This window comes from Panthera leo, chromosome B1, assembly GCF_018350215.1.
Source record: "Panthera leo isolate Ple1 chromosome B1, P.leo_Ple1_pat1.1, whole genome shotgun sequence".
NCBI classification, from domain to species: domain Eukaryota; kingdom Metazoa; phylum Chordata; class Mammalia; order Carnivora; family Felidae; genus Panthera; species Panthera leo.
Window position 1 is genome coordinate 169,574,242 of NC_056682.1, and position 69,299 is coordinate 169,643,540.

The following is a 69,299-nucleotide window of genomic DNA, read 5'->3' on the forward strand; positions in this document are numbered from 1 at the left end:
GAAATGGGTACTAACAGAAGCTTTGTTAGCAAACCATGAAATACTCCAAGCAACCAGTGCATCAGTCAAATCCAATTGCTTTCTTGGTTAGGGACATTTGGCATGGATTAATTTATAGAAAGCCCAGTAAACTGTATAACATGGGATGTTAGGAAACCTCAAGTTGCCCTTATTTGAGACTGTATTTCATTGGCTCATTTCAGAACCTTCTTCATGGAAGCTGGTCCTTCTGGGGTACTTTGGAATAAGATGTGGGGTTAAACACTAATTAACATTGTGAACTCATTCTGTCCTATTGCAATACAATAGTCATACAAAGAAATTAAGAGAGGGCAGAATGCATCTTGCTGGTGGAGGCTGCTAACTCCACTAAGAACCTGAACGCATCTCTGACTTCTTGTTACCACATCTCCTCAACTTTCTCTTAATGACTTTTTTCTTTCCACCATTTTCCCTCCTGGCTTTAATATCCAACTTTGTTCTCATAAATATCTCAAGCTCAAACTTCTGCCCAGGGTTCTTTCAGCTCTTTGGGAGAAATGTTCTTCTAAAAATTGGAGGAAAGTGAAGAATGGAGAATAAAATATTAAATTTACTAAGTTTGACCAGGTATGCTTGCTACTTTGATTAAATAGAAGAACCTTGACTTAAATTAAATCCTCCAATGACCTGCTTTGTGACTTTGGGAAATTTCTTCAATTCCTTGTTCTTTAGTTCTCTTCACTTTATGCGAAATAGCCCTAACATATTGTAACAGTGAATGGGTCAATGAATAAATAAACTAACCCATTAACCTGACATAATTAGACAATGATGGCCAATTCCTTTGATGGAGCCAATGGGAAACTGGTGCTCTCTTTCCACACAGTTGACAACTGCTGGTAGCTAGATGAACACTACAAGGGAAGAGCCTGCCAGAGAATGAAAAAAACACAAGGAAAATCAGAGGAGAGAAATGGAGAGAGAGATCCTTCCTAATAACAGCAGAGAAGGATTGATGCCTATTCTATACCCAATACATGTATATGTATATACATATACATATAAATATATACAGTCTTCAGGATCATGTGAGCCATAAGCATTTTTATGCTTAATCCATTTGCATTGGGTTTCTGTCACTGGCTACTAAAACAGTCCTAATAAATATATGGAATCCTGTTAGTGAGAAAAATAGTAATTAGATCAAAGGTGGCTGTTCTTTTCTACTCTTTAAAAAGAATGTATCTGTTCTAAAAAGGTCCTAGAAGCTGTCATATGAAGGAAGGGGAGGGGACTGAACTTCCTCTGAATAGCCCGAGGGCCAGCAGTTGGAAGAAGCAAATTTGGGTTCAAGGTAAGGAACACCATTTCATGACCCAGAGCTGCATAAAATAGAACAGACCCCCTCTTGAATATGTTCTGTATCCATGTACCTTTCTTTCATCCTCACTGCTGCTGCACCAGTCCAACTCATCTCCGCTCCCATCGGAGTTACTACCAGAGCCTCCTAAAGTCATTCATGCACTCAGCAGATATGTGTCAAGCCTCTAATCTGTGCTAGGCACGATGCTGAGGACTCAGCAGGGAGTAGAACACATAAAAATGCTGAGGACTCAGTAGGGAGCAGAACAGAAACCCCTGACCTAAAGGAGTCTGCATTCTGCACAGGGGAAACAAGCAACTTACAAGTACCACATACAACATGACATATGGCGCTAGGTACTAGATGGGAAAGGAGATGGGGAGCATGGGTGGAGGGCCCAGTTGCAATATAAATAGAGTGATCAGCGAGGCCCTCACTGAAAAAGAGATGCCAGAGCTAAGAGATAGGCTAGGGACTGATGCAGATATCTGGGGAAAGAATACTTGAAGCAGAAGAAATATTTGAAGCAGAAGAATCTGGACAGGACATTAGGGCCTCTTCAAGACCAGTCAGACTGGAGTAGAGTGATGGAGGGGGAGGAAAGAAAGATTGAGGTCCAAGAGGCGGTGGATGGTTGTGGATCGTGACAAGTCTTAAGAAAGCAATTGCACAGACTCTGGGTTTTACTCTATGGAGGAGAAAGACAATAAAGGGCAGTGGAGAGACATGATTATATTTTAAAAGGGTCACTCAGTTGCTGTTGGGAAAATAAATTGTCTTCCTGCTGCCAATCTGATTCTCTACAGTCCACTGTCCACAAAGCAGAATGAATCTTCTAAAACATTGTACAGCAATCCACTCCTGGACATTTACTCCCCCCAAAATAAAGTTTACATCCACACAAACACCTGTATGTGGCTTTTCAGAACCGCCTTGTTTGTAACAGTCCCAAACTGAAAACAATGAGAATGTCCTACAAATGTAGGCACGGTTTGTATGTAGGCAAATGGTTAAACAAACGGAGAGACATCCCTGCTATGGAATACTACTTGGCAATAAAATGGAACAAACTACTGATACACACAACATGGAGTGATCTCAAGGGCATTAAACTAAGCAGAAAGTCTCAAAAGATCACATATTGCATGGCTCTATTCATATAACTACAGTTACATGAAAAGTGCCCATTGGAGGAAATAGATGAAAGGTACCCGGGACCTCTCTGACCTGTCTTTGCAACTTCCTTGTGAATGTGCAATTATTTTCAAACAAAAAGTTTACTTAAAAAAAACTGTAGAAAAGACATTGTGTTCTGGGGAAAAAGTCTGCATTGTCTACGTATAGCACATCCTTCCCAGTTACCTGATTCTATTCTTTCATTGTCTTTGAACTATTTTTACACCTTTGAAAGTTTAGATAACTGATAGACATGCAAACCGTCCTGTCTGGTAAAGGTTCCCTTCCCCTCTCACCTGCACGCCCCCTCCATGGAAACACGAGTTTACACATGTTAAAACCATTTACACATTCAATTCAACATTGCCTTATTCCATATCAATCTGTGTCTTGACTTTTCCTTTGAATACTATGAGGGCATTGAACAAGTTAAAGAAAATCTTTAACATCTGTTCATTTTTTTTTTTGTCTGTATGAGAATCATAATTTTACTTTTTCTGAAAATTATCTTTTAAGAACATAAATCAGGTGGTGTCACTCCCCAGCTTTACCCCTCCCAAGCTTCCTGTTGCAGTTAAAATGAATGCCAGGGGCGCCTGGGTGGCTCAGTCAATTAAGCATCCGACTCTTGGTTTCAGCTTGAGCCATGATCTCACAGTTTCATGAGTTTGAGCCCTGCATCAAGCTCTGTCCTGAGAGTGAGGAGCCTGCTTGGGATTCTCTCTCTCCCTCTCTCTCTCTGCTCCTCACCTGCTCACACTGTCTCTGTCTCTCTCAAAAATAAATAAAACTTTTTTTTTTAATTTTTTTTAACGTTTATTTATTTTTTGAGACAGAGAGAGACAGAGCATGAACGGGGGAGGAGCAGAGAGAGAGGGAGACACAGAATCGGAAGCAGGTTCCAGGCTCTGGGCCATCGGCCCAGAGCCCGACGCGGGGCTCGAACTCACGGACCGTGAGATCGTGACCTGAGCTGAAGTCGGACACTCAACCGACCAGGCGCCCCAATAAAACTTTTTCTTTAAATAATAAACAAACAAACACACAAATAAAATGAATGTCAAACATTTTCCAAGGTGCACAAAACATGGCCAAGCCTGGGCCCGGTTTGTCCCAGGGCCTCACCTCCTCACTCTGCCCCATGCCAGGACACTCCAACTACTTGCCCTTGCTTCAGCTCCATGAGAACATCAAACTTGTTCCTACCTTATGGTCCCTGCACCTGCTGTCCCTGAGCCCGGACGGCTCTTTTCATGGATGGCTTTTTTTCTTGAGTAAACTCTCAGCTCAACTGTTCCACCTCAGAAAGATCTTCTCACACACACTGTTCTATCAAAAGTAACATACCCATCCTATTTTTTTATCACAATTATTTCTGAAATACTGTCAATAATTGTGCTATTATTACATATGCTTTTTATATTATATTAATATTAGTAAAGTAATCATATAAGCATATACATTTATGTATTTATTATATTATGTAAATGTGATATGTTAACATTGTTTGGTTAGTTTCCAGTTTATTTATTACCTGCCCACCCAAATTCCATAATAGTAGGATCTTGGAATCTGGTTCCATTATATCCCCCAATGCTTAGAAAGGTATCTAGCACATAGTAGGCATTCAAAAAATATTTGTTGAATAAATCCTTGGGTGAAGGGCACCTGGCTGACTCAGTCAGTAGAGCATATAATCATGGGGTCATGACTTCAAGCCCCACATTGGACAAAGAGCTTACCTAAAAACAACAACAACAACAACCAAACAATCCTTGGGTGAATGATGCTTCTGGAAGTAGTGAGGTATTCAGGTATCACTGGAAGTATGTAGGCAGGATTTGTACAACCACTTGGGAATGTCATAGCAAAACCATAGGCATAGGCTCGGTCACAAGAATAAAGGAGCCTGAAGGGCTCTTCTAGTACTACAAGCCTTGGATTCTGTGGCTACTACACCCTTTCTGTCATGCAGCGGGAAAAGCAAAGTAATCCTCAGACATTTTCCACCAAACGATGGTGTGCACACTCCTATTCCTGCCGCAATATCATCTCCGCATTAAAATGTTGAAGCTAATCAGACATTTAATTTCAAAGTGGAAGGTCATTATCTTGTCACAAAATTTTATTCCAATTACTTTTTTTTTCTATTATACGAAATGAATTAAAAGTAGCACAAAACATTGGGAGATCAAACAGTCAATCAGAAGCTCATTAAATATCATTGAAATTGGTGCAATAAAAAGCATTTCCCATGGCTGGCTTATTACTTAAAAGCTATATTCTGGATGGCTCAAGGAATTGACATGCTGCCAATCAAAAATCACCCTGTCCATAAATAGCCACTTGGCTTTTAAAAGTTCACTACCTTTTTTTTTTTTTTGAGATAAGAGTAAATATCTAAAGAGATTTAAAGCATAGGTGTAATTACCATCCTATCAGCCCCTATGAGACCCTAAAGAGAAGATATCAGCAAAGTCACCATCTGATAATTTAGACTATAACTTACAGAAAGATGCTTACAAAGTGCTACCAGTGATTTTATAAACACTTCAATACATTACTTATGTCCGATACTCAACTAAGTACAAGCCCAGGCAGGGATTAGTGGCCAGTTACAATTTTAAAATTGAGTTCAACTATACAGTTGGAAAAAATGCCTATTTTATTTTCTCAAGAGTGATTATAAAGCGCTTCATTTATCTATGGACTCAACTGTTAGCATGAAGACCTGAAAGTTGATCATTTTTAAATTTCCAATATTTTTCCACTAGGAGCCTTCCCCCCACCTTTTCTTTTAAAGCTGGATCACTAATTTTGGCATTTACTTTTACAGAAATGACCACTTTTTGACATATAGGAAAGTAGGTCCTTTTAGTTGGGAAAATATGACAACAGAAATACTGTTCCCAGTCTCTTAAGGTGTTTAAGTGGTGAGGATGATACAAACAAAAAATACATAAGCAAAAGAGAAAGCTCTCAGGCATAGGAAATTACTTCTTCAGTAGAAGGACTCAAGAATCTCTCCCCTTGAAGCCACCTCACACACACACTGCCACTACCCCAATTGCTTTTCAAAAGCCACAGCTTATTGGCAAATTATCTGGGAGTAAAGTGGGAGGGAAACATTTCGATGCAAAATTCAGAACTGCTTTATAGAAAGAAAAGTGTGGGAAGGTTTGTTATCATTTATTTCCTCCAGTATATCATTCAATTTCAGCTGTCTCACGTCTCAGAAGCAGCTCCCCCATTTCTCACTTATGTGCCTAAGAGACATCTCTTTGGCATCTCATTCTCTCTCCCTGTCTTTTACCAGCATTTCATTATTTCTTAACTGTCCCTCTCATGCTTGTCTCCTTTTTTCCTAGTGATCCACGTGTCCTCATTTAGCAGTTTTCAGAAGCCAGGGAGAAACGTTGCAAATAATGTTAAATATGATTAATATCTTGAATTCCTTGAAATATGACATGCATGAGTTACAATGAAACCTCTTTTATTTCCCCATGAAATGCTTTTGCATAATGAGAAAGAAAATGTCCTCTATGCCCTAATCAGCCCTGACAGTTCCTGGACTCCCAAATACTTTTATTTATGGCATTATTTATTTCATCTCTAATAAATGGAAGGGGGGGTACCCACAGCATGATCTGAGGAGGTTGCAGGAGAAAGGGAGACTATCCTAGGTGGAGGAACACAGAGGCTGAACCAACGGAGAGAAGGCTTCTAAGGGAAGGGAGATATGGGAAATAAGAGGAAAAGACCTGAACCCACAGAAGAAAATGGGTCACTTTCCCAAGATTAAAAGGAAAACTGAAAAGAAATGTTAACTTCAGAGTGGAGAGAGGGGAGTCATATATCAGAGAGGAGATGCACCCTGAATCCTAAACCTGGAAAATGAAGACTGACGGCTGGCAACCAATGTTCCTGGGAAGGAGTATGCTGGCATTGGAGCTGACCTAGTGGAAGGCTGATTTGCTCCAAGGAGCCTCTGGGAGAGGCCAGGACACTCCTCTAGATTTGAAGACAGCGCTACTCCATGGGGATCCTCCTCCAGACCACAGAGGCTCTTCTCTCATTCAAATAATTACTGAAATTGTGTGTCTTCCAGAAACATTGGCCTGGTGGCCCCAGATGCAGTGGGCGATGCAGGAGGCAAGGTCTCACACCGCCTTGGTTCTACAAGCACATTTACGTATATATCAAATGACATTGTTGAAAGTATCTAATCACCATCCCAAAGGGAGGTATCTGGTCATATTTTTCCCTCAATTGCACAGACAGTCTACGTGCTATGAGAAGGAGTGAGGATATGAATTCAAATGATCTGGATGCATCTCTGCACTCGACTACACACTCCCTGAGTGTCTGGCTTTGGGCAATTACCTCGCGAGCCTCGGTTTACTCATCTGCAGAATGGAGTAAATGATTCTGTTACACACTTTCGGGGCTCCTATGGGAAATTAATAAAATAACGTAAAAGTCCGACGCCCTGTGCGCCCTTGTGATATGCATGAGCTCAAAGACCATGTGGGCAGACGCAGAGAAGTGCAAACAACGCGCAGCGACCATGGATCAGGACCTTCAAGATGTTCTTTACAGAAGATTGGGGGAGCAATTCCCCGTGGGCAGAACAACTGGCTGTGGGGATACCTTCCCAAAGGACACACGCCCCGCCCCAACTACTACCAGCCCCTCTGTGCAACCCCGAGAGTTTGGGGTCACGTAGGGGGCGCCAGGGGCTCATTTCCGAAGGTTAACCCCGCCCGCAACGGCAGAAGCCTCAAGTCTGCACGTGGGGCTCCAAAGTCTCGCGCTGGCCGGAACCTCGCCCTGTTTACCCGCGCGCCCTCGGGATCCGGCTTTCCCCCTCCCTCCCCCCGTCGGAGGCGCACACCCGGCGCGCGGACCCCACGGGCGGCGGCGGCGGCGCCAAGCCCCGCCCCCGCCCCCATTATCATTAGCAGATATTACCCTAAACACTTGCTCTTTACCTCCTTTCTCCCTCCAGGCATTGGCGAGGCGGCCTGTCAATCAGCGCTCGGGCGGCAGCCCCCCGCGCGGGGGCTCAGCTATGCCAGCCTCAGCGACAGGCGGCAGTGGCGGCGGCGGCGGCGGCCCAGGCACAGGCACACACCCTCCCACACGCGCGTACTCGGGCAGAGCCGGCGGGCGGGAGGCGGAGGCACCCTCGGAGCCCGGCGCCCGGCGGGGAGGGGGCGTGCGACCGGGGACCGGCCCCGAGGCGCAGGATGGAGGAGGAGATGCAGCCGGCGGAGGAGGGGCCCAGCGTCCCCAAAATCTACAAGCAGCGCAGCCCCTACAGCGTCCTCAAGACGTTCCCCAGCAAGAGACCGGCGCTGGCCAAGCGCTACGACAGACCCACCCTGGTGGAGCTGCCGCACGTCCGGCCGCCGCCGCCGCCCCCGCCGCCTTTCGCGCCGCACGCCGCCGTCTCCATCAGCAGCAGCGAGCCGCCGCCGCCGCAGCAGTTCCAGGCGCAGAGCACCTACCCCGCCGGGCCCGGCCGGGCAGCCGCCGCCGCGTCGTCGTCGTCTCCATCGTGCACGCCCGCCGCGTCCCAGGGCCACCTGAGGACTCCGGCGCCGCCGCCGGCGTCCCCCGCCGCCTCATCATCCTCGTCCTTCGCCGCCGTCGTCAGGTATGGCCCGGGCCCGGCGGCCGCCGCGGGCAGCAGCAGCGCGGGCAGCGACGGCGCCAGCCTGGAGCTCAGCGCAGGTACCAACTCCTGGGCGCAACTTTCCTTCCCGCTCGGCCGCGGGGAGGGGTGGGGGCCCGGGAGCCAGAAGCTGGGCATGGCGGACACCTTTTCCGCGCGCCGGACTGGCGGGAGGGTCGTGAGGGGAGAGCGGAGAGGTGGAGAGGGGCGAGTGCAGTCCGGGCCGAGAGAGAGTCGGGCGTCCGAGCGCACCCCTGAGGCCTCCACGCGCGGGCAGCAACTTCTAGAGGATTCCCCGCCGCCGCCGCGTGCGGAGCTTCCGACGGCGCGCGCGCCTCCTAACAGGTGGCTCCGCGCTCGGTTGCGGCTTGGCGCCCAGGAAGCCGGGCTGTGGCGGTCGGCGGCAGGGGTCTTTCGGGCGGGGGTCAGAGAAGCAGGCTTGGCGCCGAGGCCGCGCGCCGGACACCCCAGGGTGACCGCCACGGCCGCTCCCGGAGAGGCTGGGGCTGCTCTGGCGGCGCTCGGGGACTCCTTCCCTTTATCCTCGGCTGTTTTTTTTTCCTTCCACTTCTTCATTTACCTCTCTTTCTTCTCTTCTTGTTTTTCCTTCTCTCTCTCTTTCCTGGCCTTCTGATTATCTTTTTAACCACCTCTTTGGTGCACTATTACTCTGTCGCGGTCCACTCGGCTGGCTCTTGTGTTCTTTTTTTTTTTTTTTTTTTTTTTTTTTTCTGTGCGCTTGTGTTTCTCATGCGCGCGCTGTCTGCTCCCTCTGCCCCTCTTTCCCCACCCACCCCAGAGTCCCAAACCGTGTCAGACAGCGGGTTCCTCTGCACCAGCCACGCGGGTGGACCTGACGCTCGCCCCCTGTAGCGGACTTTAGGGAAGGAGACGTCCCGCCCCTCCCCCCAGCCCAGAAGATTCCCCCACCCCCAACCCGGGCTCTCGGGGCCCGCCGCTCATACCCCTTCCCCACCAGGAGGGTGGGGGCTGCACCCCGGGATCGCGAGCCTCCCGAGCATCTGTCCTGCCCCTGAAGAAATGCCTCTCCACCGGGAGGCTGCAGGAGGTCCCCTGGAAAAAGCCAGCTCTCCTGCGGGTTAAGCTACGGGAGGTGGGCTGGTAGAAAAGCCGTAGCCTGGGGGCCTGGCCCAAGGGCCCTCCGCGTTTATCTCGCTTATCAGAACTAAAAGTTCCTGCTCAGGCCTTTTTTGGTATTTTAGAACCCCCCAAATTCTGCATATCGGTGAGTCCAAGGCTTTTGTCCTAATGAAAATGTGAGCATTGTCTCTAAATGAGTTGTAGACGCCTATGCTAATGTTATGTTGTTTGTCAATATTTTGACACATGAGGGATTGGTTTTGAGAAAGAAAATCTGATTACAGGTAATAGTGAAGACTTCCTGTTCTGTCACATGTCTCACTGATTTGGAGGTGTTTGTCGGCTTTGAGTGGGGTTCTTGTGTAGGTGTCTTATTGTTGGTGGGGTGGGTTTTTTATTTTCAGTTGCCCTTGACCCAATATTCTCTTGTGTTTTTATATTCATTGTTAGGCTACCCATCCACTTCCATTTTTCTCATTTTTCTTCTGTGTTCTCCCCTTCTTAGTAGTAGGTTTGTGTTCTTTCTCTCTGGGTTTGGAGTCTTATTTATACTACTTTTAGTTCATGCCCGTGTTTATTCCCTAGTTCTGCTTAATCTTTATCTTTTTTTATGTTCTTTCTCAGCAGTTTGGGTTCTTTTCCCATGTTCTGTATTTGTTTACTCCCTTGCATAACCTTAGTTCCACCATGTTTACTAGGGGAGGGGGGGAGGGTTCCCCTTTTTTATCTGCCTGTTCAGTCTTTAATCTCATCTTGCTTTCTCCTTTTAGTCTTTGCTGTCTTTCAATCTTTTATTTCCTTTTATACACTATAAATCTGCTCCCTCATTGCCATTTTCATCCATAGTTTTAACCTTGCTTTTTCCTGCTATTTTTCCTGCATTGTTTCTTTTTTCTGCACCAGCCACTTGCTGTCCTTTCCATGCTCCTTCCTACTCTGGCAGTGTCCTTGCTGTCTTTCATTCACAAGGAGTTTGTGGGTATTGTTTTCCTTTTTCACCTTGTTGTAAATGTACTCTTTCAGTGTTTCTTCTTAGCTAATTTTGTCTCCATCCCCAGGTGGAAATCACAACATCACTGAATCTAAAAGAGTGAAAAGGGGCTTTGTTTGATACCCCTGAAACTCCCTATATTTTTTATTACCTTTTATTCTTAAAGGCTGCTTGCTTGCTTTCGTTCGTTCTTTCTTTCTTTCTTTCTTTGTTTCTTTCAGGTCATAAAGAGTAAGCTTGATAGCACCAAGGGCAGGATGCCATTTGCTTGTTGGAAAAATGGGAATTGGATAGTAGGTTTCTTCCATGCAATGAAGAAAATGGTCTGGCAGGAAAAAGAAAAAAAAAAGGCCATAGTACTAGACATCCTGAATTGTGGTCATAATATTAATCATTGATGGACAAACCCATCTCTTAACCCAGCACAGAGATGTGAGTGGCCATCAGAGGGACAGTCACCTTAAGAGCTGATTGGCTCTTTGAGGAACTAGTGGTTCCACTTTGAACCAATGAGCATGTGTGTACAGACAGACACCACTTAAGCATATTGAGGAGGGGGCTGGAGGAGGTGGTAAGTTGCTTGTTGCACCCTCACAGAAGTGTTACTGTAACCTCGAGGGCCACCTAATAGACTGAAAATAGTCAAAACATTGATGTGATGAAATGAGTCAAGGACAGAAGAGATAAAACTGAGTGTCCAGCATAAAGGCAGTGAAAAGATGAAAAGGTTGAAGTGAATCTTATTTCCCATTAAAAGCCATAAACCATTGAGAGGAGAAATGTGATTAAAAATAGATTTTTCAGCATTCTTATAAAATCTCATGAAGAGTATAATTTTCCTTAAAAGGGGTAATATACCATGGTTTTAAAAGCGTATTTTTCCTCTGTGGGAGGCTTAGAGTTAAAACCCACGTAGATCTTGATATGCAGCCTAAATTTGGCATCAGGAAATGGGAAATTGCATCTTTAAGCAGAGTACAATCAAAAATGAATTACAATAAATCCTATATAATTGCATAGGTCATTCTCTTTAATGAGATTTTATTAACCTGACTGTCAAGCTTTTGAGTCAGGCAGATATTTTATCTTCTTCAACTGATAAAAGTGTCAGCTATAAACCACCATATAAATATTCATAAATCTACACATCTGTGGCAGCCTATCAGCATCATTCTTTTGGACATTAAAAGCATTCTAATTACTTTCTGTCTAGCAGAGCTGAAATGCTGCCTGTTATAGTATGTGCTTGGCAGGCATGATTGCTTTTGTTTGCCATCACAAATAGCAGCATCCTATTTTATATACCGATGGTCCAGAAAATATTCAGGGATTGACTGAGCAGGATGAATATTAGGAAGCACCATCTGGTTTTGATAGCACCAAGTATATTAACTCATCTGTTAATTTTTGACACATCATTGATTTATTTATTTAGAAAAATTGCATCCTGTTTTGCTGTTTTGATGTTTGCCATTATGAAAAAAAATTGGATGGCATTTTTTTTAAGACATAGTTCATTGATTTAAGACAAGGGTGATGCTTCCAAAGATGCTTTCATTTTCTAACTTCTATTTTCTATGCCTTGAAGTCTTCTCTTAAGAAGTTATGTTAATGTTTTAAGGAAATCATCTATTTTGAACTAGCTGGAAATCCTTTTGGTAGATATAATGTATGGATACATGATAATAGGTCACAAAAATTTTTTTCTGCTTCTGCATTTTTAATATTAATATATTTCACCCTCCGCTGGGTTAAAATCAAAAGGTTACCACTAATCTCGATGGCTGTGATCTCCTTCATAGTAACAGAATACTCTTGGGTATGTGCTGTGATGGGCAAATTCCATTCAAGGCTTTACTTACAAAGAAGGACATTAAAGTAAGGCGCCTGTGTTTGATTGCCGAGTTCCCATCCCTCTTCTTATTCACTTATCAGATGTAGGATGGCTTAAACCACTTACATTCAGAAGAATTTCTAGAAATGAATTTTTTAATTAAAAAAGTAATCACGGGTTCAGATTTTGGAATCAGACTAGGCAAAATTTCCAACATGATACTATCCCAACAGATTGTGCAATAGAGCAAAATAAATTACAAGTGGTCACTTTATAGTGCTTCGTGGTTGTGCTGTATGAATATTTTGTGGTGTTTAATTTTAGAGAAGTTAAGAATGAAGTCGGTAGTTTTAAAGCCCCTTTGTAAACTGTTGGTGTTCTTCCCTGCCATCTCTTGAGTGGAGCATTCTGTAACTAGGAAAAAAAAAACAGTTAAAAAATTTCAAAATACATGTTCATACTTTGCTCAATTAAGAATCATGGGTCAGTGACCATTCAATTGTGTTCATATGAAAACAGAACTTTTCTCCATTTCTTAGCGATAATGAGCATTGCACAGTCCTTGCATTTCTAATTATATTCTGTCTGGAAAGCTAAAGTATTGCTGGCTGCAATATGTAGTAGGTAGAAAGATTTGCTGTTTTCTGCCGAGTGTAATAGTAATATTGTTCATCATATCTTTCCGTGTATTGACGTTAAAACAGTATTTAAATATTTTAAGATACCAAAAAGGAGAAATTCAACTTTTTATGGTCGTTATTTTTGCATCTATCAATTCTGAGAACAAATCCAGAATGAAGCATTTGTAAAAACTGAAGGCAAGAAGTGTTTTATGGTTGTAGCTATTCTCTGATACTCTGGGTGCACTTTAATACATTATCTTCATAATGTAGTGTATTACATAATGATTTTTTTCTCAGCATATTACAAGCTTATCCTTCAATTAAGAAAACAAATCATGCTTGTCCCTAAGTCAGATTTTTTCCCTTAAAATCTATACTCTAATGTGATGTATCAATATGATTAAAGCTACTGAGTGTGCTTTAGGACATTGAACAAATATATTTGAGCAATTCTTTATAGCCACTTCTCTTTTAGCCTTTCTTTGCATATTTTGTTCCTTTCATCAAGGTTACGTTAAAGGTGTATAGGCTGTAAATCAGTTAGGGCCATGCTGATTAAAATGCAAACAGTAAATACAACTTCAGGTCTAGAATGGGATTATAGGATTAAAATGAATGAAAACTGCCAGTGTGCTAGAATTGAAAATTCGTGATCAATAACATTCTTTGATTTTACTAATAAAAGAACAAAAACCCGGAAATGAAGACCACTGTGCAACATCTTAAGGCTTCCCACTTTTATGGTTCAGCTGTTTACTTTGTTTATTTGGTTTTGGTCAGTGTAAAGAATTAATACCCAAATATTTAAAGTCTTTCCCCATTACCTTTTGGTTTAAATCAGGGGCTCAGTCCTTCCCTTCCATCTGGCAGGGGGCAGAGGCATCAATTCCACTGTTTGGTGTGTAAAAGATACTTCTTATATCCATCTCCCTTTTCTCTAGTATAGCAAGTGAACTTTGTCCTGGCTGCTGCTTCAGTGAAGTTCCCAGCCCATCAATCAATTCTAGCCTGAAACTATGCCTGACATCTGGTTTTCTTCTTCAGCACTCAAAATCACTGTGTAAAAAACAGGCCTGTGCCTAATATTTGTGGGATTTAGGACAAGAGTACAGATGCAGGCCTACATACCATATATCTAAATAATTAACAAACTATTAAATAAAATATGTTCCATCCACCTCCCCTGACAAATATACCTTAATGACCAGATCTGACTTTGGAGTTTTCAGCCAGCCCATGGCCTTCTCTCCCCACCCCCAGCTTCATCTTCTAATAGGAGGAGCCTCACATACACACGAATGGATGCCCCCGTCCAAACTTCCAGGCTCTGGCACCATGGTCTGTCCTTGGGAGAATGGCTCAGGGAAGAGTCCAGCACAGGCCCTCGAAGCAGTTTAAGTAAGGAATTCCTGGATCTTGGGTACCTTACCATGGGGAGGGGAAGGGATGGAGGAGGATGATTAGGGCAGGGCCCCCCTCCCTATGTCTAAGGGTGGTACTGCTCCTAAGCATGAGAAAACACCATGGCAAGAGCAAAGTAGTCCCGTGGACTCTCAGCCTACCCAGAATGCAGCCAAAGCAATGTCCAGTGTTACAAATGAAGATCTATATATTTATGAGAGGACCCACATGCATTCAGTAAATATTTTGTTGTTCCCATAGAAGCCCTCAAACATTTCACCATTTTTCATTTTTAAAGTTTTTTCCCCTGAGAAAAAGATAGAGCCAACATTTTCAGAGACAGTAGGTAGCTAGTTAAATTTCTATCATAAATACTTACTGGCATCTAAAATCTACAGTATTTTGTTTGTTGCCATTATTCTGGATAGGGAAGAGATGAAATGAGAGGCATCCTATAGCTGTATACAAGCCCTATAAAGTATCTCTGTATATTTATAAATAGCCCATTCTGGATGGTAGTCCAGAAAGAAGAGGCTGCACCTCGTGATATTTGCATTTAGGGTGAATTTTCAAGACCCAAGACTGACAGAATTAAATCACATTTGCACAGTTTTTGAGGTGTTTTTGGTTGTTGAACTGATTGTTTTCCATTTGCTTTTTATTTTTCACTGATTGACAATTAGTATGCTTTAGAATACATTTATGTCAACTAACCAGCAGTCTGGACACATGCCATTTAAAAGATTTGGCAATCTAATGGAAGAGGCTCATGGAAGAAGCACTACTGCTTTTCACATGATACTTGTATGGACTGGCCTAAATATTGGCCTTGACAAGAAATCCAAGTTCACAGATAAATGAAGAGAAAGAATAGTGAACACAGATGTTGGATAACACAGTTTTGCTTTTGGGCTCATCATCTTTTGCCTTATAGGCCATCCTTTGTTTTACTTTAGATGTCTAGTGAGCTCTTCAAAAAGACTTATCTTTCTTCTCCAGTTTGCATCTGGAAGCAACGTACTCTCGTCAGGGATTGTATCAGCTGATTAATAGCAAGGGCATGAGGGCACTCCAGAAATAGAAGTAATGATTGCTGTAAGCCCTCCTATCAAGGAGGAATTGAGTCTGCGGTAGCTGGCTCGATTCGTTAGAGTAAGGATCTTAATGAAGCCAAAGGTGTGAGTTCAGACTTGTACAGGCCAGTTAATGCCACAGAGAGGGAAATCTCTCTGTGGTGCCCAAAGTCACAGTGCAGCCGTTTCCCAGAATGAGGGACTGGGAATGACTCTTCAGACACCACTCTGGTTGCAGAATGACAGGAAGCTATGCATCCTACTAAAAGTACATTCACTGTGTTACCTTGGTTTGGGATGGAGAGTAGAAATACATAATTTTAACATTTTTGAATGTTAACCTCAAAATTGAGGACCTTACTTACCCTTGTCTTTGGCTGTCCGTCTCTGATGTGTTTTTTCATGTGTTTCAGAGAGTCGTATGATCTTGGATGCCTTTGCCCAGCAGTGCAGTCGAGTTCTTAGTCTCTTAAATTGTGGAGGAAAACTACTGGACTCCAACCATTCTCAATCCATGATTTCTTGTGTCAAGCAGGAAGGCTCGAGTTATACTGAGAGACAGGAACAGTGTCACGTCGGGAAAGGGGTCCACAGTCAGACGTCAGATAATGTAGACATAGACATGCAATATATGCAAAGGAAACAACAAACTTCTGCCTTTTTGAGGGTTTTCACTGACTCCCTACAAAATTACCTGCTCTCGGGGAGCTTTCCAACTCCAAACACCTCATCAGTCAGTGAGTATGGCCACCTGGCCGACGTGGATCCTCTGTCAACCTCCCCCGTGCATACACTAGGTGGCTGGACCTCCCCGGCGACATCCGAATCCCATGGTCACCCGTCCTCTTCTACACTGCCCGAGGAGGAAGAGGAGGAGGAAGAGGAAGGCTACTGTCCTAGATGCCAAGAGCTGGAGCAGGAGGTTATTTCACTGCAACAAGAAAATGAAGAGCTCAGACGGAAATTAGAGAGCATCCCAGGTACTGTGCCATATTCCTTGCAAGCTAACTGCAGATCATTCCTTCCTGGTGTCTCTGTGTGCATGCGTGCATACACGCATGTATATGTATGGTTTTGGCCAGTGAGGTAAAAAAGTTGAAAAACAGGCATCCACAGGGTGTCCTTACCCTTCCAGTACCACACAGAAGTTTCAGGATAAACTACTAGCCTTGTTCTATGTTTAAGTCCAATCTTAAGAGATATAGGCCTGAAGACCACCGCCCTATTCAAAGATGTCTCTGTCCATATAAAAAAGATTCCAGACGTGGTGCAATAAGATTGAAATAGGCCAAGTACCGTGAGCCTGAGTTTTCGTCAAAATGTAGCCCTCTTTTTTTAAAAGCGGCTTTTGTATTTTTAAAGATTTTGTTGTATGTATTTTATTAGTAATAAAGATGAAAGTGAACTAATACCTTCGGTGGTTGGACTTGAGTAGTACTGAACAAGTGGTCTCTTCTGTTCCATTAATTTCTTGCCATTCTTGTTAAGTTTCAACAGGTATCTTCTCTTTTTAGCATGCAAGCTGCCTGTTAAATGAGCAACTGTAAACTGAAAGGAAAAGATCAAAGACAGACCAGTAATTAAGCAGATCTCAAACTATTTGTGCCCCTGGCAAAGCAGGCATTTCCTGCCTCTTAGAGACATTAGATTTGCTGCATAGTAAAGTCATCTTTATGGCAAGATCTTCTCTGGGTTGCAAAGCCATTTTTTTTTTTACTATTTGAAAAGGTACCAATTTTGCTTATACCTTTGAATTCATTCCTGCACGTCTGTGGCTTACAAAAGATAGTGAGATCGTTAGCTAGAGCAATATCTTCAAATCCTTTTAATCGTGCAGCCCACTGATAAAAAATTTTGAGAACATATCCACCAATGTACACGCTTCTTGGTTAACTACATACATGTCCTAGTGTACTAGTAAAGTATATTTCAAAATAAAGCATATATAGCATGTTAAAAATTTTAAAGGCCGATACATAAATATAAGTAGAAAGTATGTTCGTTTCCTAACTCAGTGTCTTTGAACCGCCCAGTTTGGCAACTGACTTAAAAATAAGGAAATATTGAAGTACATTACCCATTTGTTTATTAGTTTCCTTAGGAAGCAAAAAACAAGTGTTAAGAATTGCCAGATCAGAAATCTATTTTCTTTCTGTCTTTTCATTTAAAAGCATTACTCAAATAGACCTGAGGTTTGGTTCAGAATATTTTGGAATTAGGTTTAATGCAATCATGTTGTGGGGGAGTCGTGTGTGCAGGAGGTGAAGTAAATTCATTCTCTCTCTGGGGCGCCTGGGTGGCTCACTCGGTTAAGCATCTGACTTTGGCTCAGGTCATGATCTCCTGTCTCATGGACTCAAGCCCCGCATTGGGCTCTGTGCTGACATCTCAGAGCCTGGAATCTGCTTTGTATTCTGTGTCTCCCTCTCTCTCTGCCCTCCCCCACTTGCACTGTGTGTGTCTCTCTCTCACTCTCTCTCATAAATACTAAAAAAATGTAAGAAAACATTCTCTCTCTTTGCAGTTGAGCATTGGGGTTAGATAAAAGGGCCGTGGTGTCTTCCCAAGTTAGGAAGGCAGGGACCACAGGAGCCACTGGGTAGAGCTCAAAGAATACAGTGGAACCATTGTTCCACTGGGTTCTCCATGGCAGAGAAAGAGAGGGGTGTAGCTAACATGCTGGGATTTTACAGCTTTCACAATTCCATAAATTATGGTCAGTTAATTATGGGTTTGATCTGACCCAAAGGGGTGTTTTCCATCTTACTCCCCACCCTCCTCTCTGCCTTTCTGGGGGAGAAAATACTATCCTGGAGATCAGCCAATTTTAGATACTTACATCAGCCATTCAGAACTGTGGGTAAGAGTTTCAGAGCACAGGGACAGGTGACACAGAAGTCCAGAGTGGTATTGTCTAATTCCCAGTCCTAAATATTTGACCTTGGTAAATATCAAGCAAATTTGGGGTTTAGTCCTCCCATTTCCCAAACTGTGCCAGGTGGAAGGGCTGTGTCGTGGATATAACTAACTCACTGCTGACCTGCCACTAATCACCGTCTTTTTCCATTTCCAGAAAGATGAAAATGCTGAAATTTCTTGAGCCTTCTTGATGGTCCAGTATTGAAGGACACTTGTTGAAATTAGGGTGTGGTCACCACTGTTAGTGCAAACATTCCAGCTCTGTTGACAGTCCCCTCCATAAACTTGAATCAATAGCCATTTCATATGGAGAACCATGATTGCTATAATTCATACCAAAACTCAACTATGTAAATAAAAATCAGTTGGTCAGTTATGAACAAATAAAACTTAGTGTAAAATTGAAGAAAGATTAGCTTATTTAACACATGTACTCATTACCTAGGGACACCTTAGTATTGGGTGTCCAGTTGAACGTGTCACTTGCAAACCAGATAGTGATCACCTAAGAATCCACCTTTCACTCCATTAGCTACTAATTTTGTGGGGGAAATCTGTAATTTTTAGACAGTCGTTTGAAGAAAAGTGCAGCAAGTAGTACACTCTGGTTTTGCATCTAACAAGAGTATTTTGCAAGCAGTAACTCTCCTGTGGAATTTGGGATGGATTTTCCTTAAGTATCATCACTGTTTCCCAATGGCTTCAAAAGACCTCTGTTGTTCCAGAGGGCAGTGCATTTCCATGGAAGCACCTGCGACCTTCCTGTAGTGGAAATTACCCTTATGTTGTGATATAACTGTATTTACAGCCAAGCAGGATGGATGAGTACAAAGGAGAAAGCATTCAGGGCGCCTGGGTGGTTTAGTCGATTAAATGTCCGACTCTCGATTTCAGCTTAGGTCATGATCTCATGGTTTGTAGGTTCGTGCCCTGAGTTGGGCTCTGTGCTGACAATGTGGAGCCTCGTTGGGATTCTGTCTCTCCCTCTCTGTCTGTGCCCCTCTCCCGGGCATGCATGCACGCTCGCTCTCTCTCAAAATAAAATAAACTTCAAAAAGACACAAAGCATTCAGAGGAAATAAAGTTAACAAGAAGATAGGGACACCTGCCCCAGGTCAGAGCTGAGACCCTGGTTTTAGTTCCTTCTCTGCCACTCCAGAGTTGTGCTATTGAGTAATTTTGAGATTCCTTTTTCTTTATTTTCCTGAAATAAAGCATTCATATCTAGGAAGGGCAACTATAAAAGAGGATGGGAAAGTGCAGACCTTTCTAAAGAAGGAAGAGTTTGGGGAAGGTGCACCTCCAGCACCACCTGGGAGGGCTGGGTAACTGTTTTATTTGTAAAACACTCCACAAAGTCCTGTTGATTAATATCAGCCACATGCAAGCAATGGGCTTCTGGAGAATAATACTCTGACTTCCTGTCCACAGTTACTTGCAGATGTAGGCGATTAAATATTTTATCCCAAGGAAAGAGCATTAGCACTTACTCTTTGGTGTTAGATGATCACACTAGAAATTAAGAAAGTCAGTTGAAAAGTTTAATTTTTTAAAGGCAAGAAAGCAAAGATAGGTTAAAAGTAAAAAGCCACAGAAGAATTGATATTTAGATCAGGAATACAAAAAGTTGAGACGTTATTAAAAGAAGGAAAATGTTGGGAAAACTTCTCACTGGAGAGGGTGTCAGTTTAGAGCTGGCATGTTTGTTTGTTGGGAGAGCGCGAGCAGGGGAGGGGCAGAGAGAGTGGGGGACAGAGGATCTGAAATGGGCTCTATGCTGACAGGCTGACGGCAGTGAGCCCAATGTGGGACTCAAACTCACAAACTGCGAGGTCATGACCTGAGCCTAAATCAGATGCTTAACCAACTGAGCCACCCAGGTGCCCCCTGCATGCTTGTTTAGAAACCATACAGTCAACACAAGATGAGAGAACTCCTAAGGGAGGATAGATACAAAATACTGTTTGTCATCTAATTTAAGACCCATTGAATGCAAGATGTGCCAATATTCTATGTTCCACTAAGAAAGAAGGAAAAAACACTGTGAATCATAATTGCATCTTTGAACAAGCTCAGAGATTTTAAAATATGAAAAAAATGTGGGTCTTAGGATCATAAAATATGGTAATTAAAAAAAATAACTTCCAAAGTAAAATAATTGTGACATATTAAAAACACCTTGAGATTGGGGGTGCCTGGATGGCTCAGCTGGTTAGACGGCCAACTCTTGATTTTGGCTAAGATGATCTCAACAGTTTGTTGGATCAAGCCCCACATTGGGCTCTACCCTGACAGCAAGGAGCCTGATTGGGATTCTTTCTGTTCCTCCCCCACCTGTGCTATCTCTTTTCGTCTCTCAAAATAAAATAAGTAAACATTTTTTAAAAATACCTTGGGATGTTCTAAGTGCCAGATACAAGTACACTATTAATGTTATCAAAGAATTTTCTACTTTTTTATTTGAATGTTTATTTTTGAAAGAGATAAAGCATGCGTGCACAAGCAGGGGAGGGGCAGAGAGAGAGGGGGACAGAATCTGAAGCAGGCTCCAGGCTCTGAACTGTCAGCACAGAGCCCAACACAAGCTCAAACCCATGAACTGTGAGATCATGACGTGATCCTAAGTCAGATGTTCAACCGACTGAGCCACCCAGGCACCCCAAGGACTTTCTACTTTTTTAAAAACTACATTTATAATTATCAATTTATCTTCATAACTCCAAACAAATATTAATATTCCTATTTTATAGGCAAAGAGGTTGAAACCTGGATAGGTGAAGTCTGTGGCAGAGCTAGGATTATTATTTTTTTTAAGTTTATTTATTTGACTTTGAGAGAGAGAGGGAGCATGAGCAGGGGAGGGACAGAGAGGGAGTGAGACAGGGAATCCCATGCAGCTCCACACTGTCAGCACAGAGCCCAGTGCAGGTCTCAAACTCACGAACCTGGAGATCATGACCTGAGCCGAAATCAAGAGTTGGACACTTAACTGACGAAGCCACCCAGGCGCCCCCGTGGCAGAGCTAGGATTATAATCAAAGTCTCTTGATTCTAGATCTAGTGTATTACCCTCTTCCACCCTAAAAATACAGTCGATTCTTACTATTCATTGTAGTTATGTTCTATAAAGTCACCGTCAAGACTGAATTAGCGAATACCGAAGCGTTACCCCTAGGAAAAGTACAGAGCTATGTTCCTGAGAACCTTTAGTCACATTTTTACCAACTGATCAATACATAACCTTATTTTATGTATGTTTTTGTCTAAAGAGACTTTATTTAATATCTAGCGTTGTCAGATTAACATTGAACTCACAGCCAACAGCCCTATAACTCATGCGTGAATGAAGCTTATCTAATACATATTTTCTCCCTAAGGCTCATCATAGCCTTCCTGAACTTAGGAACTCTAGACCGCACTTCAGCTCTGTGTTTGGGGTACCTTTTAAACAGCAGAATCACCAAGAAAAAGCACAAAATATGAAAAACATGGCACGTGAAGAGAAGAACACTTGTTACCCTGTGAGCTGAAACAAACAGCCAAAGTGTTAAACCTTGTTCAGCCTTAGCTGGGAATGTGTGCATTGTGCAACCCAGGTTTTCAGTGAACTGCAAAAGTCCGCAGATGACTGCTAGAGCACCAGGAAACATGGATTTGACAGTTACAAATACATTTTAGCAAGTTGGCAAATTTGAAAACATGTGCTCTGCAAATAATGAGGGTCGATTGTACTTACTCAAAAGAGTACAAACCAGAAAACTCACCTTGAATTATGCACCACTGATCCTATTAGTCCACAGTTGTCATTTTCTAAGAATATTTTAGAAAGATAAATCTGTAATGTCCGTTTTTTGGATAATTTTACAACAGTAAAAAGCCCCTGGAGTGAGTGCGTTGTGGATGTCCTGGGGCCCTCTCGGCAGCCTCCCACTTACACATGCCCAGAAGTGCCTGTGCAGGAATGTTCAGGGCAGCTTCTAGTCCTCAGAAGCCTATTGTCCACATTTAGTGTGGGGGGTTCTAAGGAGGATGAAGACCCGTGAATATATCCTGAGTAAAAACTTAGAGCAAATGATAGGAACAGAGAGGTATAAAGGATTTAGTTCTTTTACTTAGAAATCGGTAAAAGTCCTCATAACTCTTGCTGTGGCCATGAGATTGAGAGAGACAGAATATGATAAAAGACAATGGGTTTGGAGTCAAACCTGGGTTTGGATTTCTGCTTCTGCTATTTGTTAGCTGTGATTTTTGGCAAATCACTTAACCATTCTGAACCTCAGTTTCTTTCTGTACCATGAAATTAATAATACTATTAGGGGGCTCAATAATACACCTGGGTGGCTCAGTCGGTTGAGCGTCCGACTTTGGCTCGGGTCATGATCTCGCGGATTGTGAGGTCGAGCCCTGCGTCGGTCTCTGTGCTGACAGCTGGGAGTCTGGAACCTGCTTCAGATTCTGTGTCTCCCCTCTCTCTACCCCTCCCCTGCTCACGCTCTGTGTCTCCCTCTCAAAAATAAATAAACATTCAAAAATTTAAAAAAAAAATACTATTAGAATGTTGGAAGTATTAAGTTCATTAAGTAGCAGTTGGATGTCTATTAGTTCTTCCAGTAAGTGCTCAATAAATAGCAACTTTAAAAACAGAGAGAGGAGGGGAGCCTGGGTGGCACAGTTGCTTAGGTGGCAGAGACTTGGTTTCGGCTCAGGTTGTGATCTCACAGTTCATGAGATCGAGCCCTGCATCAGGCTCTGCGCTGACAGCTGAAGCCTGCTTGGGATTCTGTCTCCCTTTTTCTCTGCCCCTCCCCTGCTCGCTCACACTCTCTATCTCTCTCTCTCAAAATAAGTAAACATTTTTTAAAAAAGAAAGAAACAGAGGGAAAGTGTTCTGTGCCTAGTAATACAGAAATTTTAAGTGTTTTTCTTAGATTGTAAGTGGTATTTTTTTAAATTTTTTTAAATGTTTATTTATTTTTGAGACAGTGTGAGTGGGGAAAAGGCAGAGAGAGGGAGACAGAATCTGAAGCAGGCTTCAAGCTCTGAGCTGACAGCACAGTGCCCAACACAGGGATCAGACTCACAAACCATGAGATCATGACCTGAGCTGAAATCAGACGCTTAACCAACTGAGCCACCCAGGGCGCCCCCAGTTGTAAGTGGTATCCTTAAAAAGAGGTCAGTATGCAGTTACCCAGGTTAGAAACCTCCAATCCATCCATTACGCATGTCTCTCCCCTGTGTCCTATCAGTCTCCTCTTTGGATTCCGCCTTTTGGATACACATCAGTATGGGTTCCTCCTCTCCCCACTGTTTTCATCCGGGCCTATCTCAACATGGACTACTGCAGTAGCCACTCACCTACTCCCAGACTCCAGCCTCTCCCTGCTGAAAAGCCTCTAAAGGCTTCACCTGGTCTGTAGAGTAAATTCCAGCACTCAGTATGACACATGGGGTCTCTTTCTACCTGAATCTTTTCCTGTCCATTTTTAGAGACTAGACTCTCAGCTCCCACCATACACCAAGTATTCCAACCCCATTGGACAGTTGTGATTCCTGTGCAACCTTATACTTGCTTCTGGTTTTCCCTTACTCCTGCTGTTCCTTCCATTTCAAGAACATATTCTTCTTTTCCCCACTTGAGAAACTCCAACTCATCCTTCAGCTTCCAGTTCAGGTGACACTCACCTCTGTAACAAATTCTACCCCTCCCTGTTCCCAGGCAGAATTAACCACTTGCCATAATATATCGTGTATATGTCTGTGAAAGTCAGTATCGGGAAGTTTTTACTGTGTGTTTTTGTTTTTTCTCTTTCTATCTCTCCCTGGTGTCCCAATATGAAGAGAGGCTGGCCATCTGAGCTCCTTGAAGGCAGAGATGAAGTCAACATTATCTGTGTATCCTAAATCCTAGCCCAGTGTCAGGCATGTTGTGGCATCTACCCTCATCAGTTAAATTAGACAGAGATGGGGGGGCACCTGGGTGGCTCAACCAGTTGGGCATCTGACTTTGGCTCAGGTCATGATCTCATGGTTTGAGGGTTCAAGACCTGCGTCGGACTCTGTGCTGACAGCTCAGAGCCTGGAGCCTGTTTTCAATTCTGTGTCTCCCTCTCCACCCTTTCCCCACTCACGCTCTGTGTCTCTCTCTCAAAAATAAATAAACATTAAAGAAATTTAAACAATAAATAAATAAATAAATTAGACAGAAATGGGACATTGTCATAATCAAAAGCATAACCATGCATCTGTAAGGCTGAGTATTTTCTAAAGCTCGTTTATTTCTTCATATTTACAATTCAGGTGCCTCTACCTTACAGACACAATGTGAATAGGACACTTAAAGATGATATAATCGCACAGATGGCATGGTCATCAGAGGACAGTAAATAATTTCAATCTCCCTATAAAATCACAGGTGTTGTATTTTGTAAGTCTTTAAAAACAATTATACAGCAAAGTAGATTAAATGCTTGAGAAACAAGAAGAGAAACTCTACTCTGATCAAGATTTTAACGTAATGGTCTGCAATGAAAATTGGGTACTCAAGCCCAAGCACCCTTAATATGGGGGGAAAAAAACAGAATTGGAACAGTTTTCCTTGGAAGAGCCTTAAAACAAAGTCAGCAGTCAGTGAAGTAACCTTTAAGGAACTCACCAGGCTCCTACTCGTAAAATAATAATAGCTTACATTAGGCAGTATCTACTGGGTGCTTTCTGCTTTACATGTATTATTTTAAACTTTACAGTAACTGTATACAGTAGGCAATTGTCCAGGTTTTACAGATGAGATAACAGAGCCTAAGAGAGGTTGAGTAACTTGCCCAGAATCACACAGTTCCTAGTGCCAGAGGCAGTACGTTAAGGGGGAAAAAAGTACCCATGGATTACTTTGGGACCAATTCTTCTCACGCCTTCTTATCAGCTCTTATATACTAGTACTGAGAATGTGTTGAAGACCCTGTCTGTGTGGATTTAACTAACTTAACACCGGCCATGACAAAATCAAGCCATCCAAGCTAGAGGGTGTGTTTGTTTTTGAGAGTAGCACATTCATCTGGATGTCTTAGATACCCAACAGAGTATTTGTAACCTGTTTCCCTCAGTCTTTATCTGTTGACATGAAAGATGTTCCTAATTTGCTTTTTTCCTCTCAGGTTTTTTGCTCTTTCTAGGATTCTCTGGTATGCATTTTAAAATGCTGTTACGTGGTGGTGAGCACCTGGGTGGTTCAGTTGGTTAAGCATCAAGCTTCAGCTCAGGTGTGATCTCACTGTGTGTGGGTTCGAGCCCTGCATCAGGTTCTGTGCTGACAGCTCAGAGTCTGGAGCCTGCTTCAGAATCTGTGTCTCCCTCCCTCTCTGCTCCTCCCTCACGTGCACATGCTCGCTCGCTCTCTCTCTCTCTCTCTCTCTCAAAAATAAACATTAAAAAAAATTAAAATGCTATTACATGGCTGAGGGTGGAAATTCTCAATATCAGGATACAACTAGGGACATTTGGGGTACCTTTATATTCTCCCTTCCCTTTAATAGAAGCTTTTACAGTTTTTGGTTCCTCATTTATTGTCTCATTAAACCTGCTAGGTGCGTGTGCCTTTCTTTTGCAGAACGTATAAGTAAATACATGAAACCTGCCCAGTGGGTCCGAGGTGGTAGCTTCTCCATCGACGGGAATGACTCGCTTAATTCAGAGCGTGCGTGAGGAGGCAGTTGGATGTGAGGTGTCTGGGGCATAATCAGCTTCTTGAGGATCCTGCTGCTCTTTTCTTGGTGGAAGCCCTGACCCCATCTCTCATCTCTTGGAGGCCAGAGGAGCAGTGTCTGGCCAGGACTGCAGGAATCTCAAAGGAAGCAAAGGCCTCTTATTCCCCATCTCTGAGGGCCCCATGTGCTCACTGGGAAATTCCACAGTGTGTCCACAAAACTGTAGATTGACACAACAGCAGGGCAGGAGGACAGGGGGTTTTCCACGATTGCCTTCTCAGTGCCCGGTGCTTCTCTGGGAAGGCAGCATGGTGTAGCTGTGGGTCAGGATAATGTTTCCTTCCGCTTTCATCCCTTTTGAATAGACACAACTATCTCTGTTTTCCAGACTTTCTTTTTTTTTTTTTTCCACCAAAAATATTTCATTTGATTCTACACCTTCCCTATTATAAATCTAGGCAACCCTCCAAAAAGCCCTAGCAGAGAGTGATGTTTCAAATCTGTAACAGCAGGGACATGCCCTGTGCTGGATAGGGGCCTGGAGGCCTCTGCCTTGTGAGGGTCAAGGCCAGGAGCGCAGTAGGGAGGGGCTGGAGGAGGGTGTTACTCAGGGCCCAGCATCATGCCTGGTGGCTATTTCTTTCTTTTTTTTTTTTTTTTTTACGTTTATTTATTTTGAGAGAGACAGCACGAGGGGGGGAGGGGCAGAGAGAGGGAGAGAGAGAGAATCCCAAGCAGCCTCCATGCTGTCAGCATGGACCCTGACATGGGGTTCAAACCCACAAAATTGCAAGATCATGACCTGAGCTGACACCAAGAATCAGACACTTAACAACTGAGTTCTCTTTCATAACTGGCTAAATAGCTTTGTCTTGTCTTCCTGGCCTTCAGTCTTGTGCCCAGATATCAACCTACAGGACCCACTTGCCCCCTACAGCCAATAGCATGAAATTCTGTTTTCTTCCAACATTTGAATCATCTGGCCTTGCTCATAGCTTAGCACTGCTAGGAGATGGGAGAGTCGGCCTCCAAGCCTTTCCAGGGCTGTGTACAAACACTGCAGATAATATATAGCAAAGGAAGGGGTGGGGGGGGGGGGGGATAATAATTATGTAGACATTCTTCAAACCACTTTTAAATTATGATACATGCCCACTGTAGAAATGTTTTTAAACTGGTTTTTACAAGGATGATAGTGTTAACTACCCTAATCTTGGTACTAAAATATAATCGTTTTTAATTATTATTAACACTTTGGTTTATTTCTTTTCAATCTCTTTATGTACATAATTATTCATAACATGGTTGAGGTCATGCTGAATATTCAGTTTTGTAAGCATTTTAGTGTTTCATTTAAACATTTTTTCTTAGACATCTTAATGACTAAAAAATATGGGTAAAGGATCAAAAGAAGTCTCATTCAAATCCTAATCAGTCCATGAGTATTTGCAAATTTTACTAAGACTTCCCAAATAGGGGCACCTGGGTGGCTCAGTTGGTTAGGTAACAGACTTTGGCTCAGGTCATGATTTTGCAGTTCGTGAGTTCGAGCCTCGCGTCAGACTCTGTGCTGACAGCTCAGAGCTTGGAGCCTGCTTGGGATTCTGTGTCTCCCCTCCCCCCCACCCCTCCCCTGCTCACACTCTGTGTCTCTCTGCCTCTCAATAATAAATAAACATTAAAAAAAATTTATTAAAAAAAAAAAAGACTTCCCAAATAAATCCAGAGTAACACCTTGCATGCGTCACTTGGCAAAGCAGTGACGTGTACAGCGGTGTTTGCTTCTGAGCACAAACCGGGAAGGACACAGTGCTGCCATTGGGAGCCTCCCACTCCACGCTGGTTGCAGGAGACTTCGACACAAGTTCAGTGGGGCCACACAGATAGTGGAAACCCGGAACTCAGCATTAGCTTCTCAGGTCCCCTGCATTTCCCCCCACAGTCAATGCCATTAACAAAAGAGTCATTCTTAACTTGCTGTGGCGTCAGTAAAGTGGGTTAGGCTTTTAACAGGCCAGTGAATTAGAGGTACTTGACAGGTTTTATTAAACTTTGGTTTAATAAAAGGCCTATTTCAAACTGATGCACGTATGCCTTCTTTTTGTTGAGTTTGTGGTTATTCGGCAAATGCTTCTCCAATTTGAAGACCATAGTCGAAGGACTGCTTAGGCATGGCCTGTGACAGGTCTATAATACACAGGTCCATAAGGATGGTTATTTAAGAATATATGGTACTTTTTTTTGGCAAGATTCTTAAACTACTTCTACTTCCTATCATTCAGATTCTTCAAAAGGATGTTGATGTAGTTTTTTGATTTGTTATATTACACCGTGATGTCACCTAAAAAACCCAAAGCTATTAGCTGTGTAGATAAAGATGGTAACTTATGTTTGCGATCTTTAAAAAAAAAAAAAAAAAGGTAAGAAAAACCAAGAAGCAGTGGTGATACTTTAAACTGGGGATTTCGGTTAAATATTTATTATTTTCTTTACTGTGACAAAAAAAAAAAAAAGCTAAAGAAAACACACATCTGAGACAGATAGTGGCAATAATTCCTATAAACTGGGTTATTAACTAAGCTACCAAGACCTTTAAAGGCAATTAGTACTACTTCTGAAATGGCTCTTATATCAATCTTAAGATGTAGGAATTATTTCTGCAGTGGTACAAAAAATGTACCGTGTTGGGTTACTATCTGTTTAGTTTTATGGTAATTATTCAATGAATCTATGAGCTTCAACCTCAAAAGATTAGTGCAACGGTTAATGAAATACACAGTAACCAACTCTGTATTGGACCAGATGAGTAAAAACCCTGGCTAGCTGTATCCACATTGGGAAGCAGGTGTACACTGCATGGCATTCCTGCTTGCTTGCAGAGCTAGGAGTGAATCTGTGAGTAAAACTGGGCATTATATTATTAATTAAAAACTGGCAAAACATTAGTTTGCAGTACCTTGATTTTAAAAAACATCACTGAGTGCTGATGTTACAACTTGAGTCAAAGAAGTCAAGATACATATCTTCTGTGAGTGGTTCATTGATCATATTATTGACCCAAATCCATCTTAGAGTAAGTATGACTTGAAAGTTTTCAGTGAATTGTGCTGAGCCTAAAAATTCTCCCCAAATCATAGCATCTGTTCTGTATTTACAAACTGAAATAACTACGGATGTCAAATGAAAGAAGATTCTATTTCCTTTAGAAAATAAGTCTTTTTTTATTTAAATGTTTACATCAAAAATCTCTTCAAACTTTAAAGCTTTTGATTTCCTTGTCCCGGGGTAGCTAATGTGTAATCGTTGCCATCTCTCCCACCCAGTGCCCTGCCAGACCGTTCTGGATTATTTGAAGACTGTGCTGCAGCATCACAACCAGCTCCTGATCCCCCAGCCAGCCGACCAGCCCGCCGAGGTAGGTTCCTAGGGAAAAAGGTAGACATCATTCTGTCTGAAGTTTCCTTCAGGCCAAGCTTCTCAATAGCTTCCACGGATGCGCCAGAACAGATGGCCAGCAAGACACATTTTTGACTCTCTGAGGTCTGTGGTGCTTATTACCTATGAGTCCATGTACTTTGGAGGAAGATCATACGTGTACTTGACTCACCAAGATTCAACGCTGTACTCTTGAGAGGGGGCGGTAAAGAAATGCCAGTTTAAATGGCATAGGCAAGTCTTTTGGCATTCTTGCGGCACAGGGGCTGAAATGGGAAACACCAGCCTGCCCTTCTCTGGCAGAGCCAGTATTCCAAAAAACCCCTTGCTCTAAGGCACCTCCCACACTTCTTGATTTTTAGATGGGTGTTCACCAGACCCTGGGCTCTGAAACATGAGCATTTCTTCCTCTGGACCTTGGTAGGAGCAACCACCGCCCCTTCCAAAGTGTAGGAGAAAGGGTCTGTTCTGCTGGTAATGGTATGTCAGTTTAAACATGGTACATTTTTACAAGATTTTCAAGGCTCGGTTTTGAAATATGTTGTTTTAATCATACAGACTTTAGAACCTAAATCCAGTGGAAGTAACAACAGCACCGTATGGTGCTGAGGTTAGAAATGTCCTAGATTGATAGCAGTATGTCAGCTCTTTTTACGTAGTTTGCTTCTTTTGGCAAGGTGAATTGTTCACTGGTGACAGCAGGCTGTGGACCTTCTCATCTCGTCTTCACACATCCTTCCATACTGTCTGTGTCTAGTTGAAATCATCTTGAAATTCCTTTCTCAAGGGGCGCCTGGGTGGCTCAGTCAGTTAAGTGTCTGACTTTGGCTCAGGTTATGATCTCATGGTTCGTGAGTTTGAGCCCCACATCGGGCTCTGTGCTGACAGCTCAGAGCCTGGATTCTGCTTCAAATTCTCTGTCTCCCCCTCCCCCACTCACTCACTCTCTCTCTCTCTCTCAAAAATAAATATTAAAAAATTAAAAAATTCTATCCTTGTGCTATCCACTTCATAGATCCAGCCTCACACCTGCCATTCCCACCCTGACCCCGTGCCTCGCTGCTGAAGATAGACAAGAAAACACCACTCCCCACTTTTCTGCACATAAAATAGACCAGAGAATGAAAAGACACGGAAACTCACCTGTGGCATGAGACATGTTTGGCAGTCACTCCCTTTCCCTGAAGTTTGGAGGAGCTACTTCAGAGTGTCTGCCCCTTTCCTCCAGTGCCCCGTCCCTGGGGCCATCACCCTCCCTCTCTTGAATTCTGCAAAAAAGTAAGCGATACCAAGTTGAAGTCAATCCGGTGAATTCTGCTGCACTGATTCCTACCTTCTGGCACACCTGGTGCCCCCAGGAAGCCATGCCTCTGCCCCTTGTTGGGGCTACCCATCCACGCCTGTTCTTTCATCCATGCTCCCCTCCCCCTTCTGGGGCTTTGTGCCATCAGTTATTCCTTGTCTTGTGCACCGATTTACCGGGTCACTCCTCTGAGTATCAAACACCATGAAACTAGGCCTTCCCTTGATGCTCCCACACTCCCTCCATTACCATCTTTTCTTTCTCTTTCCATCACGCACTGCAGTCTCTGTCCACCCTTCCACTGTGCACCACCATGCATCAGGCTCCTTGAAGGTTGGGCCATGTCTCCAGTGCCTGTCATTGAAGGCACTTGCAGAATGGCCACCTCATTTCTTTAGAGATTAAACACTTGAAAGACTGGTCTGTATTTGTTACTCCATTCTTGGTTTCCAACTTGCTCTTTTGCCCCCAAGAATCTGGCTGCACCTTGACTACTTACCAGAGTCCTCTGCAAGTGGCCCTGGGGACATTCCCAGTGCCAGTGCAGGGGCCCTTTTTCCAGCTTCCATTATCCCCAGGACCTCACCTTTCTGCTCCATGCTCTTTCTCTTGGACTCAGTGTCAGGACTGTCTTCTCCTTCCTTGTCCTTTTCCATCCACCATTTCCCCAGAGTGTCACCTTTCATCTCCCTCTCTCACCATCCACTGCCCTTCTCCAGTCAGTTATGTTCTCTCTCTGAACACCAGCTACATGCAGGTTAACAAGTCCCAAATCTAGATCTGGGCCACCAGTCCCCAACTCCCAGCCACTGTGTCCAACTGCTGACCACCAGTGGAATGCTCTTGCACCCTCAAACTCATGGCATAGCCTCTGAATGCCCATCCCTACCCCTGTTTTCTCTGCAGTAAAGGCAGCAACAACCCCAGGCAGAAATTTCTCAGGCATTACTGATTCCTTCCTCATTCCTGACATCTGCTTGTTCCACAGCTACATTGAGTAGTGTCTCTTTTCTCTACCTCTCTCCCCACACTTTTTACCTGGACTATGCAACATATTCTTCTCCTTTCTCCACACTAGGAAGTTAGTTTTCTAAACCAGTACTTATTCCAGAATAAATGTCACATGCTTGAAATCCTTTGTTTACTCCCTAGAATAGGGTCCACATTTCCCAACTTGACATTTCTGTTATACAGAAAAACACTTCTAAAAAGCCCACTTCCTCCAAGAAGTTCTCCCTGATTACCATACCCTCTCTGTGCTCCCAGAGCACATTGTTCCTAAGAGTAATTCAGAAGTTACTTAAATGTTAAGTAATATGTCTTCCATTTGTTTGAGTCTGTGAATGCATTAAATGAATGCTTTTTATTTTGGTTTTTTCAAAGTGATTTATAGATGAGAGTTTAATAACCTCTTGGTGGCTAATTGAAGAGACTATGCAATCAGAATTTATGAAAACATAAAAAAGGGACATATCTACATTTCCTCTGGATAGGAATATTCAAACTTTTTTATTACTCATCATCGCCATTATTATGCTGTTTTTACTGTCATTTCAGGCATGTGGGCATTTTCTCAGTATTATTGATCACATTTTATTTCTATTAACTATGGTAAAGCAGTATGGTAAATCTCAGGGTTCCTGGGTGGCTCAGTTGGTTAAGCATCTGACTTCGGCTCAGGTCATGATCTCACGGTCCCTGGGTCCGAGCCCCGCCTCGGGCTCTGTGCTAACAGCCCAGAGCCTGGAACCTGCTTCAGATTCTGTGTCTCCCTCTTTCTCTGCCCCTCCTCTGCTCACATTCTCTCTCTCAAAAATAAATAAACATTTAAAAAAAATAAAACAGTATGGTAAATCTCATCCTTAAAACAGGGAGCATCTGAGTTGTTTGGGGCTATAAATTACTTTCTTCCTGCTTTTCCTTTTTTTTTTTTTTTTTTTTAAGAAAATTACCTCCAAATGGTATTTCTACACTTATGGAGAGCTTCATTTTTTGGAGAGCTGTTGAGCTCTTCTGTACGAGTGGATTCTTTTTAAGGATTTGAGAAAGTTCATTCCTTGGTTTCTGAGCTCCCTCATCTCCAGCACCTCTCATCTTGAAACAGACTCAACCCTGGCCTTAGGGGTGGGCTCTGAATTCAAGGACCAGGTTCCTAGTTCCACCTTTTGTCTTGTGAGACCTTGGAAAAGGATTTAACATCCTTGGCAAAACAGTTACAGGAACCCTGTCTTGCCCAATGAGCTCAGACACCCAAGGGAAAGCTGTTTTTATTTATTTATTTATTTATTTATTTATTTTAAAAAATTTTTTTAACGTTTATTTATTTTTGAGACAGAAGACAGAGCATGAATGGGGGAGGGTCAGAGAGAGAGGGAGACACAGAATCCAAAGCCGGCTCCAGGCTCTGAGCCGTCAGCACAGAGTCCAACGTGGGGCTCGAACCCATGAACTGCGAGATCATGACCTGAGCCGAAGTCAGACGCCCAACCGACTGAGCCACCCAGGTGCCCCGGGAAAGCTGTTTTTAAAACTTGCACAGTATTAGAGGCTCCTGAGTGGCTCAGTTGGCTAAGTGTCCGACTTTGGTTCAGGTCATGATCTCGTGGTTCATGAGTTCGAGCCCCACATCAGACTCTGTGCTGACAGCTCAGAGCCTGGAGCCTGCTTCAGATTCTGTGTCTCCCTCTCTCTCTGCCCCTTCCCTGCTCTCACTCTGTTACTCTCTCTTTCTCTCAAAAGTAAACAAACATTAAAAATATTTTTTAATAAACTTGCACAACATTAAATAAGTAACAGGTTTAACAACCCACTGCTCAGTCTCCTTTTCTGAGGCTGACAGGTGTACTTACAAGGACCATCACTGAAAGGATGATCTTAAATTAAGGATTGGCAGAAGCCCTCTGACCCTAGTACCAGCTTTTAATGGCCCCTTGTCTTTGTTGCTCTCCTTAAAGATCTTTCACTCTGCCCATTTCTATTCATCAGAAGCTCTTCAAATGTCCCAGTGCCGCAGCAGTAAAAAGAGAGAGAGAGAAAACAAGAAAGAACTCTTCATTGTAGCCACCATTCTTGAGCGTGTGCTTCATAGCAGCCACACTAGCATCTACTGCATCAGTCATTGTACAGATACTCACTGCACCTACTGTGTGTCGGGCACTGTTCTCAGCCCTGAGAATAAGGCACTGAGTAAAGCACAGACTAAAAACCCCAGCCCTCGTGGGCTTATCTTCAGGTGGGGAGATGGGTGGTTTCCCCACCACAAACCTGCAAGCGGGGATCATTATCCTTAGTTTGACAGACAGAGCTGAAGCTTCCATGTCGGTCACCTGTCTGAGGCTTGCCCCAGAGCCCGGCTCTGCCAGGGTACTGGCAGCACCACGTGTGAGCAGCGAAGGGGCCAAGGCCACAGAGTGCATGGGGCTAGCCTCAGTCTGTGCATCGCTGATTGTGTAAGTGGTGGCAGTTATCAGTAATGTTCTTCCACAGAAATACTTTTTGACACAATCTGTGGTCTGAGGCAACCAGCCCTGGATTCCACATTCCTCGGGCCCCACCCTGTTGTCCTGAGAGCTCCACTAATCACAACCCTGGCAAACCCTTTCCTCCCTGTGCATGGGAAGCAGGAGAATTCTCTTCCCTTGCGATCTATCTCCTCCTCCATGCCGTGACCCTCTCTCTGTTCCTTGTCTTTGTGAAGGACACTGCCATTTCACCTGGGAATCACCTTGACTCTTCAGTCCCCCACACCCTGGCTCACTGGAATGGTTGCCTGCCCTCTTGGATTCTGTATCTTTCCTCCTTGCTTCTCTGTGCTACCGCAGACTCCCATCATCCCTCCATCTCTCACCCCGGGCTGTGAGAGAGCAGCCTGGGCTGAGGGGACCCTTTTTGAACCTCTGGACTCTTGCCCATCTGTGATCATTTACAGCACCAGAGCCAAGTCTTGGTTCGTGCTCCCCTATACTCAAGTCTTAAACCCACGATAATTTAGTTCTTCCCATTTTATAAACAGGGAAACTTTGGTGCAACCAGTTGAAGTCACGTGCTCAAGAAACACAAATAACACCTGGAACCAAGATTCAGTTCAGACTGCAGCTGGTCTAAATTCAGAGTATAAACCGTGTGCCTCAGCTGCCTCCCTTATAACAAGGAACCTGAGCCACACTCCTTCTCGTTCAAGGAAGTGTGACCAGTGTGGTGATGACTTTCCCCGGGTGTGATTCCATGCAGCTTTAGGGGACAGTCTTGTCTGCGCCTGTCCTCCTGGGTCCTGTGCCATTTGCCCTTCTCAGTGCTTAACTAACAGCAGTTTTTGAAATAAAACCCTATCAGACCCAAACAGTGCCAAATTTATAACCTGTAGTAAATTTGCAGAGTTGTAAAACTGAATGAGTTTTTCTTTATTTTGTACACCTTAATTACTAGGGAAGGAGTACATTAAAACTAAGATCATGGGTTAATTAATTTGTCCTGGACTGTAGAATTTTATGGACAACCAGAACTAAAGTAATGGTTGTGTAGGTGGAATTGACTAAACATGGCTTATAAATGTTACAGAAATTCCTGTAATTAGTCCCACTGCAGCTATTGAGCCTGGGAATTTTATAGCAGACATAAATTAAGAAGATGAAAAGGAAGAAAAATTTTGAGTTGACATAGTGGCATTTGCAGAAGCTATAATTTGAGGAAACCTGGTTTGCGTTACTGATTTTTTTTTTCTTTAGTTTTCACAATTCTCCCTTTTTTAAATTCACTTTTTAATGTCATTTCCACTGTTATGCAGTGGCTATCAGGTGTTAGGCGAATTAAGCACAAGTAATAAATACCTTATGAAAATAGACCACCAGCATCATTTCTAAAAATACTTAACCGCCAACCAAAGGATGAAGAGACCTGTTTGATCACACTCTTCAAAGTCATTTTTGCATATTTTAATAGATTGAAAAGGAAAGTTACGGGTTATATTTAAATACTGTTCACTGTCATTGGATCTTGACACATTTTAACCTACCTGTTAAAATGCAAGTTATAAATAGCTCCTCTTTCAAAGGTGTTCATTATACCTCATTGGCTCTTGTTATAGAAAATGCAAATGTAATTTGAAAAGTGCCCGTTCTCAGTGTGAGCAATTACCTGTGCTCTTCAGTACCTGGTTCATTGTCAGCAGAGCCACTTGGTTAAAAAGCATGTTTGCCTTTGAAATGGAGATCGCCTTGGCTGGCTGGCTGGCTGGCTGGCTGGCTGGCTGGCTGGCTAAGTTAAGGTAATGAGAAAATACTTCGCTTTTCCAGGGAAGCAAGCAGCTGTTGAACAACTATCCTGTCTACATAACGAGCAAACAGTGGGACGAGGCGGTAAATTCTTCAAAGAAAGATGGGAGACGGCTCCTTCGATACCTCATCAGATTTGTTTTCACAACCGATGAGCTTAAGTACTCATGCGGCCTTGGGAAAAGGAAAAGGTCAGTGCAGTCAGGAGAGACAGGTCCTGAAAGACGCCCTCTGGATCCAGTTAAAGTAACATGCCTCCGAGGTACTGCATCCTTCCGCTCAGTGTCACCATCTGTGATCTCATTTCACTGCATTGGCTGTGGCTCCCCCGTGCAAGTGTTCAGCCTTTACTGTATTTTGGTTTTTTCCGCTGAGACCTTTCTAGGCTTCATGTGGCCCATCTACTTGGTATCGAGAAGTTCTTTAAAACACCTTCGTTTGCTTTAGCCTTGGCGTTCTCACTTAGTGGCACATAAGCATTGCATAGCACCTCATGTTTCACGCTTTAAATCTAGAGTTTCTTTGCTGCCACAGAAGGCCACCTCCAGCAAAACTGGAGCATTGGGAAATGCACGGAGAAAGGGAGGACGTGGAATTTGCCAAAAATTAGTAAAATGATATATCCCATTTCCATTTGCAGCTTGTGCCTCCCACCACCCGCCAGCTACCTCCTCAAGAGTACTTGCACCTAACTCCTTATTAAATTTATTTAGAATTAATTTCCCTTAAAATCGGGGTGCCTAAAGTATTCCTGGCCCCATCAAACTTTATTTTGTTAGCATTTTTGAAGTTTCTATATTAAAAATACTACTTAGATGCTACCGTTTCCTCAGTATTAACAATTGATTACTTTGCAGCTGATCTACACTGTGGTAGGCCAGGCAGAGGGTGAGAAGGAGGAATCAAGAGCTACACAGTTGATTCAGCAGGTGCAAATAAACACAGATTTAGACAAGTAGAAACATTATAGCGCCACCAGGAACACTGTTCACACATGACAAATTCACATCAAAAGGCTCAAACATTAACCTTTATAATTCACTAGTAATTTTATTGGTTGGAAAAGCTTATTAATAACTTACTTGAGACAGGGATCAAAATATTTCCTGGCGAAGAAATCACAGTGAAGAAACATCATTACTGATGAGGCCTTGTTTTCAGAAAGGACACTCCAGCATTCCCTCCTGGGATGCCCACAGTATTCTGCAAGATCAGGTGCCTAAGACATGTGTAGATTTTGTTAGCAGCTGTAATTCCTCAGTGCCTCCCCCCAGCCCCCAGGCTTCCGATTTAGCACGTCTGGAGTAGGAGTGAGAGAGGCATGCATTGCTGGTGATTCTGGTTCAGGTGGCCCATCCTTGAGAAAACCACCAGGAGAGAAAACCACCAGGAATGAAAACCCCAGTGTTCCCTAGGCATGGGTGAGCCAGAGCACCGCCTGTTGGCCAGTCTGAAAATTCCACCTACTCAGTGGGTGATGGAAATTTCCAGGGTGTTAGCAGACTAAGCCAGAGTTTCCTTTATTTCTCAACATCATTAGAGCTGACAGCGTTACTCACCAAGAGTGACAGAGGCATTTGTGAGATTGGGGCGCTCCTGGGAACACTGTACTCCAAGAAGTTGCCCTGGGGCTTATAAGGGGAGTCAGGACAAGAGGCCTCACAATTGTATCCCTTTCCAGAAATTCTTACTAAATGGTTTACATTTTAACCAGCAAGTCAGTGAAACTGGGGGATTAACATGCATCCCAAAGCACAGTGCTGCTGCCCTGAGCATGTTGCCTGACCCACCGTGACACTGACAAAGTCCAGGTTGGCTGACCAGAATCTACATTCTCCAGCTCGTGCCTCACCTTGGGACACAGCCACAGGCTTCCACCCGCCCATGGGTGGAGAATACACAGGCAGAACGTGGTGACTGTTTGTGTCAGGGGCAGCCAATTAGAGCGTTTATATGCTTGTCCCAAAGGCTGAAATCCTAAGGCCTTCCTGTGACCCAGATGGCATCCCTTTCATAAAGGTTTAGACCTGGTGATTCCCAAGGTGGACATCCCTGTTGTGAGCAAGATTAGAACAGCCAAGGAAACCTCAGACCATTGGACTCTTTGAAAACAGGGTGCTTTCTGAAATGGAACCAAACTCCAGGTTGACCCTTCCTGAAGGTGGTCTGACCTTAGAGGGAAGAGGGCCTGTGAAGATGCTTCCTATCTGTGTAACAGAGTGAACTCTGCATTTAGTTTTTAATAGTCTTTACCACAATATTAGAGAAAGTCCTGTGTCAGCAACAGACACTAAGGAGAAGGTGGAGGTTGAGAGGTGTCATAGAGCGGGCACATTCTCAGAGTTGCAAGGTCACAGTGTCCTCATTCCTTAGCTTTTAAATTCTCCTGCTGATAGGAGTGAAGAGTCTGGACAGAGACGACGGGAAACTACAACAGTTATTGAATACTTACTAAATACCATAGGGGTGTGAGGGGGACAGAAGAGGATCAGGGAGTTAGCCTTCAGTGTTTCCCAGGCTTGCACCCAAGGATAAGCCATCTGATTCTGGCAGTTTTGGAGGATGAGTTCCTGAATAAGCATTGTTATTTCCCTTGAGGAAGGTAACCAAGGCTGGGACTCTGGTGAGATGAGCGAGGTTCTCACCCCAGGAACAAAATTGAAGGGAATGCCAGTGAACTCAGTGATGCCCCTGCTTCTCGGCTGAGCTAGACTCTATCTACTAAGATGAGCATAGTTCAGTTCTTGAGATTTTTGAGGTCCAAGTACTTGAAAAGCATCAGCATCTCCTAAAGGCAGATAGGGCCAGAATTGCATGCAGTAATTTTAGACAAATCCAGTCCTACAACCAGACCTGTTTTGTAGAGGGAGCATTTGTTGGAGAGGAAACTGTGTAAATAATAGTCACATTGGACTTAGAATCAGCTATGCAAAAATAACACAGTTTGACTTAGAACTTTTTTCAAAATGCTCACTTCAGTTTATAAGGGCTCACATTAAAATAGCCAGGTAGGAGTTATGCCTGTGGCCTGACCCCCTGAGAAAACAGGAAGAATAGGTCATTTGGAAGCCGAGTTTATTTTATGGGAGCCTTGGCTACTTTCTATATACATACCCTTCTAGGCATGCTGATTGCCTTCTGGTGAAATTAAGTATTTAGAAGAAATCTGATGTGAGAAATAATTTGTCAGTACATGTATGGACATTCTAATGAGAGAAATAAGCATAACCTATGATACATGTTGAGAATGTGAAAATCTGTTCTGAGCTACAATTTGGGCAGTTTCTCAGTCACTGAGATTTTGTTAATCCTGTTGCACTTAATCTGCAGATTAGTGGCAGCTTAAAGAATACCATGCCAATAATATTTGCTGTGTTTCCGGAAATAGTTAACATTGTAAAAATGTGAGCAGATGCCACCATAGGTTTGAAATGTACTTCATAACTCTTACCAAGTGTGGTGTATCTTGTACATCTTACAGATCACATTTACCTTTCATTTCGATAGGAGATGTTCCTTAGGATTTTTACTTTTGCACATGAGTAGAAAACTTACATGTAGTGAGTTGAGTCTAAGGAGTGACATCATCATAGCATTACATTGGATTTCCCATAAAGATTTCTTGTAGAGCTTCTGTAAATGTTTAAGCAGCCTGTCTTTCATTTTCTGCAAAAACCAGTTGTTTCTCTCTCTCTCTCTTTATTGTTGTGTTTATTCCCACAGAATTCATTAGGATGCACTGTACCTCCAACCCCGACTGGTGGATGCCCTCTGAGGAACAAATAAACAAAGTGTTCAGCGACGCTGTGGGTCATGCCCGGCAGGGGCGGGCAGTAGGGACTTTCCTGCACAACGGTGGCTCGTTTTATGAAGGGATCGATCACCAGGCTTCCCAGGATGAGGTCTTCAATAAAAATTCCCAGGATGGGTCTGGGGATTAGTGGACAAAATCTTTACACTGTAGTAGCTGGTCCTCCGAAGAGTTCCAGTTGTCAATGTCTTGTTATCATCACCTGAGAGTCCAAAGCATGTCCTCCTGTCAGACTTTCCACATCCCTAACCTTAACTCTCTTGACCTACTGCCACACTTCCCAAATAGAAATCCATTTTAGGGTTATTTGGGAAGTCTCTGGAGCCTGCAACAGACTTTCGGGATATTATAGAAAGAAACAAACGAGATTTGGAATGATTACTAGCTAGACAGTGGAGGTAAAAAGAACAGGTGAGCTCCTGGTCAGCTGTCTGAAATCTTCAAGTAAGTGCTGCTTCCTGAACAGAGCTGGTCCTCACAGAAGATTGAGTTAGAGTCCCTGCCCATGAGAGGAGGTAGAGACATGGAGTTATTTTGAGGGACAATGAACAAACATTCTCTTACTTTAATTCAAATTAGTTGTCTATAGTTTACAAAGACTTGAATTCATACTTCTCAGCGAAGACCTAGGTTAGGTGACATTGTATGCTGTTTCTACCTTGATAAAGCCTATATTAAAAACAAGCCAGAGAAAAGGCACTGCCAGACAGTGATTAACTGGAAATCAGCTGGGTTCTTTTTCAGTTATTTTAACCCCCTAAAATTCTACCATGTTGATTGGAAAGGCACTACATGATCTCTGGGGTTTACAAACAGCAAGCTTTCTTTTTATGTCAGTCAAGAAACCTCCAGGATCCAAAACCCCTTCAAATGCTTAATTTTGTAGGTTCATAGACCCACAGTTTCCACGGCCTTAACTCAGGTTCTGTTGACACATTGCCAGAGTGATGGGCTGAGCGATGAGAATTTCAATCAATTAGTTGTTTGGTGCACTGAAGAGCAAACAAGTGGTGTGACTGATGGGACTCACTGAATTGACCAGATGTTCTGGAATTGTATACACACAGCTTCGAGGCCGTTCTGACAGCTATGCAATAGGCTTGTCTGTAATTTCTCTGAAAGGTGAGGGTCTCTCTGTGCTGAGTTGATCTTTACAGTTTGCACCAAACTTTTGTTACTTGTTGTCACCGATGAAAATGTTTCATCCCAATGTTTTGTGCCTCCTTCCCGCTCAGTGTTCCCTTGAGCGACAAGCTCTGGCTAAGTTAACACTAAAGCACTCCCACTTGTGTTCCCCTGTTTAATTTGTTGAGCTCCTTCTGGGAAATTAGTACTGTCTTTGAGAGCATTCCTTACCTATAAATACTGTGGAGGTGCTAGAATCTTTCTGAGGGCTTCCTATTTGGATGGCAGGAGAGGCTTCCTCCATCACACAGATCCGATGGTTACATTCTTTGTAGAGTATAGGGCTACATGGGCAGAAGTTACTGCAGGTTATTAACACTCTACAAACATGACTAAGGGCTTTGAAAATGGGTTGGAAATTCACTGAAAGTTTATGAGCATCCATTTATAAAGAGGAGGTTTTTGTGACCATTTTCTGTGAGACAGTAAGTTACCCTTTATGCTCAGTACTTAGCACCAGCTGTATGCACGGCCCTGGAAACGGTCCTTCTTTAGCTTTTGTTATGATTATTAGTTATATCCATTAAAAACTTTAGTGTTCATAGAGATGGTTCTTTGTCAGATCTGTTCAGTGGTGTGGGGAGAACTAATATTTCAATCCCGTTTTGGGCAAGTTAGCTAACATTTGTAAGTAAAAGAAATGATAAGGGCAAATGTGATGTTGGTTGGGAACCAGGTAACAACTGTTCTTTGGCCATCCACGGAAGAAAGAGACTTTTTGAAAAGTTTTTAGAGGTCTGAGAAGTCCACGCCTTACAAGATTCTTTGGTGAGAGGAAATCTTGGCCAGAAGAAAATTATTATCTGTATTTCCATCTTACCTTTGCTTTTTTGCATTAGGTTTCAGTTACCCTTAGTGCTGCGTTCAATGTCCTTTTTTTCCTTTAGCAATAATATTTGACTACTGCTTTAAAAAAAAACTTCCAACTCGTACGTTTTCTTGCAAGCTTCAGAATTCGGCATGTCTTCACATCTGCCCATCATGGTGGAGCTCTGTGTCATGCTGGTCTTGAGTGTGGGTGATGAGGAGAGGCTCTCTGCCCTCACTCTCTGTAGCCTTACGTGTTGACGTGTTTAAAGATCTAGGACTCGCACCACTGCTGTGAGAGAGCGTGACAGGAACTTTCTGTTTGGCTGTAATTATCATCACCCGAGAAGGCTACTGGGTAGCTCTGCTCCCAAGCTACATGGTTGCTCATAGCCTTTGCTCCACAGGCACACCTGGTCTCCCTCCCTTCCCACCATCCCAGGTGGATTATTTGTCTATCAGCTGTTTTCCAGTACTTCACGGATTCCAAAGTATTGGAACTACAGGTTGGCCATCTCTTACGCGCATGGGGAAACCAAGTCCCAGAAAGATGACTGGCTTACTCACATCACACAGCCAGTTGTAATGCTTCTCCAGGGCCTGGTACCTAAGAGTATGTGCCCCGGGTCAGGTGTCCCACTACATCCTTCACGCGCTAGCTGTGTTCCTTTAGCCAGATGCTGATGGTCACTTGGGCTGTGGCACAGCATCTGCTTGGATATTCTGCCATGTCCTCTCCTTCAAGTCTGGTCCATGCCACCATTTGAGCTTTAAGGCTGCTATGTTAACCTGCTTCATGGTGGTTGCCTGCATGGTCACCCGATTTGTAAATCAGGGCTTGCGAGCGATGTTCACTTATTTTTGTAAGACCAGTGTGGCCTCTATGGAGCCAGATTTTAAAAGCTCACCACCAAGAACTCACTGCTCTTTCTATTGATCTCTTTGAAGTCCTTAAGATGTTGCTTGTTTTCTTGAGTTGATTTTCTACATGTCAATTGGACCGATTGCTTTCATGGATAGAAACTTAGTCTCGTGTCAGCTTTTGGAACCCTCCTTGAGTCATTCTGTTGTTGGTGTAAAATGGATTGAGTGAAAACAGCTCAGGATGCAGCTATGCTCCACTTCCTTGATGACAGAAGGAGGTCACAGGGCTGGCCTGACAGGAAAGACTAAACTTGGCATTTTTATCAGTACTAGCTCTAGCCCCTAATCCCAGCTATCTGAGGAGTCCTCAACAGTGACAGTGTCTTAATGTGTCTTGTGTTTTCCCAAATTAAAATCCTGTGACAAAGAGTATATGCCTACTTTTCAAACTGACCTGGAGCCCCAGATGCAGTTCTGCTGGGCTCAGGATAACCTCAGTGATCCCTATCAGAGGATGTAGGCCCGGAACACATGGAGGGGAACACTGTCGTGTGAGCACTTTTACTAGAGGCACGTTTCTCACAGTGTCTTCAAGATGCGCTGTTCACAATCTCATGGTTTAACCCCCATGCTAAATGCTTTGAAGGAAATCTGTAAAGATTAAAGTTTGTACTTTTTACTTGAAAATATTACATCCAGCCCTTGACCCTGGGCATCTCTCTGTTACACCCCCAGTTTCCACCTCAGGGTTTAGGTTACTGTCACCATTTGTGTAAGGTTTCACCAGGAATGTAGGAGGGTAATGACAATGTCCGCAAAAAATTGCTGCCCTTTCCTTTGGTAACTGTTTCACAGCTGTAGAGCAAGTAAGTGAATTTATATTGTGGATCTTTCTTGGCTCTTCATCAGTTATAAATACATTGACTAAAAGATTTATCAGGATTATAGGGGTATAAAGTGTCACGATGTATTATTTGGTCTGACTACCCCACGTGTCAGATGTGGATAGAATGGTTTTTAAAGTCCAGTAGCTATTCCTGTAATATCCAGAGTCTAGACGATAATCCAAACTTGAGAATCCACAGGTTCAGGATTTCTCCATTTTCCTGCCACCTTTAATGTCTTGTCCTCCCTTCTGTTGCTCTCAGAAAATGGAGGGAGCGTCCTGCAAGATGAAACAGGCACTATTTTCAGAAAAGCAAACATACATTTGCTCTCATTTGGATTCTGTCAAACCCGTGCTCTAGAATCTAAACCCAATACCCATTCACTACCTCCTTCGTTTTTTTCTTAGATTTCAGTCATTTGTTAAGATCCCATTCTTGGGTAACTTTATTTTTAGGAAATACTTAAACGTAACTTTTCTCATTCAGTGCTATGTCTTTGACAGTGCAGATCTGTAATTTTTGACAACTCTTACATACCAATTTCTAGAAATATAATAGAGAATGATTTTGCACAGTCTTGCTGGTGTATGTTTAATGTGGCGACACTTGCCGTAGCTGCCTGGCAAAACATGTCAACTAGAACGCTTGAGTCAGAACTCTAATGTAAATGTGTCTAAACAGCGGTATGTATCGCTCTGGTATATTATTGTAAACACAGTGATGGCTTCTTTCAGTCATATAACGACTGAATGAAGATCTCTTCCCTTGGAATAACTTGGAATAATCTCTTGGAATAATAGAAAAATGTTACCCAGCTGATGGCCCTCTGCAAAGTTACTTGCATTGGCAGCCAATGGCATTGGGTCTTCTATTTAGTTTGTTTTTTTAGAGAGTGAAGGATTGATACCAGTGTGAAGTGCAAAAGTAACGACTTGTCAGTACGTGCCTCTTGGTGTGTAAAATTCAAAACCATAACTGATAATATCTATGCATTAGAGACCACTTTTACCCTCTACAGTGTATTCAGTTGCAAGAAGCATTGAGAGGACTGGACTCTGTCCAGGTCACCTAATGACCAGCTTGGTTAGTTTGGCTGTTGAACCACTAAATTACCAAATCTTTGTGGTAAAATGGCCACATTCATTTTCCTCGTGACCATCCATAGTTGGCTGATACAAGGTCTAGGTGTTTATGAATCACAATTCCCCAAATTGTAATGAAGATCTATCTGCTGAGGAGACTCATTAAAAAACCTGTTCGTTTTCAGAATAATTGCCGCAGTATAAATGGCCCCACGTGGGTCCTGGCCACATTGGAAAACTATTTAGGCTCATCCCAAACCACTAACAACAACAGCAGTAACTACAACTGATACTCATTGAGTTCTTGTGCACCAGGTACTCACTAAGCACTTTAATGCATTCTCTCCTTTTAACCCTCCTGACCATCCTCTGAGGCTGTAAGTTCCTGTTATTATCCCAGTGTATTGATAAGGACACTGTTCAAGGTACTCAGCTAATAAGAGGATCACTTTGGGCTTAGTAATAAGCAGGGTGACTACTTCAGTTTTCTCCAGTAGTCAAAGTAAAGTTCTCAGATCCCATCAACACTTTGGGATGGATTTTGTTTAATTTATGGCATCAAGGGAAAGATGATATTTGTGTTATTAAAAACCACCTTTAAAATACATTGATGCTTAAATAGGACCTTATAAACCATATATCCTCTGGTAACTGCCCAGGTTTCTGCATAAGACATGACTTACATAAGATTCCATGTTAAAGACTAGAAAAAATTTTTAAGTAGTGAATAAATTAAAATTGCTACTTTGTTCACATCTGCTTTGTAGATTTCCTGTACAAAAATGCAGGGATATAAAAGCAAAAATTTGAACTCAGTGAAGTGATACTCTTTGGGAACTCCTAAATGTTAGAAATGACACTGGGCATCAGTGAGCTAATGTTTCATTCACTTTTCACATTTGTTGTATTTGTAGCCTTAGATTGATGAGTCTGGTTTGGAAGAAAGGGATTTAATTTACGATTTCACTGTGAGAACTGTTGTGAAGATTTTGTAGGAAAATACAGTAATCTGTCAACTCTTTCCTGTAGTTATGGCTTTAACATCTCTTTGGCTGTGTTTAAGTTCAAGAGCCTGCCAAGGCCACGCGGGCCTGGCTTGTGTTTCTTGGGAACAGGGCATGCCAGACCGTGTGATGGGTCCTGAAACTGTCGAGGTCACTGGTCCAGCCTGCCCCTGCCCAGTGTAAGCACTGCCTCTGTGTCTCTCCTCTCTGGAACTTCATGTAGCAGCCTAACGCTGGGGCCAACTTGCCTTTACTCTATTTTCTATGATGAACACTTGTGGAGAAACTGTGACAGATCCATTGATCCTAATATTTTTATTGTTGGAGTCTTGTTGATTCTCTATGAATAATTTCTATTGGATTGTACTGTGTAGAATTAATACCCACTAGGGATATGTTAATAAAACTATAAATGCATAGTGTAATATAGACTAGCAAGAATTTTTTGTGAACAATTTATATAGAAAAGTAAGTTGTTTTTTAAGTGTTAGGCACATTTCTTTTAGGAACTTAAAATGTTATAAGAGTTTTTTAAACATTCAATATTTTTAATTATAAGAAACATTTGTTACTAGAGCCAATTATTTCAGGTGTTCTAATTGGAGTATTGATTTTATGACCTCATATACCTCTAGAATGCCACATGTTCTGTTGGAGATAAAATTGCACAATAAATGTCAAGTCTCTGTTAAGTGTTTCAACTTGCCTTTTGCGTCTTTCTCCCAATTCATTGAAGAACGTTTTCTGGGTGGTGGTGGTTTTTTGTTTTTTTTTTTTTTGTTTTTTTTTTTTTTTGAAAAGAACATTATGCCCCCTGAAGCTAAGGCTTTTCTGCCTGTCTTGGAATGCCAAGAAAATATTACATACTTAATACCCAAATACAAGATACTCAACTTATGTCAGAGAACAGACCAAAAATCATCCAGAAAAGTCATGCAATCTAGTGAATGAAAGAGACAACTAATGACGATCTAAGAGAGGCATGGAATCCAGGAGGACTTATGCCTGCTATTTTGTACATTTATACTTCAAGCACACTTGTTTCCTACTCAACAGAGCCATTCTACCAAGGAGGAGAAAATCCTACAGCTGTTACTCATGACCTTTAAAAATGAACAATGTTGATTGCTTATGGTTTTTGAACAGTGATCTGAATACAAAAACAAAATAGTTCTGGCTAAATAGGGTGGCATGGTTGTGGCTTCCCACTTTAGTTATTGCATAAAATATACATCAGGCATATCAACCATTATAGAATAATAAATTTGAATAAATGTTATTTCATAAATCAGACTAAGTAAAAGCTAAAAACACTTGTTTCATTTTAGGGGAAACATAAAGATGTGATTTTTTTTCACCACAAGATGCAACATTTCAACCAGTTTTGGATGAAGCAGTAATTTGATCCAAATAATCTGGGTTTGAATTGGAATACCAATTAAAATGGAATTTAAATTATTTCATTATTCTAAAGCATTAAAAGAGGATTATTAAGTAACGAGCTTAAAAATATGTAACCAAGGGGCACCTGGGTGGCTCAATTAAGTGTCCAACTTCAGCTCAGGTTATGGTCTCATGGTTCGTGAGTTTACCACGTCGGGGTCTGTGTTGACAGCTCAGGGCTTGGAGCCTGCCTCAGAATCTCTGTCTCCCTCTCTGCCCCTCTCCGACTCGCATTCGGTCTCCCTCTCTTTCTCTCCAAAATAAACATTAAAAATATGTAATCAAATATTCTCAAATATTTTGAATATTTACCCCAGACACATAGGGTAAAGCTTCAGATTTAAACACTTTAAAAAGTATTAGGAACAAATTCATCCAGGTTGCAAGATATGAGAGTCAAGAATTAATTGTATTTCTAAACACCAGCAAAAAACGACTTGAAAATGAATTTAAGAAAACAATTCTACTTACGATAATATTGGAAAGAATAATATACTGAAGAATAAATTTAACAAAATAAGTGCCAGACTTATACACTGAAAACTACAGAACATCAGTTGGAAGGAAGTTTAAAAGATCTAGATCATAATGATAATGGAGTGGAAGACTTAAGATGGCAATACTGGAAATGATCTACAGATTTAATGGAATTCCTATCCAAATCACAGAATTCTTTGCAGAAATTGACAAGCTGATCCTAAATTCATAGGGAAATGCAAGGAACCCAGGTAGCCAACATATATACATCCTTATATTTATGTTCAGTTGATTTTTAACAAAGAGCCAAGACAGTTCAATGGGGAAAGCCTAGTCTTTTTTTTTTTTTTTTTAACATTTTTATTTATTTTTGAGACAGAGAGAGACAGAGCATGAACAGGGGAGGGACAGAGAGAGAGGGAGACACAGAATCTGAAACAGGCTCCAGGCTCTGAGCTGTCAGCACAGAGCCCGACGCGGGGCTCGAACTCACGGACTGTGAGATCATGACCTGAGCCGAAGTCGGACACTCAACCGACCAAGCCACCCAGGCGCCCCAGCATAGTCTTTTCAACAAATGTTGCTGGGACCACATCATCTCCTCATCAAAAAGAGGGGTAACTGGCTCAGAGCACGTGACTCTTGATCTGGGGGTCATGAGTTTGAGCCCCATATTGGGGATAGAGACTACCTTAAAAAAAAGAAGAATGCTGTTGGACCCCTATGTCAACACCATATGCAAAAAAAATTAGTCAAATTGGATCATAGACCTAAATATAAAAGCTAAAATTATAGAACTATTAGAAGAAAACTATTAAATCTTCATGATCTTGGATTAGGGAATAGGATCTGTCCATATGTGAAACCCAAAAGCATAAGCAGCATCAAAAACAATTAACTGGACTTCATTACTTTTGTGCTTCAGAGAACACTATGAGGAATGAAAAGACAACCCACAGACTAGGAGAAAATACTTGCAAGTCATATGTGTGATAGACTCGTAGTCAGAATATATAGAACTTGTAACTCAATAAATAGCCCAATTAAAGGCGGGCAAAGGATGAATACACATTCTCCAAGGAAGATGTATAAATGGCCAATAAGCACATGAAAAGAGGTTCAACATCATTAGTCGTTAGGGAAATGTAAACCAAACCACAATGAAATACCACTTCTCTAGGATGGCTACAGTGAAGATGACACACAATAACAAATGTTGGCAAGGATACAGAGATACTGAAACCTTGTCATTTTGAAGAGCAGTCCCGCAGTTGCTTGACAAGTTACATACAGAGTTAACATGTGACCCAGCAATTCTAGTCTACACAAAAACTTGTATACAGATGTTCCCAGGAGCATTCTTTGTAATGACCAAAAATGGAAACAACCCAAATGTCCATCAGTTGATGAATGGATAAACAAAATATGGTGTTAAAAAAATGTGGTGTAGCCACATGGTAGAATATTATTCAGCCATAAAAGAAGGAGTGAAATACCAATACCTACTACCATACCACATGGATGAACCTTGAAAATATGCTACAAGACACCAGGCAAAATGGCCACATTTATATGGCTCCATTTATAAAATGAAATATTCTGAATTGTCAAAATGCTAGGTAGGCCAATTTTAGAGTATGCTGATTAGTACACAGTTTACATAATTAAGGAATGGAATGTATTATGATGTAATCCCTTTAAAGTTGATTATACATTCGCACAGCCTATTTATTAAAAGGCTGATGCATCTGGCACTATAAGGACCATATCCTGAGAACCAAAGGAGTACAGCCAATGGCTGGGTACCTGTTTGGAGGAAAATGACAAAAACCTATTGTGAATTATGAGAAAACCCCAAGTTCCACTGAGCAACTTGTTCCTCCAAATAGAGCTGTATACAAAAAGCTTAATCAGGCATAAAATGAGAGAAAATAAGTACTACTGAGCCTGTGTCTCTATCACCAAGACAATTCAATTTGACTGTCTCTGCCAAAGTACATGCCAAGTCAGGGAGAGATTTATTCATATATGATTTATTATACTCCCAAAGCCTTGTTGAATTACTTTTTTTTCTTTTTTCCTTTATTCCCCCTTCTTAAAGCTGTCATTCAGACCTCTCATAGACACAGTCGTAGTGGTACATACCTGGTGTTTCAACCTGTCCGGAAACAGCCCAGTTGATCTGAGAAGTGTTTAATAAAGACATTTGGTAAAAAGGTGTAGGCAGGATGGACTGAAATGACAAGGGAGAGTGTAGTGTCCAGACCTGGGACCAGCAGGGTGCTGTCATTAGCCTGGAGGGGTAGGGTGAGTGAGTGCTAGCACTGGAATTAGGACCGTGTAGAGAAGGCTCCCCGCCAGGAAATGTGATCTCCATGTAAGAGACATGGTTAGACTTGGCAGAGCCTGTAGGGAGGGAGCTGGAGGGTCAGTATGTTGACCTCCCTCCTCTTTTCCAACTCCTTCTGCTGCTCCCCTCTAGCTGAAAGCAACTGGAAACCGGAAGGCAGGGAACGCATTCATGTCCATACAAGTTGACATGCTGGGACACCAAGCCAAGTGGAGAAAGGACACAGGGAGGACATGAGGCACATTTGATAATGGAGCTCTTTGGTCCCACCTCATTGACATCCTGAGAGTTGACTTCTTTACATAAGTGACCTTATAGTTCTCAATAAATTGGAATAGTTAATATTTATTTAGTCAGTAGGTTAAGTGTTTTACTAAAATCACTATATCTTCTTAATGAGTCTGAGGTAAACTAATATTCCCATTCTACAGATGAGTAAACTGATGCTTCCCAAGGTTACAGAGCTAGTAGTGGTGGAGTGGTGAAGCCAAGGTACTAACCCAGGCAGTCCAACTACAGGTAAGAAGAATAGGTTTTACCTACTTCAATAAAACTCATCTTTGAAGGTCGTAGTATCTGTAGGACTTTCAAGACAGAAAAAAGTTACAACAATTAGGCTAACACAGCAACTACCTCTTAACTCTGTCCAGCTCTGGCTGGTCAAACTATAATTTATCGTTCAATATGGCCTGAGAAGTCTGCCACTTGAAATCCTGCAAAGAATGCACAGATGAACATTTGTGCAATTTCTGGGTTCCAGGCAAGTCTTGGTTCATATTTAGTACTAAAACTCATTAGAGACACAGTCTCAATGCCTCTGCTAACAGCCCTCCCTATTCGTTGGTCTTTATGTGTTTTAGTGTGTGTGTGTGTGTGTGTGTGTGTGTGTGTGTAAGTTTATTTATTTTCAAGAGAGAGAGCAAGCAGGGGAGGGGAAGAGAGAAGGAGAGAGAATCCCAAGCAGGCTCCACACTGTCAACACAGAGCCTGACGCAGGGCTTGATCCCACAAACCATGAGATCATGACCTGAGCTGAAATCAAGAGCCAGACACTCACCTGACTGAGCCATCCAGGTGCCCCGCATTGGTCCTGATGTTTAAGAAACAATGCTTCAATTGATCAATCATCAATAAGATGGAATGAAATATGTCTAAAATAGAATCTGAGTCTTTGTACTTATTAAATGTCAAATTTTAATAAATTGGCTTATGCAATAGTTTTGAAATATAGCTTTAAGATATAAACATTCATTCTCATCTCACAAAAATGTTATAGACTAGACTGATCCTGATTTTGTTTACTTTCTTTAGTTATAAAAGTCAAAATTCATCAAGGCACAAAAATATTTAAGAATACACTGATGAAAATGAAATATAACAAATAGTAGGCTGTGTGCTTGAATAGAAGCACAGGGGCCAGAATATGTAACTGTAAATACGGGCACTTTTTTAAAACCTAGGGTCCTCTTCCCAATAATAAGAGACTGAAAACAGAGACTCTTCAGCCTCTGCCAGATGCTAAGGAGGAATTCAGGCCCTGGGGAGATCCGAGGAACAGAGGTATGAATGTCTTCTACTCTGTCTCTTTTCTTGTACCAGTGACAATGATTCATTCTCCTTCCTGGCAACAGAGAAGCATTTTCAATTCAACTGAAAAAAAAAACATAATAACGTGTTTGATTGTGGGTTGTATTGTATTTTCTATTAGCATTTTGTGCTAAATAATTACCCTTTCAGTTTCTGGTGTATTTTTGGGTAGACTGTTTTTCTGTGATTACAGAAGAATGTCAAAGCCAAAACTAGGCATATGATATATGAAATATATGATAGCTCTAGAATTGGTAAAGATTGGGGAACTCTGTCACATTGCTCTTTAGGGATATTTAATGGGGAAAATTCTCATGAATTTACAAGGAACTATAAATACTTGTTTAATAAAAAAGTGTATTTTCATTGTTTAATGAAAAAGTGTATAATCCTAGTGAAAAGTATAAAACAAGCCCTTTCCCTGAAAGGTCTAGTAATAATGATTGAGAAGTTATGGACAGAAGGAATTTCAAGATCTTCTGATTCAATAGGCAATTACCATCACTTAAGGAAAAGTAAGGCCCGGAAAATTCTAGTAATTTGCTCAAGTTCATGCAGCTATTTCCCAGCAGTGCCTAAATGAATATCAAAATAATTCAGTCCCCTAAAACCATGTTTTCCAAATTTCTTATTGGTGTCTCCCTTTCTGCTTTGGCTGTCAGGAAGCCTAGGGTTAAGTTGTATCTTAGTTACATCTTCCTTTAGCTCAGCTTTTCTGGTATGCTTATTCTCTACCACCATCAACCCCCTCTTTTTCCCTTCTTGTCTTTGCATTTATCTCTGAAAGTTCATTTAACAGTGCTTTATTATTAAAAGCTATTTCTATCTGAAAATAGGTGAATTCCAGATTATATTAGAATGCTTCCCAGAACATCAGTAGTGGTGTTCAATATCTAACTTCAGAAATAAGACACCTCCAGGCGCCTGGGTGGCTCAGTCGGTTCAGCATCTGACTTCGGCTCAGGTCATGATCTTGTGGTTTGTGAGTTCGAGTCCCGTGTCAGGCTCTTTGCTGACAGCTCAGAGCCTGGAGCCTGCTTCGGATTCTGTGTCTCCCTCTCTCTCTGCCCCTCCCCCACTCACGCTCTGTCTCTCTCTGTCTCTCAAAAATAAATAAATGTTAAAAATTAAAAACAAAAAAAAAAGAAATGACACCTCCTTTATCCCTTCCTGTCATCTATGTCCCTTGTCCCTGCCCCAAACCAACAAAAACATTTCAAACTATCTGTTCCAATTTATCCATAGAATCTATCCTCTCAACCTTGCTGCCACTTCCCCACCAAGTTTCTGTCCCCTCCTTGCCTGCAGTGAGGGTGAGAATCTGATGGATAAGGAAAAGTGAGGAACTTGCCCCAGAGGGAAGGACATGGGATGTCCAGGGGACCTGCTTCCCTCCCTTTCTGGGATCCTACCTGGGAGCCTTTGAGCAGAGTAAACTCTGAACAAGTGTCTGTTGTCTGACAGGAGCTGGAAGGGGCAATAACTTCATGAGTGAGAACCAACTGTGGCTTTAAGCTACCAAGATCTCAGGATTAGATTGTTCCTGCAGCAGACTTAGTCTGTGTTGACTCCTATTACAAGAGTGATTCTAACTCTTGGGTGAGAACCACTCAGAATCCTATACAAACTAGGGACTGTCTCCCTAGATGAACAGACACTCAGGATTTTCCAGGATATTCCCAAGGGTTCTTGAGTCCCCTAAAGCTTATCGGTGGTCTCCATGTTAAAAATTCTTAATCTAGAACCTTCTCCTCTGCTCAGAACCACCTTTTCCTTGATAGCTTATCTTACAGTTCTCCATTGCTTCTGATAGCACTTGTTGGCTACATTAGAAAGACTTTGGCGTAAAATACACTGCTCTAAAGTGTTAAAATGAAATGCCCAAAATATTAGTCTAGAAAGAGGGTATTAGACAAATGGATGAGGCATTTTCAAGATGAAAATTACACTATTAAAAAAGCATTGTGCTACATCATTATTTAAACAAAGCTGCTTTGCTCCCCACAAGACCTTGAAACGGAACGCATATACCTTCTCAAAATTCTGCCAAGCTTTAATATGCTGGGTTCTTTAATATTAAAAACTTTATATTATACTAATAAAAACATTTATAAGGAAACATTTTTGAAGGACAATTGTTCTGTGCTAGAAACAATCCTGCCCATTCTGTTAGCCGGACAAACGTGCCCATTTACATGGCGGCAGACACACACTGCAGACGCCGCCGCCCACGCCGTTCCCTCCGAGTTCCGCCCGCCCAACCTCCCCTGTGCTCTAATCAGAAAGGCAAACGGAGTCGTTTGAGTGCCTTTGCCCTGTGCGGTCATATCCGTTCGGCGAGCAGATGTTCCTCTTGCCTAGGTACTAAGTGCCTACCCATGAAAATACTTGGGGAGAATATTTAAAACCCGGCCACTCAAATTTGTTCCTAAAATAAAGCTACTTTTACAAACCAGTAACCAGATAATGATCCAGTGCTTTTTAAAATCATTGCTTCTTGTCTCTTCCTGCTCTGGTTCTTACCCAACAACTAAACCAACAAAAACTGTCTTTAGTTCTGTCTCCCTTTCGAGCTATCGGAAGCCAAATACCCATTTTATGTTTCCTTTTCTTTTTCCTTTTTTTCTTTTTGAAGCATTTATTGTTTAGTATGTGCTAGGCACCGTGCTAGTGCTCAGTCCTGGGCCCTGCCCCTTGGGTCTCCGGTTCTATCACCGGGGAAAAGACAGACTGTGGAGCAAGAGAGCCGTGATCTTTTCAGACCAACACTAGGGCTTGCAGCTGGTCACGGCTCCAGCCAATGGGCTGTGGTGGGAGAGAATCAGAAACAATCCCTGCAAGATCTGGTCTTGGCGAGACACGAAAGGGGGCCCCCTAGGTATTGAGCCGGGCTGTTTCTCCCAGGACACAGCTCACCACGAGTGCGGTAGGATCTGGGTGTGCCCCTTTCGTACTAGGGTTACATCCGTCTGGTACAGCCAAGTCGTCCACCCCCATTTGTAAATGGAGGGCCTGAAGCGTTTTGTTCTGAAATCCTATGGCTAAAGCCTGTGTTAACAATGAAAAATTCCTAGTTGAATCTTTACTCTTAAAAATTATTGTTCTTTTAGCAGAGGGGAAAGGAAAGGATGAATAACTCAAAATAATTGCAGACGACAGCCCTTGCTACTCAAGGTCTCTTGACTACTAGTACTAGAAATATCTTGTGAAAAAGAAATCGCTTGGGTCCAAGCATGCTCAAGTTGAAAGAACTGTTTTATTAGTAAACTATATTACCTACTGTCAACTTCTGGCTTGGTGGCTTTGTGATAGTTTCAAAGTCTTACAAACGCTTGATAAAAGAAAAAATGGCCATTCCCATTGAATTTGTGGATAACAATGAATAGCCCCAGGAATATCCCGGAAATTTGAAAGACAAACAAGTAACATTAGCATGGTAATAATACTCGGGGTGAGGTGGGGGGTAGCAAATGATCCTTTCCACCTATCATGGCATTCTGTTGCTTCCATAGCACTTACGACAATATCATCATTAGGTATTTGTGTGATTCCTTGTTCAGTCTGTACACCTCGTGACACTTTTAGCTTTATGTCAGGGGACATAATTAATTTTTTCACCTTTTCATATTTTCTGCCTAGCGCAGTAGCTGACATATTGCATGGAGTTCCAAGATATTTTTTAACATGTCAGTGTACTGTACTCCTATCCATGTATATACACAGACGATGAACACAGCAAAAAGCTTGTCAGGATTTGAAGAGATTTATGGGAAATAATTTAAGTTGTCCTAGTTGCAGTCAGTGAGTTCATGCTGCACAGCAGTGTAGGCTGCTTATGCCATCTCGTCCCACTCCCTCAGTTATAGAGACGCTGGCATATCCCGACCTGCGACGGAGAGTGAAGACAGATAGGAAAACACTCAAGCAATAATCCTATGTAACTCCACTGTCATTTGAAAAGTGAGAATGCATTTTAATTACATAGGCACACAGAAATATAAATGCCAATCATATGCACAAACGGTGAGGACATAGGTTCGGTTCTCCAAATTACCTGCGCAAGGAGCTAGAATGCATACACACGCACAATGCTACAATGCCATGGCATCCCGAGGACATGCTGCGTGTGTCACTTTGGGCGAGTTATATAAAGGTCCCTGAGTTTTAGTTCCCTTATCTGTGAAATGATATCTACCTCTTTGAGTTAAAATAAGAATTAAAGCTGACATCTTATTTATGTTTTGTCTCTTCTTTGTTCCTTGTTTACAGCCTTGTTTGGATTATTACCCTATTTTATCTTCACTGTTGGCTCACTAGCTGCGCCGCTTGGTGTGTGCACACGTGTGTTTTACTGGTTGCTCTGTGATTTACGATACACATCTTCGACTTATCACGCTCTGCCTTAAAATAAAGTCATACCACTTGGTGAATCGTGTAAGGATCATACAACAGTACCCCTCCCTTTCTCTCTTCCTGTCCTTGTTGCTACTGCTGTCATATATTTTAATTCTACATTTTATGAGTTTTTAATTTGATCCCATTTTGGCCAAAGAACATATTTTGTAAGATATAAATTCTTATTGACATGTGTTTTATGGCCAAGCATATGATCTTTATTGGTAAATATCCCAAGTGCCCTTCCAAAGAAGAATGTGCATTTCTGTTTTAGGGTGGAATGTTCTATAAAGGTTGAATAGGTCAAGTTAGTTGATAGTGTTGTTCACATCTTCTATATACTTACTAGCTTTTTGGCCTCCTTCTATTGATTACTGTGAGAAGGGTGCTATGTGGGTTTATCTGTTTCTCCTTTCAGTTCTATCAATTTTTGCTTCATGTATTTTGAAGCTCTGTTTTTAGATACATAAATGCTTGGATTATTTTGACCTCTTGAAGAATTAACCACTTTATCATTATGAAATAACCTCCATTATAACTGGTAATACTTTTTATTCTAATATCTACTTTGTCTGATATTAATATGCCTATTCCAACTTTCTTTTGATTGATGTTAATGTGTATAACTCATTCCATCCTATTACGCGTATAGGTGTATATGAATCTTGATAATTACAGTGGATTTCTTATAGGCATCATAGCGTTGGGCCTTACTTTTTTATCTTATCACACAATCTCTGCCTTTAACTGAAGTGTTTAGTTCATTTTATACTTACTGTGATTATTGATACAGTTCTGTTTAAATCTACCATTTTCTATTGATTTTTCTGTCTCATCCCTTGGTTTTTTGTTCCTTTTTTCTGCCCTGTTTTGTGTATCTTTCATGATTCCATTTAATGTCTTTTGTAAGCTCATATTAGCTGTACCTCTTTGTTTTCTTTTTTAAAGTTTGCTTTACAGATTAGAGTGTATATCTTCAATTTATCACAATCTGCCTTCAAGTACTGTAACACCTCTGCAGGTATAAGAACCTCCTAACAGTACACTATTTCTTCTCTGCTAGTATCTATGCTATTGCTGCGATATATCTTAGTTCTACATTTGACATATATATGCCCTATAATACAATATATACTTATTTTTGCTTTAAACCATCAACTATCCATTCATTTTAAAAATAAGAAAACATTTTTACTATTTACTCACTTATTTCAGTGTTTTTCATTCTATCCAGATTTCCATCTGTTTTCATTTTCCTTCTGCCTGTAGGACTTGCTTTAACTTTTCTTGTAGTGGAGGCCTGCTGTTTGAAGAATTCTTACAGCTTTGTGTGTCTGAAAAGTTCTTTATTTCACCTCCACTTCTGTAAGAGATCTTCCCCGACTACAGAATTCTAGATTGAGAGGTTTTGTTTCTGTTAGCATTTTAAAGATGTCCATCTGTTTTCTTCTGGCTTGCAAAAAAGTTCCTTTTTTTTTTCTTGTCTTTTCTTTCTCTTTCTTTCTTTCTTTCTTTCTTTCTTTCTTTCTTCCTATTTGTTTTTGAAAGAGAGCACCTGAGCAAGGGGGAGGAGCAGAGGGAGATTGAGAGTGACAGCATGTAGCCGGATGTGCAGCTCAATCCCATGACACTGGGATCATGAACTGAGCTGAAATCAAGAGTCCCAACACTCAACCAAGTGAGCACCCAGGGGCCTCTGATGTGAATTTTCCTATATTTCTAATCTAAGAATCTTTGGACATATGTGTCCTCTGCTTTTAAGATTTTTACCAATGTTTTTTCAAGTTTGATGATGATATGCCTTGGTCTGGTTTTCTTTATATTTATTCTACTTGGGGTTTGTTCAATTTCTTGAACCTATGGGTTTATATTTTTCATCATATTTGGAAAATTTTTCTGTAATTTCTTCAAACATATTTTCTGTCCTCCCTTCTTTCTCCTCTCCTTCTGGCACTCCAATTACAAGTTGTAGAAGGCAAAATAATGGCTCCCTAAAGAGGCCTACATCTCAGCCCCCAGCATCTGCGAATGTGTTAGGTTACATGGCAAAGGGGACCTTAAAAAGGGAGATGATCCTGTCTTATCTTGGCAGGCCCACTGTAATCACAAAGGTCCTTAAAAGTGGAAAAGGGAGCGTGAGAGAAAGAGCAGTGCGATGTGAGGCTCTGACTCACTGTTGCTGGTTTGGGGATGGAGGAAGGAGACCATGAGCCAACAACTAGAAGCTGGGAAAGGCCAAGAAAAGGATTCTTCTCCAGAGCCTCCAAAAAGAAATGCAGCTCTGTCAACACCAGTGAGACCCTCATTGGACCTCTAACCTACAGGACTGTAAAATAATAAATTTGTGTTGCTTTAAGCTACTGAGTTTGTGGTAGTTTGTTACAGCAGCCATAGCAAACTAATACAAACATATAGCAGACTGATATTGTCCCACAGGGACCATGCACTCTATTTTCTTCAGTATGTGCTGTATCTGGGATAGCGCATATTACTTCAAATTCACTCATCTTGTCTTTTGCAGTGCCAAATGTTATGAATTCCATCCAGTGTATTTTTCTTTTCAGATACAGTATTTTTTTATTTCTTGAAGAATATATATACACATACACACACACAGTTTATTTCTTGGATATAACTATTCATTCGCATCTGCCCTCGTATGTTCACGTTTTCATTTATACTCTTCAGCAAGTCTGTATTTACATAATTGTCCTTAGGGCCTTGTCTGCCAATTTCTTCATCTCTGTCATTTCCAGGGCTATTTCTATTGATTGATTTTTTTCCTTAGTTATGGGTCATCTCCTCCTACTAGGAATTATTGATTGGACGCCAACCATTGTGAATTTTATGTTTACTGCTGGATCTTGTATTCTTTTATAAAGTGTTGAATTCTGTTCTAGCATGCAATTCAGTTATTTGCAGATCAGTTTGATTCTTCTGAGGCTTTTTTGGGCTTTGCTAGGGTAGGTCCAGAGAAGCCTTTACTCTAGGGTTAATTTAACCTGATAAAGATGTGACCCTTCCAAGGCCTCTGTGAAATATCCTGTATATGATAAGGTTTCTCCCTCCTGACTGACAGAAGAATGAACTATTCTAGCTTTGTGCGAACCCTGGGAATTGTAGGTCTACTGATTTCCAATTATTGTTTCCCTTGTTTTGAGGAATTTTACCACATGCATGCAGAGGTAATTACTAAACCAAAGACTTGAAAGAATCTCATTACAGATGTGCCTAGCTTTCTCTCTGTACCTCTATCCTCTATTATAATATGCATGACAGACTCTCTCTTCTTTGAACTCCAGTTTTATCTCAACTCCCCAAGATCTTCAGGCTCTGTTTGGCCTATCCATTTCTGCGCTGCAGCCTAGAAAGTGCCTGAGGCAGTAAGCTGGGGCAGTAGTCAAGACCATGTCTTTCTTTCTCTTTTCTAACGAATCCTGCTCGGCCTCCTGTCCCGTGTCTTCAAACAGTGCTTGCCCCACATATTGTGTCTGGTTTTCTAGTCGTTTTCAGCAGAAGAGAATTTCCATAGCAGTTAATGCTTCGGGGAGAGAAATGAACGTGTATTAAAAGAATTAAATAATACAGAAAAATGCCTAGCGAGAAGGCGTTCAATGGGTGATTATATTAATCAATGAATTATTTGAAATATTTTCAATAATAATAGTAATAATATCAGCTAAGTTTAATTATACTCTTGCCAGGCATGAAACGATATAGCATTTTACATCTGATATCTTATTTAATCCCTATGCAGTTGGATAATGCTGTTGGCACCATTTAATAGGTAAGAAAACAGAAGCAAAGGGAGTGAAGCAACTTGCCTGAGGCCACACAGTGAGTAGCAGAGTCAGAATCTGAACCGTAATATACCTCCAAAACATCAGCTCGATGACCTCAAGTATAGTGCCTGTTAGTTTGCGGAAGAATATGTAGAGTGAGTCAAGATGGTAAAATAACACGACTGACTTCTGGAACCAACAAACCAGAATTTATATCTTCAGGTGAGGATTATTTTCCAAATTATTATCTTGAAAGGACACAAACTTATATTAACAATGTTCATAACACAGGGCCTCCCACTCAAAATGAACTGATAAGCCACAAACACAACAAAATTTTTAACCCAAATAGTGTTCCTTGCTCTTAACGGAAAATAATAACCAGCTTATCCATCCACCCATATATATACCCATATATTCACCAGTCTTGTATCCAACTAGTTTTGACTGCTTCCAAAATAATCAAAGTTATCCTCAAAAGGTGAAGATATCCATCATTTCATCAAGCCTATTTTTAAAAATGGGTCACAAATTCTCTAGTTAACTCCAAGCCAAGTGTTGCAAACATGTCCTAAAGATGGCAGCATTGTTAGAATAATAATATAGCCTCACAAGGAATTTTTTTCAAGGAACACTTAGTTGATCTTTAATATTTATTTAAACTACTATTGACATTATTTTATGATCATACTTTGTTTTTTTATTTGTTTAATATTTTTAAATTCTAGTTAATTAATATATAGCGTTATATTTGTTTCAGGAGTAGAATTTATATTTAACACCCAGTGCTCATCACAAGTGCCCTCCTTAATGCCCATCACCCACTTAGCCCGTCTCTCCACCCACCTTCCAATGGCCATACTTTGGATACAATTCCAGATTTACTCCAAGAAATCAACTAGGTAGGAAATGCATTCCTTTATAAGAGAATTCATAATGATTTTTCTTTAAAAATCATTTCAATTTTACAACCACAATAACTACCTGTATTTATTTCTCTGGAGATACATCTATTATAAAAGATCAGATATTCCTGTGCCAGTAGGCTGCATATCCAAATATTGGAAAATAATCTTAGTCCTTGATAGTCAAAGTGTGGTCCACGAGCCAGCACCTTTAGAATTACAGTAAAACCTTGGTTTGTGAGCATAATTCATTCCGGAAACATTCTAGTAATCCAAAGCATTCGTATATCAAAGCAAATTTCAAGGACCATTGGCTCAGTTGTGATCATGTAACATTTGGTATCACATACTACTCATACTGCAACACATCGCTCATTTATCAAGTTAAAATTTATTAGAAATGTTTGCTTATCTTGTGGAACACTCGCAGAATAAGTTACTCGCAGTCTAAGGTTTTACTGTAATTACCTATAAGCTCCTAGGAACAGAGAATCTCAGCCCCACTCCAAACCTCCTGAATTAGAAAATCTGCATTAACAAGATTTCCAGGTGATTTGTATGCAGGCTAAAATTTAAGAAACAGCTCCAGCTGATCCTGTGAAGGGACAACATAAGTTATAATGCCAGTGAAACACTAATGAAGATAAGGAAATGTTTATCGGATGGAATAGTCAGTGATGACTATCTTTATTAAGGAGAAAGTTAATTCTACAGTTAAGTTTTAGGAATGTAAATCTTCAAGAGAACTTCAGCCAAATTCAGTTAGCCAGAGATGAATATCAAAAAATTAACTAAACCATAAAACTCCTAGAAGAAAACATGAGTACTAAGCTCCTTGACTTCAAATGTGGTGATAAGTTTTTGGATCAAACTCCAAAAGCAGAGGCACCAAAGCAAAAATGAACAAGGGAGATGACAAACCTTCTGCACATCAGCGGAAACCATCAACGAAATGAAAAGGCAACCTACTGAATAGAAGAAAATATTTGCAAATCACATATCTAAAGGGCTAATATCCAAAATATATGAAGAAGTCATAAAAATAGCAAAAACAAAAAACCACCCACAGTTAAAAATGAACAGGGGATCTGAACAGACATTTTTCCAAAGAAGACATATAAATTGCCAACAGGGACATAAAAAGGTGCTCAACATCACTCCTCATTGGGGAAATGGAATCAGAATCACGAGATGCCACCTCACACCTGTTAGAATGGCTATTATAATCCAATTAAAAAAGAAGACATGAATAGACATTTTTCCTAAAAAAGACGTACAGAGAAGGAGGCCAACAGGCACGTGAAAAGGCGCTCATCATCATTTATCATCTGGGAGATGCAAATCAAAACTACAATGAGATACCTCACTTGTCAGAATGGCTAAAATCAACACAGGAAACAACAGATGTTGGCAAGGATGTGGAGAAAGGGGAACCCTCATGCACTGTGGGAATGCGAACTGGTGCAGCCACTATGGAAGACAGTATAACTGCTTTTTGACGTTCCTCAAAAAGTTAAAAATAGAACTACCCTATGATCCAGTAATTGCACTACTAGGTATTTACCCCAAAAAATACAAAAATACTGATTCAAAGGAATACGTGCAATCCAATGTTTATAGCAGCATTATTTGTAATAAGTTATGGAGGCAGCCCAAGTATACATTGAATGATGAATGGATAAAGAAGATGTGGTATGTATGTGTATACACACACACACACAATGGAATATTATTTATCCATAAGAAGAATGAAATCTTGTCACTTGCAATGACATGGATAGAGCTAGAGAGTATTATGCTAAGCGAATTAAGTCAGAGAAAGACAAATACCATGATTTCATTCATATGTGGAATTTAAGGAGGGAAAATGAGCAAAGGGAAGAGAGAGAGAGAGGCAAACCAAGGAACAGACTCTTAATTGTTATGATGATTACCAGAAGGGAGATGGGGGGAGGGAGGGGCAATGGATTAAACAGGTGATGGGAATTGAGAAGTATGTTGTGGTAAGTACCGGGTGCTGTATGGAAGTGCTGAATCACTATATTCTACACCTGAAACTAATATTACACAGTATGTTAACTAACTTTAAGGAATTTAAATTAAAAAAAAAAGAAGAGATTATGTAAGGGGCAACTGGGTGGATCAGTCAGTTAAGCATCTGACTTCAGCTCAGGTCATGATCTCATGGTTCATGGGTTCTAGCCCTGAGTTGGGCTCTGTGCTGACAGCTCGGAGCCTGGAGCCTACTTCAGATTCTGTGTATCCCACTCTCTCTGCCCCTCCCTCTCTTGCATTGTCTCTCTCTCAAAAAAAAATAAACATTAAAAAAAATTTTTTTTAAGATTATATGAGAAATGGCTATCAAAAAGACAAGAAATAGTAAGTGTTGGTGGATGTGAAGAGAAGGGAACTCTTGTGCACTGTTAGTGGGAATGCAAACTGGTGCAGCCAGTACGGAAAACAGTATGGAGGTTCCTCAAAAAATTAAAAATAGAACTTCCCTACGACCCAGCAATTGCACTTCCAGGTATTTGTTCAAAGAAAACAGAAATATTAACTCAAAAAGATATCTGCATCCCCATGTTCATTGAAGCATTATTAATAATGAAGATAACAACCTAAATGTCTACTGATGGATGAATGGATAAAGAAAATGTGGTATATATATATACAAATGGAATATTGTTCAGCCATAAAAAGAAGGAAATCTTACCATTTGTGACAATGTGGATGGACCTTGAGGGCATTATGTGATGTGAAATAAGTCAGAGAAAGACAAATACCATTATGATTTCACTTATATCTCGAATCTTAAAACACAAAAGAAAACTGGGGTGCCTGGGTGGCTCAGTCGGTTAAGCAGCCAACTTCAGCTCACGTCATGATCTCATGGTTTGTTGGTTCACAAGCCCCGTGTTGGGCTCTCTGCTCTCAGTGAAGAGCCCGCTTCAGATCCTCTGTCCCCCACTCTCTCTGACCCTCCCTTGCGTGTGCTCTCTCTCTCTCAAAAATGAACATGAAAACAAAACAAAAGAAAACAAAACAAGAAAACAAAAGAGCTCATAGATGGAACAGATTGGTGATGGCCAGAGGCAGGAGTAGGCGTAGGAGAAATGAGTGAAGTAGGTCGAAAGGTACAGACTTCCAATTATGAAATAAGTTATGGGGAAATAATGTATAGCATAGTGACTATAGTTAATAATACTGTATTGCATATTTGCAAGTTGCTAAGAGATCAGATCTCAAAAGTTCTCATCACAAGAAAAAAATTTCGTCTGTAAGTATGTAAGGTGATGAATATTAAGTAGACATTATGGTGATCATTTTGGAACGTATACAAACATCAGGTCCTTATCCTATACACCTGAAACTAATATAATGTTATATACCAATTATACCTCAGTAAAGTAAAAATATTAAGTAACTTGTAAAACAAATTGAATCCTTCTCGTCTGAAAACACTGCTAAGCTTTGAGGGGTAGTCCTATTGCAAAACCAGGCCTGTCTTCGGGACACAGAAAGGCCCTGGGCCTCAGGGAAGTGAAAACAGCCCAGAGACCCCAGGAGAAACCTTGCAGAATAGGAGGCCATGGAGCAAATGAGGTGGAAAACAGCTGTGACATCTATTTCTTTCCTTCTAGAGTTCCCAACTTTCCCATTTGGAATAAACTGAGAAATTCTGCGTCAGATAGAACTTCCTGTAAAAATTTTAAATTGCTTCAATCTGAGTTTAACAGCCACCCCGCTTTCATGTCTTACTAAATCATCTTAAGGTTACATCTGGAGTTCACTAAGAAAAAGTACAATAAAAACGGGTTTTAGAGGTTTCTCAGATTTATTTAATATTTCGACCAAGAGCAGATAAATCACAACTCAGAACTCCAGCAAGAAACAATACCTTGAAGCTACACTCATGAGGAAGCAAGTTAAATATACTGAACCACCAGAGACACGACACATACCATTTCAAAACAGGCATGAGACTCTTACCTATTACGATTCTCCAGATCCAGCAGAAATGTAGCCAAGTAGAATTCACTCAACATTGAAGGCTGGAGACCATCCGCACTAGCATTCGAGAAAAGGGTTCTCAGGAATGAAAATGCACTCTGTTACTATTTGAGTAAGATGTGTTAGCCTAATTAGACACAGCTATCAACTGAAGACAACAGCCATGTTTTTGTACCCATTCTAGCCCTCTTACCTAGAACATTCTGCAGTGGGCTCTTTCGGTGCCTGGCCTTAAAGGGCACTGCCTCAAGGAGGCTTTCCTATCCCCACGACCTGGGGAGTTATGAGGTAGTACGGTGCCTACTGACACAGGGCACCCAAAAAATATTTGTTGAAACACACACACACACACACACACACAACAAGCCAAGCTCATAAATACAGAAAACAGATTGGTGGTTGCCAGCAGTGGGGATGGGGTGGGGGGTGGGAGAAATGAGTGAAGGGGTCAAAAGGTACAAACTTCCAGTTATAAAATTGATAAGTTATGGTGAAGTAATTACAGCATGGAGACTACAGTTGACAATATTTGCAAGTTGCTCAGAGAACAGCTCTTAAAAGTTACCACAGGAAAAAACTTTCTTTGGCAACTATGTAAGGTGATAGGCTTTTGCAAGGTATACAAATGTCAAATCATCATGTACACTCGAAACTATTATACAGTCGACCCTCCAACAACAGGAGTTTGAACTGTGCAGGTCCACTTAAAATGCAGATTTTTTTAGACCACAGTACTGTAAACGTATTCTCTCTTCTTTGTGATTTTCTCGGTGCTTTTTTTTTCCTCTAGCTTACATTGCGAGAATACAGTACGTAATACATATAAGATACAAAATTTGTGTCAATCAAGTGTTCATGTTCTCAGTAAGGTTTCCAGTCAACAGTAGGCTATTGGTAGTTAAGTTCTGGGGAGTCAAAAGATACAATTATATGAGTTTTCGACTGTTTGGGGATTGGTGCTCCCAATCCCTGCGTTGGGCAAGGGTCAACTGTTATACCCCCAAGGAAAAAAGTATTTGTTGAGTGTATACAGTAATCGAAGACTCAGTTTTTAGCATTTCTTTTTCAGGTTTCCAACAGAACAATCGCCCTCGTCTTCTCTGACAAACACACCATTTCCACCGTGACCCACAGTGAGATCTGAGAGTATTTCAGGTACATAAACCGAGAGTTCAGCACACCACCATATTGATTTACAACAGTATACGCCCCTATTACTGGAGGTGGAAATCCCAGTGGGAAACTTCTGAAGTCTAATGGTATTAAACCCAAGTTCAAACATAGAAATGAGCCTAAGACTTTTCCCTTTAAAACCGTGGGTTCTCACCTCTTTTTAAAAGGAAATATTAAAATTAAAATTCTTTTTAAATTTTTAAATGTTTAGTTTTGAGAGAGAGCAGGGGAGGGGCAGAGAGAGAGGGGGCAGAGGATCTGAGGCAGACTCCGGGCTGACAGCAGAGAACTCAATGCGGGGCTGGAACCCAGGAGCCACGAGATCATGAGCTGAGCTGAAGTCAGACGCTTAACTGACTGAGCCACCCAGGCGCCCCTAAAATTAAAATTCTAACTCAAGGATTCTCACATCTTAGTTTTTTTAGTTGTTATTATTAAAGTATAATAAACATACAGTGTTTTATTAGTTTCAGGTGTACAATATGATTCAACCATTCTAGCTATACATTATTCAGTGCTCATCAAGATAAGTGTACCCTTAATCCTTTTCACAGATTTCACCCCTCCCCCCACCAACCTCCCCTCTGGCAACCACCAGTTTGTTCTCTGTATATAACAGTATGTTTTTGGCCTCTTGTTTATTAATTTGTTTTGTTTCTTAAATTCCACAGATGAGTGAAATCGTATGGTGTTTGTCTTTCTCTGACTTATTTCACTTATCATAATACCCTCTAGGTCCATCCATGTGGTTGCAAAGGGCAAGATTTCATTCTTTTTCTATTATATATATGAGAGACTTGAACATCCGTTATCTCAAGAAGATTAAAGAATTGTGCTTTTAAATTATCTTTTTATTATAAAAGACAGGCTCCTTGTAGGAAATCTGTAAATGACAAAAACAGAAAAGGAAAAATCACCTATGTATGAACACTGTTAGTATTTAGTGTATTTCCTTTCAGTCCTTTTTCTATGTACCCAAAATTGGAACGGTCCTAAATATAGTCATGTATCCTGTTTTTATTTTTGCACTAAAAAATGAGTCCTTAGCACTTCCTAAAATTTACAAAATACTTGCTCATAAAAATATTTTTAGTGTGCACAATAAAAAGTAAAGAACTCCCACCCCATCCCAAACCTTAGCTGTAACAACTTGGAAGTGCTAGGTGCGTGTGTCCTTACGTTTTTCTCTATAGTAAGCATTTTGCCATATTATTAAATGTTCTGCAAAAAATGCTCCCAAAGATTGCATTATATTCTACCTTATAAATATGCAATATTTGAACCATTTTCCTAAATTAAACAATTTTTGTATGAAAGCAACTGCATTTCCTTAGATTGTATTTCTAGAAGTGGAATGACAAGGTCAGAACGTACGAACATTTTCCAGACTCTTGGTCCTACAAACAGGTGGTCCCAGTTCACACACCCCTCAGCAGCATATCAGCGTGCCTACCTTACAAACGTAGTTTTGATGAAGATTAGTATCAATCCACTTAAATGATGTTTGACAGACACATTATGACACTGTATTACAATCATTTGTAAGGGCCGCTTGTCAGTGTAACTAGACCGTGAGCCAGAAGACCAAATTTATGTCTTTTTTACCTTTATACTTCTACAGACCAGCATCATACACAAAACCACCTGAATGTCTGCTATGTGTCAGATCTCATTCTATACCTGGAGATACAGCTCTAATGGATGTTACATTCTAGTGGAGATACACAAGAAAATAAACAGGGATAACTTATAGTACGCCAGGGAACAAATACTTTGGTCAAAACCAAATCGGGGTTGGGGCACTTGAGTGGCTCAGTTGGTTAAGCGTCTGACTCCTGATTTCGGCTCAGGTCATGATCCCACATTTCATGAGTTCAAGCCCCACATAGAGCTCTGTGCCGGCAGTGCAGAGCCTTCTTGGGATTCTCTCTCTCTTTTGCCCTCCCTGCCCCTCTCCCGCTCACACTGTCTCTGTCTCTCTGAAACTAAACAAATAAACTTTAAAAAAAATCGGAGAAAAATTAGGAAACTGGAGGCAAAAATGGAGAGAGGATTTGCCCTATTTTATTATATAGGGCAGTGAGAAAAGGCCTCATTTGAGAAGGTGGCATTTAAGCACATATTTGAAGAAAGAAGCATGCTGTGTGGGTATGTGGTGGGAAGAGTATTTCAGGCAGTGCAAAGGCCCAGAGAGCATCCTTAGGATGTATGAAAAGCAGAAAGGCCAGTCTGGCTGAACAGTGACGGAGAGAATAGTAGAAAATGGGGTCAGAGAGATAGTGCGGAAATGCATCATGGAGAATTTGTAAGCCTTGTCAGATTTTGTCTGTTTCTCTATATGAGATGGGAAGCTATTAGGAAGGCTTTGAGAAATTACATGATTGGATATATTTTCAAAAAAATCACAAGCTACTGTGTTGAAATAGACTGTGGACTAGGATTATGGGAGAAACCAGTTAAGAAGCTACTTTGGAAAAGCAATTGATATAATGATGGCTGACATTAAAATAATAGTTGAGTTGAATGGATTCTAAATATATTTTGAAAGTAGAGTCAGAGGATCTTGCTAAGGTATTGAATTGTCCATTGTATGAGAAATGCAGAGGAACCAGGCTTGAAGTCAAGATTTGAGCCAACTGAAAAAATGAAGGTGCCACTTACTGAAAATATTACAAGAGACTTTCTGAAGGCAAGGTGAAGAAATTGGGAATTTTGATTCTAAGTTCTCTTCTCTAAGGCCTTTAGATGATGCAAGTTTCATACCAATTTAGCCATTTGCATGGCCACCATGTTAAACTAAAATTAATCCTCAGAATCACATAATTTATCAACCTGGGTAAGACTTTTTGATGACTCAAGAACATTTTTAAGGGTTGACTTGTTCTCTAATGTTCAGAATGTTGATTGTAGATTTGAGAGATGAAGTCCAGTTCAAATTATTTTTAAAATGAGAAATTTACATATTCAAGGTAACACTAACTAGTTATAGCCTCAAGTTATAGCTCAAGACCTAATTATACACGAATGCATTTTTTTAAGAACTAAGCTAGAATTTCTTTCCCTCTCCTCCAACAACAAAAACCAGGCACCATAGATGTTCCCTGACTTATGACGGCTCAACTTACAATGTTTGGACTTTACGATGGTGCAAAAGAAATACACATTCAGTAGAAACCATACTTCAAAATTTGAATTTTGGTATTTTCTCCAAGCTAGCGATCTGTGGTAGGCAACACTCTTGTACTGCTTAGGCAGTAGCAGTGAGCAGCAGCTCCTATTAGATGCAAACACAAAAGTAAACGAATATACTTAAACCACTCTGTACCTGATAAAACCATTCTGTTTTTCACTCTCGGTACAGCAGTCGATAACATACATGGGACATTCAACACTTGTTATAAATCGTCTTTGTATTAAATGATTTTGCCCAACCGTAGGATAATGTAAGTGTTCTGAGCATGTTAAAGGTAGATTAGGCTAAGCTGTGATGTTCGGTAGGTTAGGTATAGTACATGTGTTTTCAACTTATGTATTTTCAACTCACAATGGGTTTACTGGGACATAAATCATCACAAGTTGAGGAAGATCTTATTTTGTTGTACACTACAAAGATACTTTAAAATATTAAAGAAATTAGAATTACTTTATGTTAGCACTGTCCAAAAAGAACTGTGAAATGGAAATG

At 41.4% G+C, this 69,299-nt stretch overlaps 1 protein-coding gene and 1 long non-coding RNA gene across 4 annotated transcripts; one reads left to right on the forward strand and one right to left on the reverse strand.

Moving 5' to 3' along the window:
* Nucleotides 1-7,692: 7,692 nt before the first annotated feature.
* BEND4 (BEN domain containing 4) lies at nucleotides 7,693-46,183 on the forward strand. 3 transcript variants are annotated; one of them, XM_042936491.1, is made up of 6 exons: nucleotides 7,693-8,257; nucleotides 14,008-14,145; nucleotides 15,635-16,201; nucleotides 29,167-29,258; nucleotides 35,873-36,113; nucleotides 39,575-46,183. In XM_042936491.1, the coding sequence occupies exons 1-6, from the start codon at nucleotides 7,771-7,773 to the stop codon at nucleotides 39,790-39,792; spliced, it is 1,743 nt and encodes a 580-aa protein (XP_042792425.1). In that variant the 5' UTR covers nucleotides 7,693-7,770; the 3' UTR covers nucleotides 39,793-46,183. The 3 variants fall into 3 exon arrangements, with proteins under 3 accessions (XP_042792425.1, XP_042792427.1, XP_042792426.1); XM_042936493.1 differs by having other exon boundaries at nucleotides 35,873-36,042; nucleotides 39,575-39,662; XM_042936492.1 differs by lacking the exon at nucleotides 14,008-14,145.
* LOC122218281 lies at nucleotides 29,181-39,579 on the reverse strand. The gene is made up of 4 exons (XR_006201967.1): nucleotides 39,407-39,579; nucleotides 36,934-37,070; nucleotides 30,422-30,546; nucleotides 29,181-29,266 (listed from the first exon to the last, which is right to left on the reverse strand). It is a non-coding gene; the product is annotated as an uncharacterized LOC122218281 (long non-coding RNA).
* Nucleotides 46,184-69,299: the final 23,116 nt, after the last annotated feature.

Coding starts and splice junctions, on each gene's coding strand:
- BEND4 (XM_042936491.1), top strand. CDS start 7,771: ATGGAGGAGGAGATGCAGCCGGCGGAGGAGGGGCCCAGCGTCCCCAAA. Junction 14,146..15,634: donor AGGCCCTCGAAGCAGTTTAA/GTAAGGAATTCC, acceptor CATGTGTTTCAG/AGAGTCGTATGATCTTGGAT. Junction 29,259..35,872: donor CAGCCGACCAGCCCGCCGAG/GTAGGTTCCTAG, acceptor TCGCTTTTCCAG/GGAAGCAAGCAGCTGTTGAA.